The sequence below is a fragment of the Syzygium oleosum genome, unplaced genomic scaffold (genome assembly GCF_021117445.2).
Source record: "Syzygium oleosum isolate NSW1041296 unplaced genomic scaffold, Sole_v2.1 Sole_v2.01, whole genome shotgun sequence".
NCBI lineage: Eukaryota > Viridiplantae > Streptophyta > Magnoliopsida > Myrtales > Myrtaceae > Syzygium > Syzygium oleosum.
In genome coordinates this window covers 35,916,921-35,980,216 of record NW_026607485.1, presented here as the reverse complement: position 1 = coordinate 35,980,216, position 63,296 = coordinate 35,916,921, and the positions used below count along the sequence as shown (strand labels likewise).

At 40.7% G+C, this 63,296-nt stretch overlaps 5 protein-coding genes, 1 long non-coding RNA gene and 1 pseudogene across 12 annotated transcripts; 4 read left to right on the top strand and 3 right to left on the bottom strand.

The window, feature by feature from the left end:
* Positions 1–2,582: 2,582 nt before the first annotated feature.
* Positions 2,583–3,856, bottom strand: LOC130138893 (uncharacterized). Its single transcript, XR_008817180.1, has 5 exons — positions 3,787–3,856; positions 3,551–3,622; positions 3,285–3,335; positions 3,150–3,210; positions 2,583–3,064 (listed from the first exon to the last, which is right to left on the bottom strand). It is a non-coding gene; the product is annotated as an uncharacterized LOC130138893 (long non-coding RNA).
* Positions 3,857–3,869: 13 nt separating this feature from the next.
* On the top strand, positions 3,870–11,205 carry LOC115681961 (sodium/hydrogen exchanger 1-like). Of its 2 annotated transcripts, XM_030606081.2 has the most exons (14): positions 3,870–4,082; positions 4,192–4,310; positions 5,101–5,198; positions 5,895–5,954; positions 6,624–6,670; positions 6,756–6,950; positions 7,365–7,411; positions 8,066–8,132; positions 8,230–8,330; positions 8,471–8,572; positions 8,902–9,040; positions 9,116–9,178; positions 9,934–10,017; positions 10,484–11,205. In XM_030606081.2, exons 1-14 carry the CDS (start codon positions 3,909–3,911, stop codon positions 10,709–10,711), a joined length of 1,524 nt encoding a protein of 507 aa, XP_030461941.2. In that variant the 5' UTR covers positions 3,870–3,908; the 3' UTR covers positions 10,712–11,205. The 2 variants fall into 2 exon arrangements, with proteins under 2 accessions (XP_030461941.2, XP_056170391.1); XM_056314416.1 differs by lacking the exon at positions 9,116–9,178.
* A 6,287-nt stretch (positions 11,206–17,492) lies between these two features.
* Positions 17,493–21,475, top strand: LOC115665626 (probable indole-3-pyruvate monooxygenase YUCCA10). 2 transcript variants are annotated; one of them, XM_056314205.1, is made up of 4 exons: positions 17,493–18,187; positions 18,922–19,155; positions 20,633–20,755; positions 21,068–21,475. In XM_056314205.1, exons 1-4 carry the CDS (start codon positions 17,564–17,566, stop codon positions 21,230–21,232), a joined length of 1,146 nt encoding a protein of 381 aa, XP_056170180.1. In that variant the 5' UTR covers positions 17,493–17,563; the 3' UTR covers positions 21,233–21,475. The 2 variants fall into 2 exon arrangements, with proteins under 2 accessions (XP_056170180.1, XP_056170179.1); XM_056314204.1 differs by having other exon boundaries at positions 17,496–18,187; positions 20,633–20,761.
* Positions 21,476–21,663: 188 nt separating this feature from the next.
* LOC115665625 (protease Do-like 2, chloroplastic) lies at positions 21,664–33,419 on the bottom strand. Of its 2 annotated transcripts, none has more exons than XM_056314196.1 (21): positions 33,103–33,419; positions 32,405–32,578; positions 32,245–32,301; positions 31,535–31,608; positions 31,357–31,420; positions 29,697–29,741; positions 28,371–28,478; positions 27,108–27,203; positions 26,565–26,631; positions 26,364–26,422; positions 26,151–26,250; positions 25,513–25,592; positions 24,492–24,548; positions 23,987–24,090; positions 23,244–23,331; positions 23,072–23,157; positions 22,932–22,956; positions 22,696–22,767; positions 22,426–22,476; positions 22,291–22,351; positions 21,664–22,205 (listed from the first exon to the last, which is right to left on the bottom strand). In XM_056314196.1, exons 1-21 carry the CDS (start codon positions 33,310–33,312, stop codon positions 21,961–21,963), a joined length of 1,923 nt encoding a protein of 640 aa, XP_056170171.1. In that variant the 5' UTR covers positions 33,313–33,419; the 3' UTR covers positions 21,664–21,960. The 2 variants fall into 2 exon arrangements, with proteins under 2 accessions (XP_056170171.1, XP_056170178.1); XM_056314203.1 differs by having other exon boundaries at positions 27,108–27,185.
* Positions 33,420–43,644: 10,225 nt separating this feature from the next.
* Positions 43,645–49,449, top strand: LOC115680178 (bifunctional 3-dehydroquinate dehydratase/shikimate dehydrogenase, chloroplastic-like). 3 transcript variants are annotated; one of them, XM_030603942.2, is made up of 10 exons: positions 43,645–43,910; positions 45,534–45,642; positions 45,980–46,198; positions 46,636–46,973; positions 47,207–47,270; positions 47,557–47,665; positions 47,794–47,949; positions 48,068–48,216; positions 48,347–48,509; positions 49,264–49,449. In XM_030603942.2, the coding sequence occupies exons 1-10, from the start codon at positions 43,714–43,716 to the stop codon at positions 49,305–49,307; spliced, it is 1,548 nt and encodes a 515-aa protein (XP_030459802.1). In that variant the 5' UTR covers positions 43,645–43,713; the 3' UTR covers positions 49,308–49,449. The 3 variants fall into 3 exon arrangements, with proteins under 3 accessions (XP_030459802.1, XP_056169013.1, XP_056169021.1); XM_056313038.1 differs by lacking the exon at positions 49,264–49,449 and having other exon boundaries at positions 48,347–49,173; XM_056313046.1 differs by lacking the exons at positions 43,645–43,910; positions 49,264–49,449 and adding an exon at positions 45,290–45,452 and having other exon boundaries at positions 48,347–49,173.
* A 1,449-nt stretch (positions 49,450–50,898) lies between these two features.
* LOC115680195 (uncharacterized) lies at positions 50,899–55,521 on the top strand. 2 transcript variants are annotated; one of them, XM_030603952.2, is made up of 9 exons: positions 50,899–51,019; positions 51,461–51,577; positions 52,141–52,202; positions 52,304–52,540; positions 52,612–52,782; positions 52,877–52,926; positions 53,370–53,502; positions 54,676–54,713; positions 54,992–55,521. In XM_030603952.2, exons 1-9 carry the CDS (start codon positions 50,980–50,982, stop codon positions 55,086–55,088), a joined length of 945 nt encoding a protein of 314 aa, XP_030459812.1. In that variant the 5' UTR covers positions 50,899–50,979; the 3' UTR covers positions 55,089–55,521. The 2 variants fall into 2 exon arrangements, with proteins under 2 accessions (XP_030459812.1, XP_056169030.1); XM_056313055.1 differs by lacking the exons at positions 53,370–53,502; positions 54,992–55,521 and having other exon boundaries at positions 54,676–54,860.
* Positions 55,522–57,698: 2,177 nt separating this feature from the next.
* On the bottom strand, positions 57,699–63,004 carry LOC115680854 (tubby-like F-box protein 3; annotated as a pseudogene).
* Between the last annotated feature and the right edge of the window lie 292 nt (positions 63,005–63,296).

Genomic DNA, 63,296 nt, shown 5'->3' with positions numbered 1-63,296 from the left:
ATATGCATGGGCTTTTTGTATAACTTTTTTGAAAATATCGAGATTAGAAGAAGGGTTCAAGTTTGCTTAATATTTGGTAGATGATATTGCAGCCGAAATTAAGGGAGCATTTGTTTTGCGTATAACGAATGATTTAAAAATATTCTTAAAAATGATCCCTTGTATCACCACAAAAATGAATGAATGAAAAGTATTTTCATCTTCCATAAAAGTATTTTTCATCGACACAGAAAATGAATGATTTAGAAAATATTTTTCTGAAAATGATCCGTTGCATTGCTTGAAATAATTAGTTAATGAAAAATATTTTATTATCTTGGTGATCGAGTTCAGACAAGTTTTTGCCACTTGACGGTTTAACCTTTCTTTTTTATGGATTCACACTGTTTTATTTATTGATTTTTTTTATTAAAAAAAAAAGAGATTTCCATATATATGAATCTAAAGGGCAAAAGTACACTATAAGTACCATAACTTGTGTACGACAATCACTTTGGTGCCATAATTTTTTTTCGGATCACTTTGGTGTCAACTTTTTTGAAAAACGATCATTTTAGTGCCAATGCTGACGTGGCTCGCCGGAAATCCGATGTGGCGCTGACACGGCTCGCCGGAGAGGTCCAGTCAGCATTAAAAATAAAAAACGACGCCATTTAGCCCGCTGACGTGTACTTTTTAAAAAAAAAATTAAATTATATTTAAAAAAAAAAAAAAAAAAAAAAAGAGAGCTGGCAGCTGCCGGCGAGGGAGCCCTCGCCGCTGCTGCCGCCAACCCACCACCCGCCGGGAAGGGCCGACCCCGGCGGTGGTGGTGGGTGCAGTGGTCTGCAATCGCCGTCCCCTGGTCGGGGCCCAGCGACCCTCGCCGAGCCCAGCGAGGGCCAGATCCGGCGAGGTCGGCCTCGCCTTCGTTGGGCGAGGCCAGACCTCGCCGTCGCGACCCAGGTGACGGCGAGGTCGGGCGAGGCGAGACCTTGCCTTTGCTAGGCGAGGCGAGACCTCGCCGTCGCCTGGGTCCCGGCGGTGGTGGGTTGGCGGCAACAGCGGCGAGGGCTCCCTCGCCGCTGCTGCAACTTTTTTTTTTTAATTATTATTATTTTTCTAAAAATTAAAAAATTCGAAAAAAAGCCACATAATTTCCACATGTACAAGTCAGACCATTTTTTTTAATATAAATGCCAAGTCAGCTTTTTGGCCGGAATTTTGGCCGGAGTCACTAAAGTGATCTATTTTCCTCCGACTTGGCACCAAAGTGATCCAAAAAAAAGTTATGGCACCAAAGTGATCGCCGTACACAAGTTATGGCACTTATAGTGTACTTTTGCCGAATCTAAAGTCTATTTATACCTGTCATTTTTATATTTTGACAAAGGTAATCTCAATTGATTTTTTTGTGGTGGGCGAGGGCGACCCTCGCCGACCGGCCACCGACAGAAAGAGAAGGGAAAGAAAAGGAAAAAGAAAATCTTCAAAAAAACTTTCAAAAAATTATTTAAAAAAATATCCATGCCAGTGCCGATTGTACTACATAGGGCTGCTGGCATTCACATCAGTGATTTCCAACCTAAATTAGTTAGATGGATTGAATTGGTACTAATGTAAAAAGATTTAAAACTAAATTAGCTCAATTGAAAGGTTTAAGATTAAATTGGTACAAATGAAATAGGCTTAGCACTTTTTTGGTACTTTTCCTTATCATTCATTAGATAGTTTCTTATCTCGGAGATAAGATGTACTTGGTATGATGATGTAATGCGGTTGTGGAGGAATGGAAAGGAGTTGTTAGATTCTTCCTTTTCAAGCAATATTGATTTTTCTTTTTAGGGATAATAGAACAAATTATCCTTAAATTTTTAATTTATGCAACATAATCATTACATTTTGACTCAATGTACAATCTCGTCCTTAAACTTTTAATTTTAATTTATGCAACATGATTCTTAAATTTTTGCTTAATATGCAATCTCGTCCTTAAACTTTTAATCTGTTCAATATGATCTCTTAACTATTAGTAAACATTTAACATAATCTTTAAACTATATGAAAATGTCTAAAAGTTCAAGAATTACATTGAATATTTGATCAAAATTCAAATAACATATTAAACAAATCAAAAGTTCACAGACAACATTGCACATTCAACTAAAGTTCAGGAACCACATCGAACAAATTAAAAGGTCGGGAACGATATTGCACATTGAACCAAAATTCAAAAATTGTGTTATTTTCCTTTTCTTTTACGATAACATGGAGCACATATTCCTTTATCAAAACGACATTATCAATGGTTGAGACATCGATGGAAATACCATGGCGGGTAGATGATCTTCTTCCAACTTGCTTCCATACCCTCACCTTGTCAATGTTGAAGGCAAAAAGAGAATAATCAACCAAGGATAAAACTAGGAGCGAAGAAGCAAACTGTAAACACTTTCAAATATCAGTCAACTTTGATAAGGCTAGGTAAACTTACACCGGTGAAAGTGAATTCAAAATGCTACATCAAGGCAACAGAAAAAGATATGCATATAACAATTCGAGTGTCATTAAAAAAATTCATTCGTTATGATCTGTTCATGATCTGTTCGACCCAAGATCTGGAATTACTCGGTTGTCAAAAAAAAATTTAAAAAAATACGACTACGATAATTTACATGTAGAACCGCTCATAATTCGATCTCTACCTGATAAAGAAAAAATTGATCAAGAATCACACAGGCTCGAAAAAATAATATCATCCTTATCGATGATGCAACCCTGCCTCTAGTAGAGATGCTATGAGGGTGAAAAAAATTAGGCCAACTTCGACTGTCGGTTAACTATGCCCACAAAATTCCATCATTCCCGATTTCCAAACTTGAAACTGGACTATCGCCGAAATCTTGCTCTACTTTTTCATTATCCGTTAGCGAATCCACATAAGGTTCTAAAAGATCTGAAGATCTTTCGGCTGGAATCCCATAATCTTTGAGAATGCAGGACGAGGCCGCCACAGCTGCTTCTCTCTCCAGGACAGCCAGATAGTTTTCTTCAAATTCAAAAACTAGGTACTTGTCCTTACATGCTAAGAAAACCAGTGAACAAATTACGAGTGTCATGGTAACCGAGGTCGTATTAAGAAGGGAAAGGGAGCAAAAGTCATCACTTACGGTCAATGAGGTGGGCGAGGTGATTAATGTTTTTTATTCGAGTGCCGTTGAACTTCAAGACCTGATAATACTTCCTCTTGAGTACATGGCAAATACTAATCTAAAAAAGCTAAAATACGCACAGTGCCATATTACCTGTTGATTGCTCATGTCTTCATATCCTATGTTTACTTCGTTTGCCAGCACCTATACATATGAAAAGGGATGATGAAATACGGTCGTGATTGAATGAGAAGGATCTGGGAGACTGCAAGATATAGTTCTCCAGATGGAATAAGACAGCAAAGGAAAGCCAAATGATTGTTTTTCTTTTGTTTGTTGATGTCTAATTTTCGGAGTAGATTTGATTGGAATTTCATAAAGCCTCGAGGGAAATCATGAAAAATATAGATACTACTAACCTGCGATAGGATCACAATTTGTTCACCTTTAAACCTTGCCAAAGAATAGCGAGCCTTTGCTAATAATTTTAGCTGCCACAAAGAGCGCATGTAAAACTCATTTCAGATGGTTAATTACAAGAATATCCTGTACTTTTGCTCTGAAAAAAAAATATAATTCTGCACAGTACATGATAATATAATTCGTCATATCATCAACCATGTAAAAAGTGTTACTAGAAATGCTTATGACTTACCCCTATAGAATCTTCACACTCTTCACTGTCCAAACAGTAAGAAAAGAATTTTGTCAGACATAATCACAATGCTATGGGCAGCGTTTGACTTCTCGGGAACAACTTGAATTCGAGGTGGCGTGATGGGGTTCGGCTTGGGCTCCGTTCTAATGAATCTAGGGATGCGATCAGAATCCGATCAAGTATCTGTGGATGCTATCACTTTGTTCGTTCTGCTCCTTTGCACTTGTATCATCATTGGACATCTTCTGGAGAAAAGCAGATGGATTAACGAGTCTATTACAGCCCTTACGATTGTGAGTTCTTCGTTATGAGATCCGGAATAAATGGATTTATGATGAAAGAAGGATGCTGTGAGCATTTTTTTCACCAAAAAATGGTTTCTGGATGGTTGCTTTCTTGCAGGGTATTTGTACTGGAATTGTTCTTCTGCTCACCACAGAAGGAAAGAGCTCGCATATCTTGGTCTTCAATGAGGAGTTTTTCTTTATATATCTTCTTCCACCTATCATCTTTAATGCTGGGTAAGTTGGAGTTTGCATTTTTTTTTTTTTTGAGAGACTAGAGTTACTAACAACCATCTATCCCATCTACCTAATAGCTTGTAATAGTCTTGGAATACGAGTGAAGGTGGGACAATCCCAAAACAAGAAGAAAGGTACATCGCAAAGAAACCAAGAAAATAAAAATGGACGTCAAGCTGATGTTACTGGTTCAGTTTCAGAGAATTGAGATAAAAAATAAATTGTAAACTTTATAATTGTAAATACTTATAGCTTGCGACCAGGGCAATCATTTGTGATATTGATAGAGTGCTAATGCAGTCATTTTGCATGAAGTTTAGGAGCCTATTAACTTTTAGATTTCAGTTTGCAAACATTTTACGAGAAACTAGAAAGTCTGGTTGACTGTTTCAGTTGAGTGGTATAATACTTACTGGTAGATTTTGTTTGGTACTTTAAATTCTTCAATCCGACTTTTGACATGGAATGGCTGCAGCATTGAATAGATTATGATCAACTCGAAATTGAAAGAGTTATTTTGTTTTTTTGAAGAAATGTTTTACTTTCCTCTAAGATTGCCGAGGTGTACTGATGTATGCTCTCTCTCTCTCTCTCTCTCTCTGGTGTGTCTGTGTGATATTTGCTTGGCACATCATGCACATTACTGTTGTCTTGGATGCTGATCTATTGTTTACAGAAGCCATCATAATTTGTGTACTTGTAATTACTTTGCATCATTCTGGGATAGGATAACATATAATTTAGTTTCACTTTCTTTCCAATGCTTTATTTGCAATTTTCATTTCCCCAGGTTTCAAGTTAAAAAGAAGCAGTTCTTCAGAAATTTCATGACAATTACTCTATTTGGGGTGGTTGGTACTCTGATATCCTTCTTTATCATATCACTAGGTATGTCCTGAATCTAATGTGGCAAACTTCTAGTTCATTACAGATTAGGCTAGAAATTTCCTTTGTCCAGGTGGAACCTCTTGAATTTCATTGATTTTGTAGAATCCGCGCACTGTTAATTGTTTTTAGGTATGTACACCGCACTGCATGATGATTTTGTTGCAGTGAAAGAGTCAAGAAAATCTGGAGAACTATTCTAGTTTTATATTTAGCATACTGGTATTGGCCCAAAAAAGGAACAGAAAATGTTAGCACCCTGGCTAATTTCCCATGTAATTAGGAAACAAGATCATTGTTACTATTCATTTTGAAAGACCATTATTGTCTTAGAGCATCTCTCAAGAGTCGCTGCTAGTTCGTCAGCCATAGAGGGCTATTTTACTTTTCGGGTCAAAATTCTTGCATAATGCCTCTCTGTTGCCAAAATATTGGCAAAAGAAATGGTTGACAAAATAGAGCTCCACAGTGAATTTAGAATTGGGTTTAGTTTAGTGCCTTGTGGAACTACAGGCTCAGGTTAGTTTTCAAGTGTCATATTCCTATCGAGTATCATGTGTGCAATCCGCCTTTTAAAAAAACAGAAGAATGATAGTTGATTTTCCAGCCAAAAAGAAGAAAGAAGAATCAGAAGAAGATAGCAGAGGAAGAGCATATGCTGCTTTGCGTGATTCTATAACTGTCCTATTGTTAATACAGGTTCTGCGCAGCTGTTCAAAATGTTGAATGTTGGCTTCGTGGAGATGGGAGATTGTTTTGGTATGTCTTATTCTTTATTTTGATTGACAGAAAGCATGCTTCCTGAAGTTAAGGGCTTCTTTACTTCAATTTAAATAAATAAAAAATACCTTTTGTTCCCCCAAATCTAAAGTATTATTCTAATTTGAAAAAGTTATGAACAAACTTTACATGGATCCACGTTTCAACATTTGCATGTTGTGAAAGTTTTAAGTGTTTTAGATTTAGGAAAAGTCAAAGTGCGTGAACTGAAAGAATTTAATTAAGCAAAAAAATAAACAGTAAAAGTCAATCCGGACAGAGCCCAAATCTTTGATGTGAGTACAGGAGCATTCTGTCTTATGTAGTCATAGAGTTTGGTTAGAAACTTAGTTCCACTCTGCATGATGAAGGGTTTATTTTCTTTACTATGCATATTGGGATTTCCAGGTTTCTTGAATCCTTTGCAATCTGTAATTACTAAGAAGAACATATACTTTGGGTTTGAGAATGGTTTTTCATGAAAAAAGAAAAAGAACAGAAAGATAGAGACTGGTTCATTTACCTTCAGTAGATCCATATATGCTATTGTCAGGTCACTCTCACTGTAAACCATATAGGTTTTACCTTCATAAAAAAAAACATTTGTTGCATATCAACTGTCATTTGCATGGTTTTCAGATATTAACTACTCCTTGCCTTGACTTGTAGCACTTGGAGCAATTTTCTCTGCCACAGACTCTGTCTGCACATTGCAGGTAAAGCTGCATTCAGTTGGCGAATGTGTTTTATATTTGGATGACAAGACGGACATTCAAATTAAGCGTTCAATTTGACGTCCAGGTGCTAAATCAGGATGAGACGCCTCTACTATACAGTCTAGTTTTTGGAGAAGGCGTGGTTAATGATGCTACTTCTGTTGTCCTCTTCAACGCACTCCAAAGATTTGATCTCTCTCATATCACCTCGGGCATTGCCACACGATTTGCTGGCAGTCTGTTCAATTTATTTTTCACAAGCACGTTGCTTGGTGTAGCTGTAAGTTTCTCCTCTCTGTTCATTGTATCCTTGATCTTTTTGTGTTCCCATTATTTTTTTTTTCCGTTGTGCAATTTGAATTTCCTGTTTGTGTTAAACATCAATCCCGTCCTCCCTCAGTGTTTCTCAGTTACTTTTAGTAATGAGAAACACAGATGAAGGACAGCTTAGTGGATGAAGCAAAGTGGTAGCAGATTTATCCAGTTTTCCTCTTAAGTACACTAGCTAATTCCCGTATTTCTTTCTGAAATCTTCAGAGCATATTTTAGGACTTTGGGGATAATGTCTGGAGTTTTAGGTGCTCGGTGCTTGCCATAGATATTAATCCATGATGCATCATTGTCTCAAGCGTTGTGTTTCTGGGATACTAATGCAGTTTTTATAGGGTGACATCTTGTTTGGTTTTACTTGCAGGTTGGTTTACTCTGTGCATATATCATTAAGAAACTCTACTTCGGCAGGTATCCGCCAGGCTTAAGTTTTCTAATACGATTTCTTTAATGTAATGGAAGTCCATCTAAATCATTTCCTCTGGGATATGGAGATGAATGTGGTCCCTTACTAGGAGTAATTTGGTGTAGTCTGCTTTCTGCCTAGATGCAGAGCACCATGGAGTTGTAGCCTGTTTTCTTTCCTGACTTTATATTATTGCCAGTAGGTTATTAGCTGAGATTTGTTAAATTAATTGGCTAAAGTGGTATTATGTGGAGACGAGGATTGCCAATATGATTTATAAGAAAAAGAAGATCTATGGCTTAACATCCTCTGAGAAAGAACAGTAAGCATGTTATAGTAATGAACAAAGTTTGGTTAGACATCCTCATAGGTCGCATCCTGAAGACATAATGAATCAGTTTGTCAGTGACGTATTGTAGACTTTGAGCTCCAGCTGTAGCATAGATGCTGCTCTGGTATCTTCAGAGTAATTTGAATTGATTATCTATCGAATATGATGGAGGCTGAACTGCCAAAGGTGCCATTGCACAATACACTGCTTTAAAAGGGTGCCTCAGAATTTTATTTTCCAATAATCAGATATATAAATTCAAGTCTTTCCGTGTTCATTTGCATCTTGAACTGTTATGAAACTGATGTTGCTGTCTTTCAATTTTCAGGCATTCTACTGATCGTGAAGTTGCTCTGATGATCCTCATGGCTTATCTTTCATATATGATGGCAGAAGTAAGGTTCATATGATTCCTTCTTAGGTGTAGCAAGTTTGGGGTCCAATTGCTTTCATTAACTGAATTTGACTGATGTAATTTTTATTTTCATGCAGCTTTTCTCTTTAAGTGGCATCCTTACAGTATTCTTTTGTGGGATTGTGATGTCACATTACACTTGGCATAATGTGACTGAAAATTCAAGAGTAACAACCAAGTATGTAATTCTCTCCTGTCAATCAATAATGCTATTCTCTGTCCTACAATCTAATTTTTCTTGATGAATGAAATTACAAAAAAGAACAATGCGGGACAAAAAAATAATGCAGATCCTATTCTGGGTTCCATTTTATGCAGGCATGCTTTTGCAACAATGTCATTTATCTCTGAGATTTTCATCTTCTTGTACGTTGGCATGGATGCCCTGGACATCGAAAAGTGGAGATCCGTAAGCAAGAGGTAGTGCTCGAATATTTACAACAATTACATTATTGAATTGGCCGCGATAGTTTGTTGCAGGATCTCTGTCTAGTTTATCGATCTGCTTCTCTCCCTCCTTTGCCCTCTCTCTAAGGGTGCACTTTTATGCTTGCTCGCATTTTGTTGGTGTGCGTATAGGTGAGATGCGAGTGCATCACACAAAATTATTCACAAGTATACACTTTACTCTCTAATACTAGTATTCTTACTTTTGCTGGGATGTCTCCTGGGTTAAGGTCCTCTTTTGGTTCTTTATATGTTGCTTTTGTTGACGAGAGGTCTTTTTCTTCCTTTGATGAATTGTGCAGTCCAGGCACGTCAGTTGGAGTGAGCACCATACTGCTTGGCCTAGTTGTCCTTGGGAGGGCTGCTTTTGTGTTCCCCCTGTCCTTCATTTCCAATTTAACTAAAAAGTCTCCAGATGATAAAATCAGTTTTAAGCAACAGGTCGGCTTTTCTAGTTCCAAGTAATTACCTTTATTAACCATCATATGAGCCAACAAATGATGGAAACCATAACAGGTGACAATATGGTGGGCTGGGCTCATGCGAGGGGCTGTATCAATGGCACTTGCTTATAATAAGGTATCACTGGGAAAATTTTGACTTATTAATGACGTTGGCTATATATTGTTAGGGTGATGCCATAGTTCCTTTTCAATCAGTCTAGTCTTAACGTAGATACAATGCAAAGGTTGGCCAATTGCATTGTGCCCTTCAAAATCAAATACACCCGTCTGCATGCATAGAAACAGAGCAATTGTATGATTTTTATTTATACGGATACAGTCACTATAGTCAATGTGGTTATCTTCCTGCATTTTTTTGTTATCTCAATTTCACGTGTAGCCCAACATTATGCGCTTTACTGATGTAACTGCTAACGTAGTTTTGTTAGGTAGCATTCCCTTTTGTATGTAGTCCGTTGTAACTTATAAGATAAGTATGTTTGCCAAACTGCTACTGCCAAATCTATATCTGGAAGAAAATTAAAAAGTTGACGATATTACCATCCTCGATATCTGTGGTGGCTCTGTGGAGTTTTTTTAGTTTACTTTGTCTTATGGTCACATAAACTTGACAGAGAACCCCTTCTAACATCCTCATATGCTTCTTAGGCTAGACTTTGGGCCACGTTTCAGTTTTCTTGGGCACTATCTGAGTATGAGCATGTTGCCTTCCTGTCAATAAGTATTTCCTCATGTCTTCTTAAGATTTCTTGGACAAAATTTTGTCCATCTCCTATTCCTCATCCAGATGATTTATCCACGATACACTGAAGCTGCATTCCTATATTTGAGTGTTGAATGTGCTAAGCTCACATTTCAACTTTCACACAGTTTACCAGATCAGGCCATACGCAATTGCGAGTAAATGCTATCATGATCACCAGCACCATCTCAATAATCCTCTTCAGCACAGTGGTAAGGGCAGTGGTTTATTTTAGCGGACTCTGGCACAATAGTACGTATACATGTATAATTTCGTCAAGTTAGAATCTGTGTGGGATATTCATATAATCCAATGGGGCTTCAGTTCACAGGCCATGTATTCCGCAAATTAAGCCTCTATTGCATGAGCAAGAAATCTGAATGGCCATTAAGCTAGATTATAAATTAATTGGAAGGTGGGAAACGTTAGCACAAATTAAGGCTTATGGTTTCTGGACTGGATGGAGGTGCAAACCCATCTATTCAGAGCCATCTCTTGTTTGGGTACCCGGCTTTACCACAGGTGATCCTAAAGAAGCCTGCATGGGCCTCAATTTAAGGATCAGTATGTCTATAGTATGAGCTTCTGTAAAAAACTTTAGACCGCACACTCTTTTTAAGAACTATGAATTAACAGCGACAAATCTGATGTATAGACTATTCTCCTCTTTTGTTGCAGGTGTTTGGGTTGCTGACCAAACCTCTAATAAGATTCCTGCTGCCCCTGCGGAAGCCTTTGAGTAGCATGGCGGAATCTGAAGCATCCTCACTGAAATCTCTTACGTTGCCTCTACTCGAAATCGGTCAAGACCCGGAAGTTGCTATGAACGGCCAAAACGGTACAACCCGTCCGAGCAGTCTACGCATGCTCTTCACAACTCCTACTCACACCGTGCACTATTACTAGCGTAAGTTCGATAATGCTTGTATGCGTCCGGTGTTTGGAGGGAGGGGCTTCGTGCAATACATCCCGGGCTCGCCGAGAGAGACGGTCGTCAGCTGACAATCCTTTGAAATACCAGAAATTTCATAATTTTGATACGCTTCGTTACACAGTGGAGCGACCCCGTGCATATATAGTAAAGGTGGGTCTGAATGCTCCATTACACGGCACTCTTTCAGCCTATTGATGAGTCTCGAGGCTGAAAATCCTGGCTTCTTAGGTTAGCAACTAATACGTGCGGATGACAGACTATGAAAATACTTATATTGGGAAAAAGATGAAGGTATTGCAGCAAACACGTTTGAGCTTTCTGCTAGTTTTCTGATGTGGTACCCAATTTCTGGGGTTGGTCTACCTTCATGGGATTCTAGCCCAACAGAGATGCCAAGTATTTGAACATTGGTTTATAACATCGTTATATCAATTAAATAAGCAGCTCCTTAATATTCTGTGTCGAATATGTCGCGTGAACCATTTCATTTTAAACGCCTTACGGTCTTGCACGTCAATTAGTGTATCGATTTTGTAGACCAATCTTAAAGCAACCACCATTGTACAGATGGTCTCCGCTCTCGTTCTGATTTTCCTTCCCTTTCTGGGGACCAGGATCCGGTGGCTGCATACCCCCGATCGGCGACAGCACAGTCCTTGTCCCATTACAACTAGTGCCTTACGAAGGAAAACAACTTGACTTTTTTGGTTTTCGGGCCACGAATGGAAGCAACCGATTCCATTATTGAATTTGTCGATTCTAGAATGACTTGGACCTTCAGCTTCTTTGGCCATGCGCAGTTGTACGCATCATACAAAATGACCTGAGACATGGCTATTTCCATTGTTTTACCAAATGGCGGATTCGGATGCAAGCTAGCTCACATATATCGTCGGACGAAGGGTATCCACCGTCTGATCAAACGGCGCGTGTTAGCATCGCGTGCATGCGATGCCTGCTGAAATTTGTCATCCACGGGGACAATGACGCAGCGATGCGCGAAATAGCTGCTTCAGTTTTTCATCGAAGTTGTGTTTGTCATGTTGCTTTTTTGTGTTTGTGGGTTGAACGGAGCTTGTGTCATGTTCAGGATGTGGCCTCTACATTCCAGAATATGTCTTGCGTAAACGACCCGCATCGAATGTTTTTCCCAAGATGATGCGTGAAGTCAACACCTCTTAATTATCTCTTGTTTTGGGGCAGAAGAGAACAGAACAATCATAATGTCACGAGTACGAAAGAGAGAACTTTTTCCGTCCTCGATGCACACGACAAGACACCTGGGCCACGGTTCACATTTTTTTGGAGAAAAGTAACAAAAACCCCCAAAATTATTACATTTATACTAATTTAATTTTAAATTTTTAATTGAATTAATTTAGTCATAAATTTTTTTCGTATCGGTTCCAATTTAGCCGAAAATTACTAACACGAACATCGGCCGTCCTTCGTGATACGACTGGCTTTGATATGGACATTGTCTTTTCGAATTTTTTATTAATTTTTATTTTTTTTCTTCTCTTTTCCTTCTTTTTTTTTTCTTTATTCACTCCGCCAGTCGCCAGGCTCCTACAGCCGCCGGCAAGGGCGAGGGCTAGATGAGGCTGTTCCTCGCCAAATTCGGCAATGGGACACTTGCCCAATCCATGCCCCACTCTTTGCCAGATCAAGTGAGACCTACGAGGCCCTCGCCCAGCCCTCGCAATCACTGGCGGTCATCACGGAGGCTGGCAATTGGCGAAGGAAAATAAGGAAAAAAGAAAAAGAGAAAAGAAAGAAAGAAAAAAAAGAAGGAAAAAACGAAAAGAAAAAAATCAAAAAAATATTTAAAAATTTCAAAAAAATGTCCTTGTCAGTGCCAGTCGTGTCACATAGGATGACCGATATCACGTCGATAATTTTTAACCTAAATTGACCAGATGAACTCAATTGGTATCAATATAAATAGGTTTAGAATTATATTGGTCTGATTAAAATGTTTATGATTGAATTAATATCAATACAATAATATGTTTATGACTTTTTTCATACTTTTCCCTTTTTTTTTTCCTTTTTTTTTCTCACAATACTCCAAACTTTTCTCATATTACATAAGAAATCTTAAACGTTGGACCCATGTTGCAATCAAGTCCCGATCCATTCTTTTGACGAAACAAACCTATCTTCAATAAATAAATTCCAAGCTCTTAAAAATCCCGCCATTCATCTCACAGATGAGGGAAGACGCAAGCTAAAGTACCGGTGGTTGATCCAAGCAAAGACAATATTTTTACTTGACACGGGTCATGTGCCTAATCTACATACAAGCCGCGCCTTCATCATTAAGTTCTTGCATGTGACTAGAGCCACCGTAAAGAAGAAGGTATTTCATACGATGATGGCAATACACCACATGACAGCGACACGTGTTGTACTAAGCTTATAAAATACGAGCGGTTCTAAATTTCCGAAGGCAAATGTGATGTCAGGTATATCGGGCGGGCGGCGGTCAAAATAATCGGTCGATTCCTTTCGAGTACTCTCTCTCTCTCTCTCTATGAGATGTGTGGCTGTATGGGGTCGGAATGGTCATGGCGGAACAAGATATTTTAGCATGGGTGGTCCTCCTTTGGCGGTCGCCGTGAGTTTGACGGATGTATTGGACGGATAGACATGCTATTTTCACATTAGACTTTTCCTAAGATCAGCCATATGTGTCTATCACGTCTCGGTCTCGACTATGCAGATTTCAATTAGGTTTTCGTAATTATCTTAGCAGCTGTTATTTGAATGAAAAATCTTTAAAAAGGGTGCGCTTAGAACACGACTTACTTTGAAAATTTAAACAAATCCACTGAAGTATGTGATCGTTTTTTTAATGTATGTTATTTACAACTTTCAAAATGTGTGTAAGTAAACATACCGTGGTACTATTTACTCTCTTTTTGGCCACCTATTAAAAAGATCCTTGTTTGCATAAGATTTGTAGAGACTAGGTAGAGCTTTACTTGATGAACATGAACGGGATAATTCATATGCTGGATGGCTCTCGTCCACCCAAGAGCGTACTATTGATATGGTAATCCTACGGGGCCAATAATGATTGTAGGGTTTGGTGCAGCTTACCTTAAAAAATGATTGATATGCTACACCTGCATCGTCGGAAATGATTGCTTGAATTCAAGCATATCGTATCGAGTCTTTACTGTCGTTGATCATGTAAATCTACATGGAACATATAGGGCTCACATAATCAATTGCCAAGATAAAACAAAAACAAAAAAAATCCATGCGCCACCAGCAACCCAAGAAATCGAGGTGGGAAAGAGGGGCGAAGATTATACCTATGATGTCAACTTTAGGTCAAATTCTAATTATGTCCCAAACTTTTTTTTTGTCTAAAAAGAATCCCAAATTTTCGCTATAATCTTAAATCTTCCCACACCTCCAAAAATCATCACCAGGATCTTCAAAATTATCAACACCAGCTGAGTTAGATATTCGTTATCAAAACCTACGTCTTCATCAACACCCTCACATTCATGTGGAACAACAGCAGCCTCCTGATGTTGCAATCTTGAAGGGACCGATGACGATTTCCAGACATGTGAGCAGATTTGAGACTGAAGTAAAAGTTGAGGATTTTTTCGAGATAAAAAGGAAATTCGGGAGCAAAATTGAGATTGGACCTGTAATTAAGGTCTTTTTAGGGAGTTAGCCCTACTTGTGATTAAATTTAGGATTAATATCACAAAAAACCCTAATCTAGTACACCTGTAACAAATTTACCCTAAATTCATTTTTTCGCCAAAAATCTCAAATCGATATACTTGTGACAATTTGCCCCTAACTAATATGGATTTCCACGTGGACTTGCCAGTCACATTTGATCTAACTCAATAATTTCACGGTAAAATTTGACTAAAGCTAACGAAAAGTAAACATGTCACTGGTATACTAGTTTGGAGTTTTGGAGACTATAAAATTAGTTTAGGGTAAATTTGTCGTAAGTGTACCAGTTTCGGATTTTTGATGACCCAAAATTAATTTTTGGTAAATTTGTCACAAATACATCAGTTTGAGGTTTTTCATGGTATTAACCCTTAAATTTAAGCAATTTTTTGGGACCAACAAGGGGCGGGGGGCCGCCACTAGCCCGTCATAGCTTAATAAATTTTATATTCGTCATTTTGATTTCGTTTGTTTCGCGGAAAATGTGACATTTCTCAAAAATATTTTCCAGGAAAATAATAATATTTTCTGGTGTTTGGCTGAAACTTGAAAATGAACTGAAAAATATTTTCCGCTGTTTAATTAGGAAAACCTAATTTGATTTTCCTAAATAGACATACCTTATCTAGGCACGTACGGGCCAGGGCCCTCGGGTTCGGCCTTGATGGACCCCGACCCTTCCCACACACGAGCACAAGCATCGATCCCAGGTCTAGTCTCGATGGACTCGGGCGCTAGGGACCAGGGCACGGGCTCCGGGGTACTGGGGACTGGAGCACAGGACTCGACCTTAATAAACCCAAGCCCGGCCTTGATGGAAAGGGGTGCAGGCATCGGGGTTTCGAGCCCGGCCTCAATGGACTCGGACGCGGGTGCCAAGGTGTTGGACCCAATCTCGATGGACCCGGGTCCGTTGCCAAGAGTCAGGAACAAACCCAAACACAGAGTTTATGGTATAAGTGCCGATATCTAATCATATTTTGGAAAATGATTTCCGATTTTTTAAAGAGGAAATTATTTTCCTGAATTTAAGTATAGATTTTCAGTTGACTATGAAAACATGTTCCGTTGACTCATTTCCCTAAGCAATCCAAACTTCGGAAAATGAGAAAAATCGCGAAACAATCGGAGCCTTAGTTCATCCTCTCTCAAGCTTCTTTCTCAAAAGGTATTTGCTTTGGAGAAATGACTAAGTGACAGTCTTTAATCTACTGTTAAATTAATATTATGTTTTGGATCACAAAAAAATAGATAACAAATAATTATAAATGGAAAATACTTGTCTGTTTTTTTTTTTTTTTGTCTATCCTACACTAACTCTCAACTCACTCTTAAACTTTTGCCCAATTCTTGCAGGGCGTAGGAGTCGAAACCCACATATGAACCTACACGTCCCAAACCCACATATGAAACTACACGTCCCCATCCCTATCCCCTCTAATAAGGTGGGAAATCAAACTCCTCACCTTCCACTTTTCAAGTAAGAAGGGTGGCCACTGGGACAAATCTTAATGGTTGAAAATGCTTGTCTAAACGTGAAATAGAGATCTGTATTTTGCTTTGAAATTTCAAGAAAATTTTGTGACTATCCTTTGATCGTCACACCGTCATGCTGTGGAGGACAATGATGCTAGCACAATCTATTATAAATTATTATGAGATCTATTCTTTCAATAATTTATGACTCACAACATGTTACTCATACTTTAATTCAAAAGCTGTTATGCTGATAAAACCTTTGCTTTCTATTCGGAGCATGCACCCAAATATATCTAAAGACAACTCAAAAGAGAGATTTCATGGTGGCAAACCTGCAACGTTGATGCTGCGGCTCCCACATGGCACATATGACTCCCCCTTTAATACTACTTTATGACGTACAATGATATGTCTCTCCTCTTCCCTATCTTCACCCTCTCTCTCTCTCTCTCTTCTCTCTCCCTCTCGATTCAAAGTAGGGCAATGGCGAAGCTAGAGTCGGGTACGCCCGAGTCGACGCAGCTAGTTTTGCTCTCTACTGCACATTTGGCTGCGTTGAAGATGATTTAGCTCCGTCGCCGATGGAGACAGAGTCGATTGGCTCCGTGGAGAGGGAGATAGAGAGGCAGAGTTGCGGTGGTGGCGGTGGAGGCGGAGGTGGTGGCGGTGGCGGTGGCGGTGGCGGGTTTGTTTAGGATCGAAGGTTATTTGAAAGAATGGGGTAGCCTCAACTGCAACTCAAACAGCAAAACTTTTCTCAATATAGTTTCATTTTTAACATGGGATATTCGAATCTTTTGGCTAGACTATTCCATCCTGGCTATGCACACAAATCTCTGGTCCTCCTGTATGGAGTAATATTTCGCGACATAGATCGATGCAATCAACCCCGAAGTTTACACTAACCGGAACTCGCTACAAACGTTCTTTACTATTAATATGGAGCTATAAAATCTTATTAAACTTGGGATCCAAAGGGATTGCATGTATTTTCCAAAAATTATCATATGAAATGGAACTTCAATCATTGAAAATGATACGAGTCCCATGCCCAGGCAAACAAGGGAGGAGACTCCAAGTAGTAGTAGGGGTGTGCAATGGAATCTAGAACTGCTCGGATCGCTCGAAACCAGATCGGATCGGCTCGGAACCGGCGGTTCTCGTGAGGACCGGTCCGATTCCTGGTTCTAATTTACTAAAATCGATGAGTACCGGTCCGGTTTCCAGTTCTAGTCTAGACTGGATCGGTAATATATAAAATTTCAACAAAAAAAAAAAAGCGAAACATTTTTAGACAAATGAAAACCATTAAATCCCTAACCTGAAGCTCGACTTTCAACTTCCATCAACTTACGACCACACCTCTAACCGTCCATCGCCTCCCTTTCTCACTCTCAGTCACCTTTATTTACATAAAACTTGGTGGGTCCATGGAACAACAAGCGATTCCTAATTTCAACTTTGCGAAATCGGTCCTTAGTTGACGGTTCCCGATTCCATGTTAGGGTCCGCCCGCTTGACCATTCTCACCCCTAAGTAGCAGTAGGGTCCAGACGCACTCCTCCATCCTCACATTCACCATTAACAATCGTAATCCTCTTCTTTACTGCTCTCTCTCTCTCGACCACTAAAACATGAACGAAGAAGCGGAAGTGATCATAGTCGGTGGTGGCCCCTCCGGCATCGCCGCCGCGGGGGCCCTCTCCTCCCTCTCCATCCCCTTCCTCCTCCTCGCGCGGGCCGACTGCTTCGCCCCGCTGTGGCAGCGCCACGCCTACGAACGCCTCCACATCCACCTCCCCAAGCACACCTGCCAGCTCCCGCACGTGCCGATCCCCGCCGACTGGCCCAAGTACCCTCCCAAGTCCCTCTTCGTCCAGTACCTCCAGCACTACGTCGCCCACTTCCGCATCAGCCCGGTCTACAACCGGTCCGTTGAGTCCGCCCGCTACGACGAAGCCTCAGGGCGGTGGCACGTGGCGGCCAGGGACGTGTCGGCCGGCGGCAAGGGGGCGGTGGAGGAGTACAGCACGAGGTTCCTGGTGGTGGCGACCGGCGAGAGCTGCGACGCGTTCGTGCCGGAGGTGGAGGGGCTGGGGAGTTTTGGCGGGAAGGCGATGCACTCGACGGAGTACAGGAACGGGAAGGAGTTTGCAAAGAAGAAAGTGCTGGTGGTCGGGTCGGGCAATTCGGGCATGGAGATCGCGCTGGATCTAGCCGACCATGGTGCCATCACCTCCATCGTCGTCCGGAGTCCGGTGATTAATTACATGCTTTTCTCCATATACGGAGCACGCACGCATGCATACGTTCACCGTGCTATACACTAATACCCACGTTATGTGATCTTTCCTCATTTGGAGTATAGAAACACATTTTATAGACATGTTCTCCGTATACAATGGATACACAACCGATCATGGTGCATGATTTATATGAAAAATCGAGATTTTTTGTGAGATTGAGCGTGAGTTTTCGCATACTTTTAATACGGGGATGATTGATTTATAATAGAATACGTCTAGATGATATGAAGCTCATCAGAGTGAAAAATATAATTCCATTGATTGCGCTCTAGCTTTTTCTTATAGGCTACGTTTGGTACCGAGAAATAAGATGGGTTCGAGGAAATATACCACACATAAGGTTGTTCATGGTGATCACTGAGGTTGTGGTCGCAACCACACAAGCGCACACATGCGTGTGCAAGTGCGAGAGAGAGATCTTTCCAAGCTCAGAAATGAGTTTTACGCTTGCTGTAAGGAGTGCGATTTAATCTAGTTTAGGAAACGAGTTTGATAGAAAATATTGGAACACTTTCGGGCGAAATATTGAGGTTGGAACATGAAATTACCGTTGGATTTGCTTGATAAGATAGGAGGTTAATGTACTTATGGTGCATATGTGGATCAAATCTCTTTGTATGGAGGCGTTTCGTGGCTTTTCTTCTTCACTGTTTTATGTTTTTTGGGCGATTTGCGTGACTTTGCAGGTCAACTTTGTAACAAGGGAGATGTTGAACTGGGCGGTGGTGATGGTGAAGTACTTGTCCTTCAATTGGGCCGAGAGATTGACGATGATCGCGAGCCGCCTGTGGTTCGGGGACATGAGCAAGTTCGGCATCCCGAAACCCGAGGAGGGCCCTTTCACCATGAAAATGAAGTATGGCAAGTACCCTCTTGTCGATGTTGGCACTTGCAAGAAGATCAGATGCGGAGAGATTCAGGTACTCGTGTCTTTTAATTATTATCATTAAGGATTTTGCAAGGAGATATGAGAAGTTTTAAGCTATTGTCTGAACAGTTTCACTGATTGCAAGATTGATATAAGGTGAATATGTCATTAAGGCATGTTTAGTAACGTTTCTGTTTCTTTGTTTTTATGTTCTTTTATTCCAGAAATAGAAAAAGAATAGAAATCCGTTTAGTAACGTCAGTTAATTTTTTTGTTTCCCGAAACATAAAAGTGGTCAGAAAATAGATTTGGAACAGAAATAAGAAGTAAAAAAAATATTCTTTTATGTTTCTGGAACAAAAAGAGAAACAAGATCAGCTTCTCATACTAAACCCTAAACCCCAAACCCTAAAACCCTAAACCTTAACCCTCAAACCCTAAGCCTTAACCTTTAAACCCTAAACCCCAAAACCTTAAACCTCAATACCCAAACCCTAAAACCCATAACACTAAAATTAAAAACTCGAAACCCTAAACCCCAAATCCTAAACCCAAAAACACCTTAAAATCCCAAACCATAAACCCTAAAACCTAAACCCTCAAATCGTAATTTCAAACTCTAAATCCTAAAACGCTAAACCGCAAAATCCCAAACCCTAAACCATAAACCCCAAACCCTAAACCTTAAACCCTAATACCCAAAACCCGAATCCCTAAACCACTAAACCCCAAATCTTTAAACCCGAAACACTAAACCCAAAACTCCAAACCCGAAACTCTAAAAGCTAAACCCAAATCTTAAACCCTAAATCCAAAACCTAAAACCCGAATCCTTAAACCACTAAACCCCAAACCCTTAAACCTGAAACTTGAAACACTAAACCCAAAACCCCAAACCCGAAATCCTAAAACCCTAACCCCTAACCCCTAACCCCAAATCCTAAAATCCTACATCCTAAAATGCAATTTCCTTAACCACCACCCGATATTTGCTTTATCTATAATGAGTAATTTTCTTTATAATTATATTAAGGTCATTCAATTCTATATCATAATATATTATTATTCTATTTCTAATCCAATTTTATCCAAACATGAATTGTTAAGTCTCCTAAACTGCAATTTCATCGACCACCACCTAGTATTTGCTTTGTGAGTAATTTTCTTTATGATTGTATTAATATCATCCAATTCTATATCATAATGTATTCATATTCTATTTCTAGTCCAATTTTATCCAAACATGAATTGTTAAGTTTCCACCGATAATTTTATAATTAAATAAAAAAATTGGGAGTAGAAATTTTTAGTGTCCTATCAAACGTATTTCTGTTCTTTTTCTACTCCGGGAATAGATATTTTTTGCAGTTACTAAACGTGTTTTTTGTTTAGAAACTTGTCTAGGGAATAGAAATAGAAAAAGCTATTTTTGAATAGAAATTGATTTTGGGAATAGAAACGTTACTAAACAAGACCTAAGGAGCTTGAGATTTGCTTGAACTTGGACGACATGTTACATTCTTCTGCAGGTTTTGCCAGCAGTCAAAAGCATAAAAGGCAACGAAGTGGTGTTCGAGAATGGACACTCGCATTCGTTCGATGCCATTGTGTTCGCCACCGGCTTTAAGCGGCCGACGAAACAGTGGCTCAAGGTCAAGGTACCCGGCTCTCTCTCGAATTTGTCGTTCACTTCATGACGCAAAAAGATAGCTTTACCTTCTTTCTTCCTTTCCAATTTTTGGTTAAGAGATATGGTTGTACTCAATGTTAATTCGATGGCTTCCAAAACAGTATTAAAAATTTCTTGTAGTTGGCACATATAGCTGATTTGAGTACAGTGGACGGACGGTAGATGTGCCGATACTTTGTAAATGATTGTCCGGGACTATGATCGACTGACTGTTCACATAGAAGTTATAGAGCAGATCATGCAGTTCTCACTTTGTTTCCCTTCCTGATGACAGGAAGAGGATTGCCTGTTGAACGACGATGGAATCGTGAAGCCGAGTTGTCCAAACAAGTGGAAAGGAAAGAATGGCTTATACTGCGTGGGACTGTCGAGAAGAGGGTTCTTGGGAGCTGCTCACGACGCCCAAAGCGTTGCGAACGACATCAAGGGGCTTCTGTGATGTCGCCCGGTATGGCAAGAGAATTGCTGCCGAAACCGTTGCAAGACAACTGCAATTTGATACATTGAATAAATTAAAAGTTGGGAGACGATATTGCACATTGAACCAAAATTCAAAAATTCTGTGTGTCATTTTCCCTTCTTTTACGATAACATGTAGCACACATTCCTTTATCAAAACGATGTTTATCAATAGTTAAGACATCGATGGAAATACCATGGCGGGTAGATGATCTTCTTCCAACTTGCTTCCATACACTCACCTTGTCAATGTTGAAGGCAAAAAGAGAATAATCAACCAAGGATAAAACTAGGAGCGAAGAAGCAAACTGTAAACACTTTCAAAGATCAGTCAACTTTGATAAGGCTAGATAAACTTGCACCGGTGAAAGTGAATTCAAAAGTGCTATAGCAAGGTAACAGAAAAAGATATGCATATAACAATTCAAGTATTATTAAAAAAATTCATTCATTACGATCTGTTCACGATCTGTTCGACCCGAGATCTGGAATTACTCGGTTGTCAAAATTTAAAATAAAAAAAAAAGACTACGATAATTTACATGTAGAACCGCTCATAATTCGATCTCTACCTGATAAAAGAAAAAATTGATCAAGAATCACACAGGCTCGAAAAAATAATATCATCCTTATCGATGATGCAACCCTGCCTCTAGTAGAGATGCTATAAGGGTGAAAAAAATTAGGCCGACTTCGACTGTCAGTTAACTATGCCCACAAAATTCCATCATTCCCGATTTCCAAACTTGAAACTGGGCTATCGCCGAAATCTTGCTCTACTTTTTCATTATCCGTTAGCAAATCCACATAAGGTTCTAAAAGATCTGAAGATCTTTCGGCTGGAATCCCATAATCTTTGAGAATGCAGGACGAGGCCGCCACAGCTGCTTCTCTCTCCAGGACAGCCAGATAGTTGTCTTCAAATTCAAAAACTAGGTACTTGTCTTTACATGCTAAGAAAACCAGTGAACAAATTAGGAGTGTCATAGTAACCAAGGTCGTATTAAGAAGGGAAAGGGAGCAAATGTCATCACTTACAGTCAATGAGGTGGGCGAGGTGATGAATGTTTTTTATTCGAGTGCCGTTGAACTTCAAGACCTGATAATACTTCCTCTTGAGTACATGACAAATACTAATATAAAAAAGCTAACATACGTGCAGTGCCATATTACCTGTTGATTGCTCATGTCTTCATATCCTATGTTTACTTCGTTTGCCAGCACCTATACATATGAAAAGGGATGAAGAATTACAGTCGTGATTGAATGAGAAGGATCTGGGAGACTGCAAGATATAGTTCTCCAGATGGAATAAGACAGGAAAGGAAAGCAAAATGATTGTTTTTCTTTTGTTTGTTGATGTCTAATTTTCGGAGTAGATTTGATTGGAATTTCATAAAGCCTCGAGGGAAATCATATCATATAAATATAGATACTACTAACCTGCGATAGGATCACAATTTGTTCACCTTTAAACCTTGCCAAAGAATAGCGAGCCTTTGCTAATAATTTTAGCTGCCACAAAGAGCACATGTAAAACTTATTTCAGATGGTTAATTACAAGAATATCCTGTACTTTTGCTCTGAAAAAAAATCATAATTCTGAACAGTACATGATAATATTATTCGTCATATCATCAACCATGTAAAAAGTGTTACTAGAAATGCTTATGACTTACCCCTATAGAATCTTCACACTCTTCACTGTCCAAACAGTAAGAAAAGAATTTTGTCAGACATAATCACAATATAATATTAAATTCAAAATGTGAACATTATATCTAGAAGAATTTCCGGCCGGTGGAAAATTGGACCATACTCTATTAGTGGTTCTGATAGCGGGGTAAAGACCAGACCGGCTGTAATTAGATAAGAAGGCTGACCCCCTTCGATATGATAGGGAACCTACATAAACCATACAGGATTGTCACAAAGGAGAGTTTCAGAAACTATAAAACGTTATGTAGAGATAAAAGTCTATAGTAATTTACCAAATGAACTCGTGGATTCAAAATTACAGGAACTTTCATGAACCCCCCTGCCCTAATAATGCCAAGCTGTGCTACATCACCAGCAAATCTGCGTAACATCACATGTCGTCAATAAAAGCACGAGTATTGAACTGTCTTGACATCTTGGGGCTATAGCTTCTATGAAGGACAATAGTTTCGATTGTGATGACAGAACGCAATGAAAAACCTAAAAGGAGCATATATGCATTACAAGAAATGCATACTAAGAATGGACGGACATAAGAATATGACCCTTTTCTCTTTCTATTAAGGAAAAATAAATTCCTCCCTATATATATTTTGTCAAAAGTTTCAAGTGGCAGTGATAAAACCTGCTTCCTTGACCTTCCATTATGCACGCTAAAGTGTCTCGTCATTCCAAGATGACACTTATACACCACATTATGATAATAAGGCCTATGCAGAGCAAGTACAAATCATTGGCAGCAATCTCACAATTGCGTAATTATAACTGATTTATATGTGAATGACTCCACTATGTAATGCATCTCATTCACATCTCAATGACATAAGAGATGGACATAACTAGTCTTTTGATGACTCAAAACTCCACCACAAAACAAAGAGCTGGGAAGCATGGGAAAGCCCTAAAATGAACAAGATTGAGCCAACATTTGATTGTCGTAGGTACTAGACTAACATGAAGTTTCATGGGAATATCTTTCCCCTTTGACATCTGCTTAGAAGAATGAGCTCCTTACTTCTGACTTATTAGGTAGCGGAAAGCAATGCGCTCAGATGATCGGAATGGCACAGTTCCTTCGCACCCAACATGAACATCATCAAAGCTAGTAATCACATCCCCCTGGAAAAGCATAGATACATGATCACGTGAGTTACTTAGAATACTCCAGCCACATAAGACCATTTTCCCACCTTTTAACCTTTACTTTGGCATACTAGTTCATGGTGTGAATTTGCAAGCCTTTATCCCTTTAAAACATAGTTGATAGCAATTTAATGAACCTATTTAGGCAATCCATGCTTATGACAAGGGGGAAACAATTGACAGAATGAAACATTACAAGCACAACTATTTATACCAAAACCAAGTTGAAGGTTCATTCATGTTGCCTAAACAAAATTTATTTCCTGTAAAGCTCCTTACCTAGAGCTCCAACTTTTGATGGTTAAGAAAAGCAATCAATTGTATAAATAAAAGAGTAGTTGACTGTGTCAAAAGTACTCCATGAGACAGTAGGATACCTCTTTTAAAACATTATTTGCATCAGATGTTGGTTCCACTCTTCGTACCAACACCCCCTGCACATGTGCAATTCTTATGAGGATGGTGTGTAACAACACTAACAGCAGATGCAAGCTCTTGAATCCGCATGAACACAAAAGAAGCGAAAAGTAGCACTAAGGAGGCTGCATTTACTCTTATTTATGACATGCAGCAATTTGCTAATAAAAGGCAGAGCAAATCAGAACTCTGGCATTTTCTGTAGTCTCAGACGCTCTTGAAGATATATAAATTATGAAAACAGGCATGAAACACAAATGACAGAAACAATATCGATGGAGCCAGATGATGGGTTTCAGAAAATTAAAACATGACAGGGAGGCCGTATGTGTAAAACTATGTTTTTCAGTTTATACACAAATAAATTTCCATTAATTTTAGTATGAAAATCAATATAAAACTACAGAAACATTTACAAAATGCCAATTAATTAACGCACGATATTTAAACGGATAAGGACATCATTGGCCTACAAGTAATAGGGTTTTAAAACAAAGCTAGCTTTCACTTCAGATATAGGTTGCTTTCAAGTTACAGGCATAATCTATCCAAATAAAGATACCATTCAATTAATAACTATTGAGCAGAAGATGGGCAAAATGTCATGTGCTACAAATCTAACATCTTAAACATCAATAATCAGGGCGGATAAGAAATTTTATTGGGCTGAATTTATCCCAAAATGATGGACATGTCACTCCATTGCATAGTGATATCAGCCAAGAAGCAAGGTGGGTCCTGAATTATCCGTGTTTCATGCGACAGATGATTGGACATGTTAAATTGCCAGTAACTGCATATTTTGGGGCAGGGCATGCACTCTGATGGATTTGGCTAAAATATGAAAGATGCTGACTGATATAATCTGACCACTGCACCATACATGAACGAATTAACAGCAACTATAGATATGCCAATATCCATCAATAATTGCACAACTTGATCCAAGAAGGCCTTCCTGCAAGTAAATGAGAGATGTACCTCGTTGGACTGTACTTTTAAGCATTCACGTAGAGCTGGATTTTCCAACTTTTGCAGCAAGACTCCAAGACAAGGAAAACCTTCATGAATAAGAAAATTGTTCCATCGATTTAACAGGTTCAGGCCATTTGACAAATTCAAATTGCTACAAAAATAGTGAGGAGAAAATGAAACCAAAACAAGAAGGTTTTTAAGACATTGCAAGAAATGAGTAGCAAGCTATGCCCAATAATCAGAAGGCAGAACTTCCACTTATGTTACATAAAAAATAGAGCTCTAGGTAAGGAGCTTTAATATACTACCAAAGAGCTGCCACAGAAGCCTAAGTACCACCAAGAATAAATTTAACCAGCTTGTAAAAGCTTTGCAGGGGAAGAAACTTCTAGTGATAATCATTGGACAAGTAAGCAAAGTGACAAACTGTGCATTATATGTTACAAGCTTTCAAGCTGATTTAAGCTCCAAAATTTCCACTGCTGATTATGTCAGGCTTGAAAACCATTCACCCAATCATACAGCTACAACTTCATGTTTACGGTACCCTTAGGTTGCTTATGTCTTTTATTCAGATTAAGACAAGGTTAAGAACGGAAGACAACAGAACATGAAACACGCACTCGTGACCACTTAATCCTCACCAGTATATTTCCCATTTCGCTCGTAGTCATTCAAAAAGTGAGACACGACTGTTGTTGGAATCACATAACCAATATTTTCAGCCTCTTCGGATCTGTAAACCTAAAAGAAAAGCTTTGTAAGAACGTTTTATCCAAGAAGAGCTCCATATTGACTTAGCCAAGATAAGAGCACCACAGCTCTTAAGCTAATTTTGCCAGAAGCCATAGATTTACCTGGAATGCTACCCCGATGCACTCTCCTCGATCATTGAATGCAGGTCCACCACTATTACCTACACTCTCGCAAATATGAGCAGAGGCCGGTACAAAAAATGAGTTCCAAGATTTATGGCAAAATAAAGGTTTTATTATTAGGATAACTGTCCTTTAGAGAATGCATGAAGACATATTCATAATGGAAAAAGATCCACCAACCAGGATTAATTGCTGCATCAATTTGTATTCCCAGCAAATCAGATGATCCATGAGCGTAAGATGTTACCTGATGACAAGTACTTCAATCTTAAGCTATGGACTTCACAGACAAACTCAATAACAAAAAGGCTTCAATGTTATAGCATGAGCAGACCATGTCAGATACAGCAGTTAGTTTGGAGTGCTACATGCAATATCCAAGAGATTAGCTAGAGTAAACGTGTAATCAAACTCTTCAAATTGATCAACATCGTAATACTATGGCCCCAACAGACAACATGTTCACTCTCAGACCATTTAGACATGCAATCGTACACGATCTAGCCCTTTGGTAAAATGACCGTGAATCATTCCATTGTCACGCATGTCAACAAAGGACAAGAAGATATTATAGAGGTACAAGACTCCCCGGCAAACTAGGTTTGCACAGCAAAAGGCAGACGATAAAACATTTAGTGAACATTTGTCATACAGGTCATCGAAGAATAGAAGCAATGTTCATTACTTATCAGAAAATAATACAGTTGAATGTGAATGCCAAACCTCTATACGAGATACAACCCCTTTTGTTACGGAAATGGTATCTCCTCCAAGCGGATATCCTACAACAGTGACAGCATCCTGTCCAATACGGAGCAGCTAAATATGAAAAGTTTACCAACAAAAGGAGAGTAAAGGAAATTGTATGAGTCACGAAATGGTGCTATATTGACTTTAAGCTCGTTCAAACTTTCAGAATATTTAAATATTAAATCACACATTCATCTAACAGCTTAAATTTTTTAAACAGTTGCAAATGTGGCACAAAATTTTATATGGTATCAAAGCTAGAGACCTGAGTACAAATCTTTCCAGGTCCCCACTATTATATATCTCTCCACTTCGGTCTTAGATCAGATCGAAATTTGGTCTATGCGTGAGGGGAGTGTTAAAGAGTATTGAAATGCTAAACCCACATTTATTTAACAACTTAAGCTTTTAGAATAACTGGCATTGGTCCCACAAAATTTCAGACAAACAATCACAAATCTGCACAATGACAAAATACAATCTCTAGTGTTGCAATATCAATGTAGAGATGATAAAAAAAGACAAAATGTTTATCGCCAAAGTGCAGCAACAGACTAATGTCATTCAACATTACAAAAATTTACTTTCCTTTAATTATGAGCTCTTTCAATGACACATCAATCCAATTTCTATTACCTTATAAAAAAAATCCAATATCTACTGAAATTTCAAAACTAGAAAAAGAGAAAAGATGTAGAACTTCCAAATTGTTGATTGCAGTTCCTCTGTCAGACCACAGGGCTTTATCCTGGATCTTAGACTTCCTTTAAGATTTTCTCTGTATACCATTCATTTGGTTTATGGACCACTCCGCTGGACCAAGTTCTGTACTTATGATTCTATGTACCAAGGCATTCTGCCAGAAGCCATGATGGAATGGTAGAGAGTCAGATGCATCAACCAAATAGTGACGCTGCTTCTCGTGAATTAAGAGAATAACTCAGACAAAGAAAAACTATTTAAGAAAATTACAAGATGATAATGGAAGAAAGATATCTAGCACTTGGGCAAAACATTAATCTGAAGTAAACCCGTCATCTTTATGATAATAAATGAGTCTATTTTAGGAGATATCTCCATGCAAAGATAATATTATGATTCCAAATTTCAAGATATCCAAAAATGATGCTAGGGACGGAAGAACTAGAAACAAAGCTTCATAGAATTCAAAACAATTTATATCCACTGGGGAAAAGATACAGAGAGCTACTTGTTTTACAACTAAATAACTCCCACCTGGAGATGTGGTAAACGTCCAAATTGCAGTGGTTCTGCTCCTTTCCAAAATCCCTCACTCTCTACAGAAAGCAAAGCTATATCACAATCGATGCCTTTAGCCAAAACCTGTCCATTCAACCAGAAAGAAGAAGCTGAGGCTTGGGATTGTTGCATGCAAGACTACAAACTTGGAACTAAGTACTTGATTAGTTCTTCATATTCAGCTTTGGTTTCTCACTAAGAGTCAAAAGAAAAAATGCAGACTGGTAACCCAATGATGTAAATGGACATGTATGTGCCTATAAAAGGAAAAAGGTAGAGAAAGCAACAGAGATAATTAGACACTGGCTCCATATTACATAGAACGAAATAAAGGAGAATCACCATCTAGCTGTTTTGGGGGGAAAACCAAAATGGTGAATGAACACACACACACTAAAGCACTAAAACCTAATATACAATATCAGATCATTTTTCATGTACCAGCATAAACAGGTCAATAAACGATGATTCACGACACAATATATAGCCTTGCTAGATGAAAGAAGACATTATCCCGTGGTCAGATATGTAGGTTGGTAATTCCTTGTATATTTGATGAACATAACAGAAGAACAGTAAGCATGAAGAATTGTTTTGTTTCTCATATGGAAGCAAATGCATGAAAAAGTTGGTCAATCTTGGCTCTTTTATAGCACACAGTAAACATAATAATTCATACAATAAGCATATATAAGGGGAAAACATTAATTTCAGCTGATATCTTCTAACCTAAACCGTAATTGTCCAAGAACATGTACGCAACAGCAGCAAGGTCTTTTCGTTAAGAGGCTAAAATATGCCTTCCACAGGTGATTAAATCAGGTTTACAAACAGAACACCCAAGTCATAAAATGAGCCTCCTTTTAGAGATCAATCAACTTAGATAGGAAGTTTACACAGTGTAAAGTGGATCTTGGCCAGAACAGCTTGTATGGACTATCAATGCTTCAAAAAGAATTTACATCTCCCAGTAGGTTATAGTTCTTTGTAACTTGTTTGGACAAAACAAATTGTCTGCGTCTTTTTCTGTGGAGTGTCTGGCTGCTCAGTGTATTCCTAATCTTCTCATATTTTACGCGCTACCTTGCTCTATATACCCACTCACTGTGACGAATCATGTATCAACCTGTGTCTTTAAACACCTTTTTTAGACAAATTTACACAACTTCTAGGTGACATTCACTAATATCCACACAACAGAAAAAAATGCCGAATTCATGGAATAATTGGCCAAATAATACTTTACTTGAAAAGAAAACAAATATCACAATGCATCACTTGATTACTGAACCAGTGAAATACCTTAGCCACATATTTGGTATCATCGCCTCTTCTCTTCACTTTGACCTGCAATTGAAAACATCAATGAACAAATGTAACGAAATACGTTTGGTTTTACAAATTTTGCCTGCAAATTACATCCAGGGCAGTTCAAAATTCCAAGGATGCCAAGGCAGATAACAACAAAATAACTCCTATCCCACAAGAAAATAGAGATGGAGATTCCCAAGGACGATTAAGATTTTTGGGTGGTTTGGTAGTTCCAGTCACAATTTAGAAATGAAATGGACAAAAAGAAATGAATTAAAGAAAAAATAAGAATGAAATAAAGAGAAATTTGCGTAAGAAAGGATAAGAAAGACATGAATAGAAATTTGTGTAAGTCAATAACATAAATACGAGGAAAATGTGGGGCCAGCAAATAATGCATCCAAAGAGAAGCTTAGTCTACACAATTATACATCCAGATTACTCCGAAGTCTCCATCTATTTTACAGGAAAGTGCTTCTCAGAAAACGCATACCCCATTTTCTTTGATTTGGCAAAAGGGCAGAATCAGTCATGGCATTTTCTTTTTGGTATCTGGTTGATGAATAATTGATACTGAAAACTTTACTAGAAACACATGTCTATTCTCATATTCTTCTTAATTTCTGTTGTTATTACTCCATTTCCTATACTTTGTCATACATCACTCGCCATCATTGCTCACAACCAACACAGGTTTGCAAAAGGAACTATGGCCACCCAGATGCCTATGCCCAGACCCTTCATCATCCATCTTGAATCCATTCAAGAACATAACCACCAGGCAAAACATGACTAATTACTATCTTTCCATCACCTTTTTTGGCTGATGGCAGTAAGCAGGTCATCAATTGTCTTTCATAAGCGTACTATCTGATCAAAGTCCCAATCAAACATTTTTCACATCTATGCTGAGTGTCAAGCGTCAAAGAGGATCACCACCGGGGCGATCATGACAAATATCCAAAATACATGGTGGGTTGAGATTTCAATCAATGCTTTTACTAGTCGGCATCAATTTATATTGCCAAGAAACCGTGCGGAAACATTGAGGATTTCATCTGAGATTATCAGTAAATAGGATACCGAAAATGCATATCTAATTAAGTCTTTCATGGCAATAGAAATAAACAGAGCAGGAGAGGGAGGGGAAGAAGGTCAATGGCCGTACTAAAGAAGACCAGAAGAGATGTCAAGACAGATATTTGTCATGAAAAAGGAAAAGAGTAAACATTCATCTAATGCCATATATTACTGGAAAGTATCTAAATCAGGGTTGTGGGCAAGTACAAGCAACCTGAAAAGAAGCATCGATAGCTTTCAAAGAAATACAAAGATTTGAGCGGAGCATACCATATAATTAATGATACCTATCACAAAACCACAGAATTTCGAGGTCTAAGCCAATTACCACGTAAAAAGAAGATGGCCTACGGTATTGAATGCCATAACCAATATGCCATTGTAACATTCGGAAAATCTCTTCCAAGAACAATCGGGAATCATTTTCTAGATCTGCAAAATGTTGTCCAATATCGAACTATATAGCCTGGAGAAGCTGGTTTGCTAGAGAAACTACCAGAGCAAACTCCAACTACCATGGATATCTATCAAATAATAAATAAACTTTTGGCACGACAAATAAGTAGATTACCTGTGTATTATGTTCCACACAATGTGCATTAGTCAAGAGCTTTCCATCACCAATCATAAAAGCACTGGAGCAAGATATAGAGTGAATAGTCAGTCACTGGAAGTTCGACTTTTGCATATAGAAAGAGTAATTGCCTACAAATAATACCAAATGGGAGAACTATTGCAAGAAGACCTGCCTTCCGGTACTTGTATATTGTCTTTGCTTTTGCCAGGGAAGAGAATAATCGGGCTCCGTGTGAGTGCAATACACCTGATATACAGAAAGGGAGATAAAACACTAGAATATTACACAGCCATTATCAACTTAAAAGGATTCTCAAGTATCGTCATCATCATCTTTTCTAAATGAAGCATCTAGATATAATCATATAACAATTTCACCCGGGAAGCACGGACACTCTCCGGGGGCCTTCCGTGTCGGTGTTGGACACCGACACTCATCCGACACTCTTTTTTTTATTATTTATTTATTTGTGAATTTGAATCAAATTAATTTGATTACAATAATCACAAAAATTATGATTCCTCGTGTGTATATAAAAATATACATTTAATATACAACGTGTCCCAACGTATCGGAATTCTCTATTTTTTGAGAAATGACATGTCAGCGTGTCGTGTTGTGTCGTGTCGTGTTGTGTGTCGCATGTCGGTGTCGGTGCTACTTAGAATTTCACTAATAAAATATGATAGGGACAACAACAGCTCAACGAATTCAATAAAAAAAACTTGTCACTTGGACACGCAGCAAGAGATTCCAGTTGATGCATGTAAAAAGTTCATGATGAGATCAGCAGAGAAATTAAAATAGGTGACTATAACAAATAACATTAAGCTTTTGGGAGAAAAACACAGACGTTAAAATGAAGTCCAACACATAGTCTACCTTAACGACGGCATTGAGAAAAGCTGCATCTTGGATGTTCCCAAGTTCAGTTTGTGACTGTCATAGGGGACAACAATATCATATCAACAAAACAGTAAAATACAAGGAGATAAAAGAGTCCAAACATCTAAAATATCAGTTGAGATTTCATGAGAGATACCTGCTGTTCCGTGAAATCATAACCCCTCTTTTCTTTCTTTTGCAGGCCAAACGAACCGAACGCCGTAGATTCAGATCGCCCTGCAGATCCTCTATCCCTATCACCATCAATAAATGGATAAGGCCTTTCATCTTTTGATCTTCCAGGATACTTTTTCTGAGAAATAGGTTTCCCCTAAATATGGCAAACCGAGTGAAGAGAGAGTTAAGAAAACCTGGAGCCTGATCATAACCACAAGTTGAGACAATACAGAAACCCAAGCAGAAAGATTTATATGGTTAACGTTCGCATTTTGCATATTCGGAGCTCCCCTAGCGAAACATATCTGTCCTTTTGCAGGTATCCGCGACATCAATCATCACATTAAGCGTGAACAGTGCACAATCATGAGGCATATTTTCCAAGTGTGTTAGATCATGAATGTCACGCATGTCTCCACAAACACAAATCTCTCCTCATTCGACGATGAATGATTCACGGCAGTACAGATAATCAAAATGCTAACCGCGCAAATCATCCACCTAACGCCCTAACGAGCTACCAAACCTAGGAACTGGCGCTCGCGCGTCGTCAAACTAAAACAACAGACAAGTTTTACTCCCAGAGACGCGGCACAATCAGTTCTGCGGCAAGCACTAGTAGTAGCCGTGCATGCTCTAATGACTCAACAGCTGAAAAAGCGCGTGCGCGCGAAGTACCTTGTCACTGCTCGTTTTCGCAGGCGACGACGAGGAGGAATCTCTCTTCGGAGCTCTCTTGTGCTCGGACTTGCAGCTGAGGGGAAAAGGCAAATCGCGCGGCGGCGGCGGAGCGAGGCGGCCGAGGCCGAGGCCGGGGAGAGAGCCGCGGTAAGCGGCGGCGGCGGAGGAGAGGGAGGAGAAGCAGCAGCTGGCGGCCGCAATCGCCATTGTCGCAGAGAGAGAGAGAGAAATATCGGGAGGGAGAGAAAGATGGGATTTTTAAGCGCGAGGCCCCGCCCCCTTATCCTAATGGCCAATTTCGTTTGGCGCCTCCCATGTCGTTAAATTCTCCTCCTTTCTTTTTCATCTGTTCTTTCTCTTTCAATTTTTTTTTTATTGTAAAAATCCCTTTTTGTTTTTGTGATGCCGGGAGCACCCGATTTTATGGAACATTCCTTAAGTCCCGGCTTGATTCAATCGGCGATCCCAACACAATCGATGTTCGTGCAAGCCCAAGCTGATTTTGATCACGGCTTGCTTCGATGGATCCAACATGAAAATGCCGATGAACTACCGACTTATCGCCGATTCTTGATTTAGCCGATTTAATGTCGTTTCACCAAAGATTGGTTGCTTTCAATGCGGATCAACAACCTATTGAAGGGAGGTTGTTCCAAGTAATTTCCTATGGCATTTGCTGATTTATTAATATGGTTCTTGTTTGGTCAAAGTTGGTGGACGAATTTTGGAAGATAAACCGCAAGGCTAAAGAGTCGAGATTTCAAGTCTCTATGTTTTTATTGCACTCCACAATTCCTATGTGTCATTAATGCATTTCTAAGTTTCTAGGTTTTTATGAGTCTTAATCGCTATGTAAATTTCCAGAGTCAAAGTACTAAATTCCTAGGACTTTAATTACTTTCTAGTTTCTAAGTCTTTAATATTTGTTTATTTCCAATGTCTTAGTTCCTCCAAAAATAGAGGAGAGTCCTCCTTTGTAATGCAGACTTACACTTTGATGAATGTTAAATACATGTTTTTTCTCCGCGAGCACATATCTTTAGAGAGTAGATAGCTCTTATATCAATTTTTTAATCCTTAGAGAGTGGATTCAAGAAGCATTTTATAATCGGTTGGGAGTTTTCCTTAAGGCCTTGGTGGTGAGCTTCTTTTATCCCGACGTCCCGTAGAATTGACGAGTGGCTTGTCTTATAAGCCTTAGTGGTGAACTTCTTCTATCCCAATCTTCATCCTTGGTTGGTGGCACATCCTTTTTATATTTTGGTGATGATCGTATTCTATCTCACGTTTGCAATTTACCCATCGACAAACACCCCACACACACACACACACACCCGTCCATACACAATACCCAAAAAATTCCCATCCCCGGAATCACTCACCCACGCACACGTCAATTTGTTTGTCTAGTGGCCATGTACAGGAGAGATTTGAATCACTCTCGTGCAAGCCATTTCATATTTTTTTTTAGTCAATGACTAGCTTTCTCGTCAACGAACATCGTTTTAGTTTGTTTTCAATTACTTACGATAAGAAATTTTCTCGATATTATTTTTCCGTCACAAAAAAATTACGGTATGTGTCTCAATAACGATATGTGTTTTTTTAGGGAAAATTGTCCTAAACCTTTCAACTTTTTGCCTATTGAGTTTACCCGACCAATTTTTGCCGTTTATCACTAATGTGGCACGATCGATGCTAACGTGGATAATTTTTAATAATATTTTTCGAATTTTTTATTTTTTCCTTTGTTCTTTACTTCTCCTTTCCTTTTTTTCCTTTTCTCTTCTCTTCTCTTCTCTTCTTTTCCTTTTCTTCTTTCTTTTTCCCTTTTTCCATCCGATGGCCAATGCCAGGATGGACTCAATTTGCCGGGTGGACTCATTGACAAAACGTGAAAAGATTTAGGACTCAATTAGCAAAATTGAAAGGTTATGATTGAATTGGCAAAAGTCTAATAGGTTTATGACTTTTTTGACAATTTTCTCTATTTTTTGTAGTCTACACTTTGGAGGTTGTGCATTTGGGAGATGGGGCGGATGCTGAGAATCTTACGGGGATGGGAGGAACGAGCATAGCGAACGGGCGGTAGCGTTCGCCAATCCATCAATGTTAGGCTAACACATTTTTCTTAGGAACACGTCTTGCCAAGTACACGTTTTGCGAGATCAAGTGAAAATGATGTCAATCCACCTCGCTTCCTTACCACGAACGACGACGCCGTTTGTTGAGGTAGTCACCAACTTGGCATTGCGGGCTTTTTGGACGAAGAAGTTAACAATCGTTGCTTTTGTCTCTCGAATAAGAATACCTCTTTTTTTGGAAGAATTACCAAAATAGTCTTAAACCTATTGCAATTGTGCTAATTCAGTCATAAAATCATTTTTTATGTCAATTAAGTCCTAATCATTTTACATTTGTGCCAATTCAATTTATCCAGCCAATTTTGACCGGTCGGTGCTAACATAGATGCCTACCAGATGTCCTATATGGTGTCGCCAGCGTTGATGGAGACAATTTTTAATAATAATTTAATAAGTTTTCAATTTTTTTCTTTTTCTCTTTTCTTTCATTTTCTTTTTTTTTCCCCTCCCTTTATCTTCAACCTCTAGCTGGTCGCCAAAACTCGGTAACCAACCAGAGGCGAGGGCCAGCGAGATTAGACCTACTAGCCCCTATGAGGCCGACACTAATGGCTGGGTGAGGCTCGAACTTGTTAGCCGCTAATGAGGTCGGCCTTGTCAGTGGCTGGGTGAGACTCGCCCTCACCTCTAGCTAGTCACCGAGTTCCAGCAACCAGCTAGAGATTGAAGATGAAGGGAGGAAAAAAAAAGGGGAAAAACAAATAAATAAAATAAATAAATCACTAAAATATTATTAAAATTTTTCCGTGTCAACGCTAGCCGCACTACGTAGGATGGTTGACGCCCATGTCAACGCCGGCCAGCCAAAACTGATCGAATGGAATAAATTGGTACAAATGTAAAAACTTTAGAACTCAATTGGCACAAAAAAGATTTACGATCGAACTGGCACAATTCAATAGGTTTATGATTGTTTTGGTAATTTTCCCTTTTATGATTGTTTATATTGGGCCTATGAGGCACCTCAATTTCCTTCCAAAGGGCTTCGTGGGCCTTTTTCCCTCGTTTCCTCCGGCGAGCTGCAATGGGCTTTGTGGGCTCGAAGCCTGCACCAAGTGATTGTGATGCAATGAACCGGATCGATCCGGCCAGAAATTTCATGGTGTGTTTTTTTGAAGTATTTTTGGTCAATAAGATGCATTGCTTTCATTCATAAGCAGAACTAGAACCACAAAAGTGTCAGAAATTATGACATAGCAATGACCAAAGAGGATGGAGGGGTTTAATCGGCCAATTCGGACCGAGGGAATAGGTCCAAGGCAATGACCATATAGAACGTCGTACTTATCTGACCGAAGTACCATGTACTATGTAGATAGACGCACATCCAAGGCACGTTTTGAACGTTGGTTCGATAGGTCTCCCAACTTACTTTCAACGGGTTCGATCTCATCAAATTCCAACTAATTTCGAAGGGGAATCTCAGCCAAGAAATTGAAGATCATAACGAAATCTTGAGGGCGGAATTCACTGAAAAAGCTAAAAAAATTGGAGCCCTCGAAGGTGCTGTCGGGAATGAATTGTTCGATTGCCTGTCTCTAGCCACGTTGATAGATACGGTCATCTAATTCATTTATTATTGCGTGCTACCAGACCGGTCCACCCTCATTGAAAACGATACAAAGCAACTGTGATGGGGTGGGCGCATGTATGCAGATGTGAAAGAACCGGTTCCGATACCCTGATGAAATGTCCAGCCCAAAGGCGTAAGCCGATAGGCGCAGGGAGATGGGACGGATATAAGGAGCATATAGGAGTCATTGTAAATCGATGTGAGGCACTACTTCGATAGCCCCTCTTGTGTGCAAGTTGGATGAGCTGACCACGGCAATTCGACCGACGGGGGAGCGGACACATATATGCAAATGGGTGCAAGTTGGATCAGCTGATAGGGATGGACGCAAATACCCAAAAGGGATGGCACCGATTCTCGAATATCATGATAGAAAATTCAACTCAAAAGCGTAAGCCGGTAGACAGAGGGAAATAACGTATTGAACATGCTTATCAAGAAAAGGAATAACGACACGAACAGTCCATGAACTTTTGCTCAATGAGTAATGTGATCCCTGAATTTTTCATTTGTTTAATGTAATCCATGAACTTTAGCCTAATGTTCAATATATTCCTTGAACTTTTAATTTCTTCAATGTCGTCCATGAACTTTTAGTACATGCTCATTGCAGTCCCCCAGCTATACGAAAATGTTCAATTTAGTCCCTGAATGTGAAATAATAGAAGGACTACATTGAATATTTTTATATAGTTTAAGAACTGAATTGAACACGTACCGAAAATTCAGGGACGACTTTGAAGAAATTAAAAGTTTAAGGATCGCATTGCATATTAAGTTAAAATTAAGAGATCACATTAAATAAATTAAAAAATTTAAAATTATATTACACATTTTATCAAAATTCAGAACTGATTATGTCATTATTCTTTAAGAAAATCCGATACAATTGTCCAAGGAAAGGTTGTTGAAAAGGGGGAGGAATGCGCGGCAATTGCTGCCATGTGCGGAGTCTCCGAAATTATTGGAGGGCGACAAGGGAGAGGGTGGTTGGGAAAGGGAGACGTGTCGTTTGTCATTTGACATGGCCCAACAATAAATGTACCCCCTTGTCCACGTGCGACCCGGTCCCACCGGCCTCAATAACTTGCGTCCACTTATGCAATCATTCACTAAAACTTCAGCACATGCAGGAATGTGTGGGGCCCGAGGGTTTCCCCCTTCGTTTGGTGACACGTGGGGTTCTTTTGTTTTTTTTTTTAGCTATTTACCTCTATAGCTTATATGATACATAAGCTCTGAGCCCGAATTGATATAATTACATAAATGGTCTAGAAACTTTGATGTTCAATATTCAATATCGTGGCTCCTGAGCTTTAAGTAAATGTTCTATTTAATTCATAAATTATATGAAAATGTCAAATGTCATCCTTCAATTCATTCAAGTTCAGGGATAATATTAAAAACTTCCATATAATTTAAGGGCTAAATTAAACATGTACCAAGTGTTCATAGATCATATTGAATAAATTAAAAAATGGACTACATTGCACTTTAGACCAAAGTTCAAAAACTATTTGTGTGATTTTCCCTTACTAGTTCATAAATCATTCCCTATTTAGAATTCCAAGCTGGTATCTCGTGACGTATTTGCTCTAAACTAATTTTTGTCGAGCCAAAATTCCCAAATTAGTACCATTCGACACATTCACTCCAAATTAATTTCGGTTCCTCAGAAAATCCCAAATTTGTACCTTGACCCGAGTCTATCCTCCGTCGAATAAGTGTCAAATCCCTTTTATAGTCATTTGCCACGTGTATTGGACGATATGTTAAGGCACAATCAATTTGGGTCAAGGATACTTTTTTTCCGAGGTGAAAGTTAGTTTGGAGTGAATGTGTCATGGGGTACCGATTTAGGATTTTCTTGTGAGACGAAAATTAATTTAGGATAAATATATCATGGAATATCGACTTGGTGTTTTTAAGGGTATTAACACGATCTAAAGTTATAAATCCAAAAGTATTAGGAATGAAGGTATAGAACTATTCAATCTACATTTTCTTCTCCTCGAAAGTGATCCTACCGCTCTGAATCCAATCTCCCCAAGTCAGGTAACGTTTCCTGCACATTAACACATCTCTAACTCTAATCTCTCAATTTTCTGCACATGTCGTCTTCTAGACCAAAACCTTGATCAAAAACTCGTTCCACGATGCGATAATCCACAAGATTCTTTGGCGAGCTTATTGTGTATACATAATTTTGTCTATCTTATCGAATGCCGAGTCTAATACGAAGTTAACTCAACTCTCCTTCCATAGTTCCTTCCTCGCATGGCGACGGTGGTGGCACGGCAGTCGAGAAATATGGCAGCGTGGTGGATACTAGTGACCATGGAAAAGTTATTAATCGACGACTTTACATGGGTAACGAGAGCCGCATGCATGTACATATAACTTTCTCTCATGGTAAAAAAAAATTCCCTTTGTCGCCCATACGTCTCTCGATTGATAAGTTGATAACTTCTGATATGAAAAAATCTTATGATAAGCAGCTCTTTCTTGGTAAACTTTTGAGGAACTCCTCAGCTTCCCGCGTGGGAATCTAAGAGGGATGTCCACAATCTACTGTGAACGATCATGGACTGTATTGCTGCTGCATCATTGGAGGAAACAGGCGGCCGCCACCAGGAGCGGAAGCTGAGACGCTGAGGGCCAACGGCGTCGCCGCCCAGCTGGTGGGCGGGCGGCGAAACCTGGCCTCCGCCCTCCCATGCAGCCGCACATCTGGCTTCTATCTCTCTCTCTGACCACCTTCATCTCTCGGTGGACGTGTCAAACTGTCTTCAAACTGCCTTAGTTTTTCTGTCTTATTTTGGATTTCCCCTCCAACCCAGAAGAGCAGCAACGCCTATCTTTCCTTTTACTGCCCATGCTGCCCTCGCGTTCATTGAGGTGATCACCAACCGGCATTCTCTCATGGTTTCGTGCAATGCCAACCGTGTGCTCACACGTGGCTCGTGAGGATTCGATATGCACCACATGTTAGCGAATAGCGATTAATGGCAATGCTGAAAGGACGGGGAAAAGTGCCAAAAAAGTCCTAAACCTTTTGTATTAGTGCCAATTTAGTCCTAAACCTTTTTTTGGTGCCAATTCAGTCCTAAACCTTTTGCATTTGTGCCAATTTAGTCCTAAACCTTTTTTTGGTGCCAATTCAGTCCTAAACCTTTTAAATTGGTGCAAATTCAGTCCTAAACCTTTTGTTTTTGTGCCAATTTAGTCCTTCCGGTCAATTTTGATCGGATTTTGCCGACGTGGACGCCTGCCGGCCGGTCACCGGCGCTGACGTGGACAACTTTAATATTATTTTAATATTTTTTCGAATTTTTATTTTTTTTTCCACTTTTTCTTTTGTCTCTCCCTCCTCTCTCTAGCCGGTCGCCGGTCCAGCAACCGACGACCGGCCAGAGGCCAGAGGCCGGCGAGCTCGACCTCGCCGGCCACTGGCGAGGGCGGGCCTTGCCTTGGTCGGGCGAGGCTCGACCTCGCCAGATCCGGCGAGGTCGGGCCTTGCCCGACCATGGCGAGGCTCGAGCCCTCGCCGGAGGCCGCGGGCGAGGGCGAGCCTCGCCATGGTCGGCGAGGCTCGCCTCGCCTCGCCGGATCCCGACGAGGTCGGCCGGGCGAGGTTCAACCTCGCCCGATCCGGCGAGGTCGGGCCTCGCCCGACCATGGCGAGGGTCGCCCTAGCCGCATGCCTCCGGCGAGGGCTCGAGCCTCGCCTTGGTCGGGCGAGGCTCGACCTCGCCAGATCCGGCGAGGTCGGGCCTCGCCCAACCATGGCGAGGCTCGAGCCCTCACCGGAGGCCGTGGCAAGGGCGAGCCTTGCCCGACCATGGCGAGGCTCGAGCCCTCGCCCTCGCCTTGCCGGATCCGGCGAGGTCGCCGGGCGAGGTTCGACCTCGCCGGATCCGGCGAGGTCGGGCCTCGCCCGACCATGGCGAGGCTCGCCCTCGCCGCGGCCTCCCGGCGAGGGCTCGAGCCTCGCCTTGGTCGGGTGAGGGCTCGAGCCTCACCTTGGCCGGGCGAGGCTCGACCTCGCCGCCGGCGAGGTCGGGCCTCGCCCGACCATGGCGAGCCTCGCCCAACCATGGTGAGGCTCGCCCTCGCCGCGGCCTCCGGCGAGGGCTCAAGCCTCGCCATGGTCGGGCGAAGCCCGACCTCGCCGATCTGGCGAGGTCGAGCCTCGCCGACCAAGGCGAGGCCCGCCTCGCTGAGCGAGGCCGCCCTCGCCAGTGGCCGGCGAGGTCGAGCTCGCCGGCCTCTAGCCTCTGGCCGGTCGCCGGACCGGCGACCGGCCAGAGAGAGGAGGGAGAGACAAAAAAAAAGTGGAAAAAAAAAGAAAAAAGAAATAAAAAATTCAAAAAAATATTAAAATAATATTAAAGTTGTCCACGGCGGCGCCACGTCGGCGCCGGTGACCGGCCGCCGGCCGCGTCGGCAAAATTCGGTCAAAATTGACCGGAAGGACTAAATTGGCGCAAAAACAAAAGGTTTAGGACTGAATTGGCACCAATTTAAAATGTTTAGGACTGAATTGGCACCAAAAAAAGGTTTAGGACTAAATTGGCACCAATGCAAAAGGTTTAGGACTGAATTGGCACCAAAAAAAGGTTTATGACTAAATTGGCACTAATGCAAAAGATTTAGGACTTTTTTGGCACTTTTCCCTGAAAGGATGTATCAAGAACCGAAACAGAACGATCACGCAGAAATCAGAGAAAATAGACGATACACGAATTTACCCAGGTTCACCCTCGAATAGGGTTACGTTCTGCAAAGAGATTTCACTATATTTTCGGTTTACAGCCACTCAGCTCATTACAATGACCAGAAAAACGAGCAAAATATATATGTGCCTCAAACGGGCCTAAAACCTAAATCTATATGAAATCTCTTAATCTCGTACCATACGGACCAGCTTAAATAAAGTCGGGGGGCGCTGCCTAGGGGTGTCAATGGGTCGGGTCGGGTCGGGTTTTCATTATACCCGACCCGACCCGAAACAATGAATATGTGTGCTTGGCCCGACCCGAAACAAGACTCGAACATGATATAGCCACACAATTGGGTCGGTTCGGGTCATGTTCGGGTCGGGTCGGGTCGGGTTCGTGTTTTGGAAAGAGGGAACACCAAATTAGATATATAGACCAAAGCTCTCAAGAATGCTCTATTGGCAATAGCTTTCGTTATGCATAGATATATAGACCAAGACACACGGGAACACGACTCAATCGCCAAATTAGTAGAAGCTAAGTAAGTCGAACAATTTATGCTATTTCACGGATATTTGAACATTATTCGAAGAAAAGGAGTTCCAAGTTGGCACGATGCTGCCCCCTCACCACAATAAATTCAAAGAACGGTGAACAGAGAGCAAAGAAGTACACTGAGCCATCTCTTCACAAGTTCGTCTTCCAATATTCACTCAAAAGCCCAATACCGGCAGCATTGGAGTAGCTCCACTCTAAAGGAATTGCCAGAAGGCATTGCGCCGTTGTTTTTCCCTATGACCTCTTCGTTATGCACAAGAAATCAAACCAGTGAAGATCAGCTGCTAGAACAACAAGAAGTACACAAAAAATTGAACTGAGAAAACTCTCGATACAATCACACACCTTTTAATTCCATTCATCACGCAACAAAGAGGGAAAAGAGAAAAGCAAATGCAGGTAAGAACAGGACTTTCAACAAAGGATGGCACTTCCACTTCCAGTTGAGAAGCCAAACCAAACTCGAGAATTCAACCCACACCAGCACAGGTAAAAGCAATGAAAATAGGGCACGACCCAAGTCGCAGAGAGCCGGAATCACCCACGAATACAAATGCGGGAGACTAGAGCAACCCAACTCACCCGGACCGAAGACCGAACGCCGGTCGAGCGCCTGAACCCAGATGAGGGGAGCCGAAGCCGAGACCAACCCAGAACCGCAAACGATCCGATACAGGGGAGGAGAAGCCGGAGGCGGAGATTTTAACGCAAAATCTCAAGGCACACGTTCGATTCGACTGACCTCTCTCTTCTTCCTTCGCTCCCTTCCTCGCAGATTTACCTTCGTTGAACAGAGAACTTCTGGTCACGAACCCATGAGAATATTTCTGGAACACTGCAGAACCCTACTTCGCCGACTTGGTGATGCCAGCCGCAATCAGGGTGGCGCCGGCGGCGAAGACGCTGATCGTCGCCGCCAGTTGCCTTTGCGTCGCACTACTCGGTTGCAGATCCGGAGCTCTGGAAGAAGATGATAGATCGCGTCGCACTATCACAATAAACAAGGTTTGGGGCAGGCTTGGAGCAAGAAGAACAAATGGCTCTTGTTTGTTTTGGGTGGGCTTGTTTCGGACGGGTTCGGGTAGATCCAAAACAAGCTTAAGCTTTGTTTATACTGTTACCCAAACAAGTTAAGGCCAACCCGACCCAATGCGAAAATTCCTTGTTCGGGTCGGGTCGGGTCATGTTTGAGCGGGTATTTTTGACACCCCTAGCGCTGCCCCCGAACCCCCGCCCGCTGAGAGGGCAGCGGGGCACCCGTGTCGGGGGCGCTGCCCCCGAACCCCCGCATTTTGCACGCAGGGGTCACATATCGTCGTATAACACTTCAGTTTTCCTAAGGTCACGTGGGCGTATTCGGTGCGAGAAACAAGGGTCCCCGAAGTATTCGAGAACTCCAACAAATGCTTGGCACCTTAGGAAACACTTTCGTACACACCCACATGCCCGTATCCTTTTCACCCCCTGCTATGATTGGTGCCCCAATAATAAAGAGCTCAACAGTGACGGGTAGCCGCTCATGGTGCTGCTATAAAGAGTAGCGAACTTGGCCTCTCGCCCCATGCCAGTGTAGAACGTTTCTCACGCTGCCCTGAAACAGGTGACCTTGAGAATGGACGGGAATGGTGTGATGGTGTGCGCTCCGCTCGAGTGCGAGACCCTGGAAGGGATGCTGTCCTCCATGGACAGGGCCAAGGCGCACGGCGCCGACCTTGTCGAGCTCCGCGTTGACGCCATGTCCTTCGGCCGCATCTCCGAGGTCGAGGAGCTCATTCGGCGGCGCACTCTCCCGGCCATAGTCTCTTTCAGGTGATTCACACGTTCTAGCCCTCCCACATTGTCGCTCCAACTGAGGGAGCATGCGCTCCACAGTGCAGAGTCATTGAAAAGCTCAAGCTTCTTTCTTCTGGTCTCCTCTCTTTTCTCCCTTCTGTTCCCATTTCATTTGTTCTCTCTTTTCTGTCGTCTATTTAGAGAAATGATATGCATATACGGGTTGATTTCAATAATAATCGAATACACTAAATCCTTTATTTTTTTGGTAGCAATCCGACTTTCCGATAAAATACTGAGGTGGTAGCCACGTGACAACGTCATGACGTCCCAAGTTTTGGGCACCCGTATGCCATCTCGGCATTTCGCTAGCAAAATTATATGGACATTGGTAAAATGTATCGATTTTTAAGACACTTGAAGTCCAATGTATTGGAGGGTCGAATTGAAAGTTTAGAGATTTGATGTGAGAGACATTAATGTTCAGTGGAGGGTCACAAGTACGGTATCCATCAATATTCTTTTCATTCGAATTTACACAAGAGCGGTGTCGATGTTCGTAATTTACCAATAAGAGATATGGTCGAAAGAGAAAAATAGCGTGATGAAACATGCCCTACAACCTTTCACTTAAGTAGATCTGCAAAATAATTAAGGTAAGATCACAGTGGTTGGTGCATGGGCCACGCTGATTTTGAACCATCCAATTCGTTCTCGCCAAATCGCCAAATCGCTTAGTGCATCGAGTTTAGTACAATTTCTTGATATCCCTAACAAGATTTCACTTCAAATATTTCGTATGTTGTTTCATTGGAGACTTTATCTCGTCCACAAGAGAGTGCTCAAATTAAAATAATATTTTAAAGTCCACACTATACACAAGGGGGAAAAAATAAAATGAAAAATCAGGCACTTGTCTTTGTCTTACATTATTATTATTATTGTTATTATTGTTATTAATAATTTCCTTTTCCTTGGTCTCCGGAGCTTCAAGAGCTTGACACTGCTGGTCCCTATCGCCGGCATAACTGTTGCAGACCATTAATCTACTCTTTGTAAAAACAATATATACATTAAATATGGAAAGAAAAATGTCTTCCACTATTTAAAATGTTCTTACACAAGGTAGAAAAACTTAACCACGATAAATACTCGACGTTTCCTGCAAAAATATTGTGATTCAAATGCGTCCGCTATAATGATATGATTTCATAACGATAGTTGTGAGACCACGACTTTGGGCCGTTTTTGATAAAAATAAGAATGTCCATAGGAGCGGTAGTAAAACCAAATTGAATTACTCCAATGGCGATGCGGAACGATATAAGTTACCTAATTTAAAGTGACGGCACCACAGGAATTGCCCAGACTTATCACGACGGGTACCGTCGAAAGCAGTCCTCATGCCTAGACTCCAACCTTCGAAACCGATATGCCCTCTTGTGCAGATCCAGGAGCCAAAACTTTCTGGACGCCTCATCCATGATCGTGTGATCCGTGACTTGTGTGAGCATGATGCCAAAGAGCGACCGAGGGGTACACGAGACGTTATTAGTCTTGTCTGGTTTCACCCTTGTGGTTGTAGTCGTGCTGAATCGTCCAATCTGCATTAACTTGCTTGTCCAGAAATGTTCACTGACTCTTTACCTTGTTCCACAGGTTGAATTCCACAAGAGCTTCCCAGAGACAGAATGATAAGACCACTTGCTTGCAAGTGCTGCGGTTAGCGCTCGAATTGGATGTCGAGTTCGTCGAGATGGAACATGAGGTAAGCTAACCACAGGGAGAACCGCAACTATGTATGCGCTTTGAATTCATGAATGCATGTGGATTATTCAACAAGGATCGCAAAATGTCTGCGTTCGCAGGAGGACTTATGTCGAGTCGGATCGTTTGTTCCTTTTGCTCATTTTTCCATCAATGAACCAATTCTGGGTCCCGAGAGAAATTATCATTTTGATATCCGGAATTGAACCACTTTTTGTCTAAATGTGCCAAAACAAGAAGATTTGTATATCTGTTATCTCACATGTAACTGCTTTCTGTATTGGTTCCAAAGCGATGTCCAAACGTTTTGCATATCATAAGCGATCCCTGATTCGCAGGTGGTGTCTCACTTCGACATAAATGAACTGATGGACAAGCGTTCGAGCAGCAAAATAATCGTGTCGAGATACTTGAACGGTGAGAAAATGTCAAAGGAGAAGCTCGGGAACTTAATCGCCTCGATGCAATCCTCTGGGGGAGATGTTATTAAGGTCCTTGTCGAGGTGGATTACATCACGGATTTAGCTCCGATTTTCCAGCTCCTCACCAGTTGCCAGGTACTCGTAACTATTCACAGCTTGTGAGAACCATCACTTGAATGTTTTCAATGACATGGCTCTCATCATTATAAGGTTGTCTATTGCCCTGAAAGTTGTACATTTCTGTCTCAATATTGGGGAATTAGCAATACTTTGCATGTCTGTTTATGAAGAGTAGCACAAGATCAAGCTGTTTCAGGAAAATTGGAACGATAAATCTCACTGCAAATGAACTAAATAGAGATTGATTAGAAATGTGGCCACTCTAGCTAGCCATGGGAACAATGTACCTTTAGTTAGCGAATTCGGCTTTTACCGTTGATGTACTTATCGGGTTGCTGGAACGAAAACCAGCTTTTAACAGTAGTAGTAAGGTCAAAATGGACATTATCTTTGCAAATTATATGATTAATCACGTAGCGTAAGTCATAAAATTGACCACGATTTGTCGTCAGGTTCCACTAATTGCCACCACGGTCGGCGACAGAGGGCTGATAAGCCAGTTGCTGGGGCCGAAGTTTGGTGGCTTCTTGGCATATGGGTCACTGGAAGGAGCGATTCCCGGTCTGCCGACGCTGGCTAGCCTCAAGCAAGTATACAAGATTGAGCACATGAATGCGGACACCAAGGTCTTCGGCGTCATATCGAACCCAGTCAGGCACAGCAAAGGGCCACTCCTCCACAACCCGAGCTTCCGATATGTCGGGTTCAACGGTATCTACGTCCCTATGCTCGTTGATGACATCAAGGAATTCTTCAAGGTCTATAACAGTCAAGATTTCGCAGGCTTCAGGTACGCTATTTCGTTCTTATTGGATAAGAACCCGGAGATCATAAACCTGTCGGAATTTCATCGCGCTTTTTTCCTTGCAATTCATGTAGTCTTTGCTCGTGGTAGGCAGTTCTCCTAGATTAGAGTACATTTCCAACTTTAGGCTCCTCTTTTTTGTTTGAAGTCAAGGTCTTGTTGGATATTTGAAATGCAAAGTCTTGTTGTCTTTTTCTTCTTGTGAAAAAATTTTGCAGTGTGGGAATTCCACATAAGGAAGCAGCAGGTGCTTGCTGTGATGAAGTTCATCCACTAGCTAAGGTCTGGAGACTTGAACCAATGTACAACCCTTTGAGACTTTCTCTCCTTCTTGTCCCTTCTTTTCTCGTCAATCTTTAGTTTGCATTTCTGGTATCTTTTCCTTAGTTTTTGGCCTAGGCGTGAGTGAGGGACTGAAATGAGGTGAAACATAATGTTGATCCTGGTAAAGATGCATGCACGATAGATCGATTTTGCGAGCAAATTGTTTTGGTCTCTGTCATGATCATGGCCTTTGTTCTTTGCTACACATGAAGCTCATGGCCTTGTTTCCTTGTGCCCAATTTAGTCTATTGGAGCTGTGAACACTATAGTAAGGAGGCCTACTGATGGGAAGCTGATTGGGTACAATACTGATTGTGAGGCTTCAATCACTGCTATAGAGGATGCTCTGAGAGGTAACTAAACTAGTCTCCATCGGAACGACCATCCGAGTTTTTCTCGTCCTAGTTTCTAGAATTGTTTTCCTTATGTAATAGGATCGATTTGGGATGAGTTTTGACCCGAATTGACTGATGATGAACAGAAAGACATGCCGCTAATGGGGAAGCCAGAGCAATGGACACATCTCCAATTGCAGGGAAGGCATTTGTATTGGTTGGAGCCGGAGGAGCCGGAAGAGCTTTGGCCTTCGGCGCCAAGAGTCGCGGAGCCCGAGTCTTCGTCTTCAACCGCAATTTCAGTGAGTAATCCCAGCATATATTGGTCTTGCCTAAGCTCACTCTAACAAACCAAACCAAACCAAACCTTTTTCCAAGAAGCTGACTTCACTGATGGCCCGTCTTGCAAATGTTAAAAAGAGAGAGCAAAAGCCCTAGCCGATGCGGTTTCAGGAGAAGCCATCGGGTACGAACACTTGGACACGTTCCGCCCCGAGGAAGGGATGATCCTGGCGAACGCATCGGCCGTCGGAATGGAGCCGCACACCGATGAGAGCCCCGTTTCCAAGGTTTGTCTCCTCCTCTCTGTTTTCCCTCCTTAAATGAACAGATGTCTGCATTGAGACTCATGTTGTTCAAGATAGAATCTGTCATTATTCCAACTAATTTTTCGGTAATTGGACGATGAAATGTGTTTAGGGGGTGTTGGGAGCATATGAGCTGGTGTTTGATGCAGTATACACACCAAGGAACACAAGGCTATTGCAAGAGGCAGCACAAGCAGGGGCCATTGCGGTGAGTGGTGTTGAGATGTTCATCAGACAGGCCCTCAATCAATTCAGACTCTTCACCAGTGGCTTAGGTATCCTCTTCCTAAATACACACACATTACATAGCTTTCTTTTTCCATACGGATATCCGGACTTTTCGACTCTCGACTAATCTCGACTGGCTCGCTATCCATCTTGCCAAACTCTCTTTTTTCTGTTATTTTCCATGTTTCTTTCTAGTTCACAATTCGGGGAATCTTGTTCGGATTTGTCTTCTGGTACTGCATTCGGGAGATCGATTTCCATGGACGTCAGGGCGACGAGTTTACCTGCACATCTATAAAAACAAGGTTTCGTAGAAGAGTAACACACGCCATGCACGGCAGGATGTTGTTGAGTACCCACTGCGAAAATCAATAACAGGGGGAAGCTCCCTCTAGGGCTAGGTTGGAGATTGCCCTAGAGTTCTTTGCCACTGGGGGCCCGGAATGCGAGCTCTGCAATCGAAGCGTGCTGCATCCATGTGTTCCTTATTTTAACGTGTCGGTGCCCGCATTCTTCAGCTCCCTATTGGGTCATAATCCTTTTCTTGCCCCGACCTTAGCAATGTCCAGCTTATTTGTACAACTCGTGGTCCAGTTATGGTCTTTTAAGGACATGCCAAGGTCCAGATTCCGCGCACCGGTAGTGAACACAATAAGAAAAATCTTCCCAATACTTGGCGCGCTTCATCGGCGGGCCAATACATAATCAAAAGCATATTTTCTTTGATCGTAAAATACGGAAAAAGATTTCAACCTGCTCTAAGATTAGTGATTTTTCTGATTTTTGTTGTACTTTTTGCAGCTCCGGAGGAATTCATGCGCAAGCTTGTGTTGGAACAATTCTGAAGTCATTGCTGCTAGATTCAGCTCATTTTGTAATCCTCGAAGTGCCTTCATTATTAAAGAGAAATCTGTTCACTTCCATCCATAACAAGATGTATATCCGAGAACATTATCATTATCATATGCGTACCGTGGTTCCTCTTTACGTGCCGATTCGTGTCGACATATAAAAGTTAGGCGTGCCGCAGTGTGCTCGATTGTTTTTGTCTATGTTATTCGTGTTTTACCTAATGCCGTGCCGTGCAGGCATGCCTCGCCCCCACTACTCAATCGCTAAGTTGGAAACCGCATTTACTTTTCTTTCTCCTATTAAATACACAATTTAAACTATTAATTAAAAGTTAGGTGGCATTATATACAGATTTTATGTAATTTTAAATTTTTAACGATTATTTAATTCAATTTAACGGCATTAGTAGAAGGCTGTAGACTTAAACGGCACGGTTCAAATTTTTTTTTTTATTCCGACGCTTCTATAAGTATTTCCTACATTCAACCAATTTGTATAAGTTTTCATTAGTTCTCTCTCTTTTTTTAAAAAAAATTTGATTTGATTTTTGATAATGCTAAAAAATATTTGCATTGATTGCTATTTTCCTTTAATATCTTATTAATTTTACTTTTCAACTCCTGTACAATCTATGACCACAAAAAAAAAGAACTCCTTTTCAATCATTTCCAAATCAACCGGTAAGATATCAGTTGCCCATACTAAACTTTGCGAATGAAAAGTTATGAGATGAAATTGCACATCAAGTCAAGTCAAGCTAGAGGCATTTCGGTACACATTTTTCGGAAAACAACTTTTGAAAAGCTGCGTTTGCATAATGCGTACGGTGAACATCCACAATTACAATGCTTACAAAGTTACGGTGATTTGCCGTAAAATTTAGATAGCTGTTTTGCTCAATTTTAAAGGGGTTGATACCACGAAAAACCCTAAACTGATACACCTGAGATAAATTTACTCCAAATTCCACCAAAAACCCCAATGACTTGAGTCATTTCGAAATGTACGCTTCAATTGTTGTTTCACCTCCCAAAAGCAAAGTTGGCTTGACAAGCGCAACGTAGATAAGAGAAAGTCCAAATATGATTTTTAATGCAAACAATGAAACTAGGCAATGAGGGCGCTGCCGCCGCCCGACATTGCAGTGAATGGCCAGCAATGGTGGCGATGGCCGGCATCATATTAAAAATCAGATTCGGACCAAAACTATATCGTTTTAACCTTTTATTTCATGTTTTACTCACGTCATCGCATGTTAGAGAGAGGAAATATTAAAAAAAAATCACGTCAAAATTTTTCGTTGATCAAATTGAACGGAATTGATAAAAGAATTCGATTACATCAATTTAATAAATTTTATGACTGCATTACATTTCTCATCAGTTTTACGATTCAATCGCATTTTCTTAACAAGTTTTAAGATTTTTTGGCGCGTGCAACGAGACAGACCATTTATTACTCTTTCTTTGAACAACTTTCTAGGAATTGACCGAGCAGCTTCAACAGAAGTGTCCGTAAGAGAGATTGGCCAAATTGCAATTTGCGAGCTAATGACTCGATCTGGGAACGCATGTCTATAAGTACGACCGTGATTCAATTAGGACAGCTGATCGTTCTGCCGCGCTCTCTCGCCCGGAGCGCGCAACATCGCCGGAGAGCGCGAAAATGGCCGGCGCCCCGCCTTCTGATTCGTCTTCGCTCTCAGGTTCTTCCTCCTCTCTTTTCCCATTTCCGACGTCAAGCTCGCTCCTTTCACGTGCGTTTGGATGTCGGATTTGCTGTTTTTCCTTTTGGGTCTTCTGGGTGTATCCGGGACATTCGCTTTTTCATTGATAAGGGATGATAGGATTTGACCCTTTTTAGTTATTGGTCGTTTTTCGCTTGCATTTGAGGCTGGGAGAGAGTCAATGGATTGAGAGAAGCTCTTTGTACACATGGTATTCTGTGTAGTATTGCCGTTTTGTTTAATGAGGCTGGTCATGGCTCGTTCTGTGAGCCCCAGAATGTGGTAATTTGGTGGAAAGATGATCTGTTTAGGCTTTCGCCTGCGAATTGTGATGGGATTGGTTCGGATATCAGTGGTTTTGTTGACCAATTGGAGATGAATGTGACTTGATGATTTGGGTGTTTCGGGTTTGATTTGCAGGTTCTGCAAGGCAAGATAAGAGTCAGAAATGGCGGGTGTCGCTGTCGGATGTCGCATATCACTTTGGCACCAGTGGGCTATCCGTTGGGGTCGCCACTGGGGTGACCCACCCCTTAGGTTTGTGCTCACCTTAGTGCATTTTTATCGTTGGTTAAGCTTGATTGATAGGGTAGCGGCATCTTGTTATCTTGCATCGTTGTGTTGTTGATTTGTATAAAGATTAGAATCAATTGGATCCTTTTCATTTGATGGCATTACTGAGTCAGGTAACTCACTTGGAAGACAACTAGTTTTTTTTAAGAAATGCCTCTACTTTAAGCTTCTGCTGGTTACCGAGGATCATTGATGATTCTAGGGGTATTTTTGCCCCCTCTGTAAGAAATATTGAGGACACTGATCCTCCGAGTGGAGCATCGCTGAGTCGCTGACTGAATACATAATCTTCCATCCTCAAGGACAGAGATTTACGCAGAAGACAACTTTATGCTCATAGATGTCTCCTAACAAAGGCAAAATACGATGATTTAATGAGTCATGGGTTCTTAAGTTCCATTTTCATACATGTTGAAGAAGGATAGCTGGCTAGTTTTCTTGAATTATCAAAAGGGAAAAACATTGTTGAGGAGTACAGCTGAAAGATTTCTTATGCGCAATTTATCAAAGTATTACTTCACCTGCAGATGTGCTCAAAGTAAGGCTACAAATGCAACTTGTTGGCCAGAGAGGTCAGCTGACTGGAATGGTATCGTATCCTCCAGATTGGTTGCTTCTGTTGTACTCTCAACATGAAAATCTTACTTATAAATTGGTTCGCTGAAGGTTCTTTCATGTCTTAATGCATAGAGTCAAGTATTCATTCAACTGGTGAAGAATGAAGGGCCATGTTCATTGTATTCTGGAATGACGCCTGCGCTAACACGATCACTTCTTTATGGGGGCCTCCGCTTGGGCTTGTATGAACCCTCTAAATATGTCTGTGATCAGGCATTTGGGTCCTCCAATATTTTTATTAAAATAGCATCTGGAGCATTTTCAGGTGCTATTGCGACAGCTATGACCAACCCTGTCGAAGTCATAAAGGTAATGCTGTCAGGCTACACTTTCTGAAAATATCCTGATTAGACTAATTTGAAGAGTATCTCTATCACCAGGTGCGGTTACAAATGAATCTGGGTTTGACAAAAGCAGGGCCAGTTGGAGAAATGCGCAAGATCATGTCTGAAGAGGGAGTAAAAGCTCTCTGGAAAGGGGTTGGCCCTGCTATGGCTAGAGCTGCTGCTTTGACTGCATCACAGCTGGCAACTTATGACGAATCCAAGCAGGTCAAGCTCTGGTCACCCTATTCTTTACTTTGATTTATCCAGGAATAAGTTACCACTTTTTATTAAGCAGTTCATGTTTTGGCTAATTGTACAGATTTTGAGGAGATTGACACCTCTAGAGGAAGGATTTAATCTACATCTGAGGTAAGATGTTGATGTTTTCTCATCTAGCATATGTTAATGCCCTTTGAATGGAAAATCAAAGAGTGGTCTACTAGGCCAGTTTATCATTACTTTAAGATAATGCATGAAAAGGACTCAACTTGTGACATTTGCACAGGATTTGAAAAATATTTGGAGTTTCCTAGTTGTCATGATTGGTCATTCTGGTTACATTCGCTTGCTTGTGTAACACGAAATTGCTGCTATCTGGTTTGAACTTTGAGTTGTTCAACCACGATATTTGGCCGTGTGATGCTTGAAGTCATTTCAAGATAGAATCATCGCAACTTTTAAGTGAAATACTTCGATGGAATTATGAAAGTGCTAATTGACGCTCAAGTACACTTTGAATCGGAGCTGTAGTGAATATTCTGGTTCTTTTTTTAGAAAAATGGCCACTGACTCTGCTTTTTGTCATGGTGAAGCTCAAGTGTAGTTGCAGGCATGGTGAGTACCCTCATGACAGCACCAATGGACATGGTTAAGACCCGTCTCATGTTGCAACGAGAATCTGAGACCGCAGGGAGATACAAAAATGGATTTCATTGTGCATATCAGGTAGCTTATTTATCATTTTCCTTGTCAAAGCCACCGTTACCAAGGAATAAAGAATAGGATTTTCCAACAGAGAGAATATGAGGCTGTTTGCTTGAAGAAAAGTTTTCAGAATTTTCGTATCCATTTCCTTTTGAGAGTGAAAATGCTGATGAAAATGCGTTTGATCTAATTCACAAGACAATTTCCATTAAAAAACATGAAATGCTGCATCTCTTTTGCTACCGAATGAGTGAAAGAAGAAAAAAAACCAGATTTTTGTAGATTTTTTTTATCCTTTTCAATTGAAAACATGGCTTATGAAGAGAGAGATAAAGATGCATTGTTCTTTGAAGTCGCTGTTCTCTGGTTGACTCTCTCTCCCTTCTCCTCGTTCTTTATACATTGGGGGGGAATTTCTCTGAAGAAGTTGCGAGGTTGACGTATTACTTTATCTGAAGAAGAAATAATGGTCTCTCTCTCTCTGTCTCTCTCTGTGATGCAGAGTTTAACCTTAAGAATGGTTCTTTTCTTTGGATTCTGTTCTCTACGGGGAAGAAGTTTTGTGGCCCATACCGAGATTTTGTAGTTTATTTACCTTTTACTATTATTGTTAGTACAGATTAAGGTGATTAAATAAATACCATCTGAACCTGGTAAATTAGCATTTGTCAAGATGGTTAACTTTTTTGACCAAGCGACGCTGATTAAGTGGAATTGCCTTTTTTACGCATGCTTAATTATCTCACTAATAAAATTCGGATAGTCTGGAAGGGTTATGTATACTGTAGCACTGAGACACGTATGGATTAGTCGTAAGGACATACCAATCATTTTTTCACAATTTTTTTTTCGAAAATCTCTCTTTAGAGTACCAAATGTATTTTCAAGAAAATTGGAAATTGAACCGTTTGACATTTTCGCGAACTGAACGGTCCCTAGACTTGTAAGTGGGTGAAAGTATAGGGAGTTTTGCATTTGACACAAAATTGGAAGAGACGAAATGTGAGGCATTTGAGCTTGTTTGCCCAGATATTCTTATGTGGTGATGTTTAGCAAATTCTCTTTATTTGGCTCTATCTGCTTGCCAGTTGGATTTGTGCTGATGGTTTTATTGAAATTTTAGATGACTTGTTTACCAGTTATTTGGCTCTATCAACTGATTAATTGTTTCATCGGAATCTCCTGTGATTTCAGGTCATTCGTACCGAAGGCTTTAGGGCTTTATACAAAGGGTGAGATTTCCTCCAAATCTGTGCATTGTGCACCGCTTTTTTTTATTAACCTGCGACAAGCCTTAGGTGTAACTGATCTGTGTCCATTCTAGAAAGGCGTGGTTTGGTGCTATGTAGATAGAAGATGTCCTTAAAAACAATTTTGGAAAAAAAACTATCTCTTCTTCACAAATTATTAAAAAGATTATGGGATATGAATCAACCAACCTTTGAATGTAGTCCCTTTTATTTTGCATATCTCTTACTACAAACATTAACCATCAAGCATTATTCTCCAGGGGATTTGCAATTTTTGCGAGATTAGGTCCCCAAACCACAATTACCTTTGTACTTTGTGAGAAGCTGAGGGAGGTCACTGGACTAAAGGCACTTTAATCGCGCAATAGCCTACATCAAAGGAATGCCACCCTTGACTGTATTACAAATATGTAGCCACTGCTGACTAGCTGCCATATTCCCAAAATAAGATGGCGAAAGATGATTTTTTTCAAGAATTTTTTCCTCCTCTTATTCTGGAGAGGGGACATTAGTTCATTTTTTTTGGGAGTCAGAATCAACTGGGTTCCCAATCAGAATGGCATACATCTCAGACTATATAGTTGTTGATCAAGGTCCATATATTTGATCATGCCCCTTCATTCCTCTCGCTAATTTTTTGTAGTCTCAGAGGGAGAGGGCCATCAATTGTACTTTGTGCCAACATCCGCTCGAACACAATATGTAATATTTTTCTTTGGCACCTTTGTGACTACTGTGTACTACTTGATATCTGAATAATGTCAATGGCGAATCACATTATGTTTGCGAATCCTTCAAACTTTTCCATTTCTTGGTGTTGCCTCTCTCTTATTCATTCCTTCCTGCCCCTTCATAGTGAAGTAGAATATCTGGGGTTGACTCAGACAGCTGGTGACCTGTTCTGTTGTTTTGTCTTTCCTCCTTTGTTTTCTGGGTTTTGGCCCAAGTTGTGAGGAGCAAGTTGAGTCAATGTCTTGTGTTGGTGCTGTTCAATGCATTGCTTTTTTTTTTTTGTGGTCGAATCCAATGCATTGTTGATTGGGAGGTTTTAGGTACAACCAACTCCATGTTTGACTTAAGGTGCTTCTTTAATATAATTGGTTTTCATAAACCGTCCTCTCTTTCTTGTGTCCTCCTCTGGTTTCCGTCTTTTGCTGCTGCTTTACCTTCGGATCTGGAAATCTATATTGACTTAGTTGACTTTCATTTGTGTAGCTTACCAACATGATAAGTTAATAACTCTTCTATGAATTTATCAACCCTAATTTTTTTTATTTTCTCCTATTAAGTAACCAACTAATGTTAACTTAGTGAGTACGATTTGAGTTATTCGCCAACTTTCATCCAATTGTTTTGAGATTGCTAGCTGTTACAGCAATTCACCAACGTTCACTCTTCGAAGCTTTCCAACGTGTTAAAGTAACTAAAATCTTGGGATATGTGCACTAAAAGTCCTAAAACTTGTCACGAAAGTGCAGTTAAGTCCTAAAACTTGTAAAAAGTGCAATTGAGTCCTAAAACTTATTAAATCGGTTCAATTAAGTCCTAAAGTTAACATCGTCTAATTATCTAATGAAAAATGCTGACGTGTTTTATTTTATTGTTTTTCTTGAGACACATGGCGATGATGTGGCGTCCAACAAGCGCTACGTCAGAAAAAATAAAAAAAAATTGAATTAAATTAGAAGAAAGATAAAAGTTAAAAAAAAAAAAGAAGATCCGCAACCAGTGAATGTGGCCAAGCCCTCGCTGGTGGCCACTGCCACAGCCGCCAGGAAGGGCCGGCGGAGGTCGCCTGGGCCTTCTCGAAGCCTGGTGACCCTCATCGGCCTTGAGCGAGGCCCCGGCGAGGGCCTACAGCCCCCCGATCTGGGGGAGGGCGTGACCCTCATCCTAGATTTGAGCGAGGGTCGTTGGCCCACGCCTGGGGTGGGCGACTCTAGGTGAGGCCTCACGGGCAATTCTTCCCTTCTTCCTCTGGCCGACAGGATCGACCTTGCCAGATCTGGCAAATCTATCGGTCGGACAACCACAAGCGCACTGTTAAAACAAAAAAATATAGTATGGACTTCGGAAACTTGAAGTAAGAGCACAAATATAGAAATGGAGGAAGAAATTCTAATTGAAATGCAAATGTTTATCTGGTTTCATACTACAACTCTCTACACTGAAGCTCACTCTGCTTCTTGCCGCTGTCTTACCATGCTTCTAATTCAGAAAACCGTTGCATTTATTCAGAATAGAAAGAAAGCTGCTAGCATTTTGTTCACACTATTACTCCATCACTTTTCGAATTCAGTGGAGAAGAAATTTGCTTCGGCGCCGACCGCAAGTTGTGGTCTTCTTTTCTTCCGTCTTTACGCTTCACGGAGGCATTGTCGTCACGAGAACCGAAAACTATTTTATCATTATTTTAACAAGTGCGAGCGCACGGCTATGATTGGACGGCCACCCTGCATAAAACACCGTTTTGAATGATGAGTGTTCTTGCCACCCTTAGCTTTGCAATGTTGAAATGGCCGAACAGAAGTTGATAGCAGTCAGAAAAGATACACTTATCATTCTTGTCGAATTAACCCATAATAGCCTGCGTAACAATGGAGAGATCAGTACCTGGCAGTCGACTACTCCCGAGCGATCACAGTATTCGAAGCTGCAGAGAGCAGTTGGAACTGTTGTTAGATAACATGGAAAAAATAAGAAGAATTGAAAATCTATTGAAAAAACATGAAAAAAAAAATATCAAAATGTTGCAAGCACCGTCCCCTAAGGATAATTTCGCTCCTTGAAGTACGAAACTCGGTACGTAAGGCTCTAGCAGCTATCCTCCCAAAATATAACAGACCTTCTTCTATACTCCGCACTGAATATTAGAAGGAAATATGAATAACGTTATATGTATAACTAAATAAAAAAAGGAAAGATAGATAAAAGAAAGAACAAAGAATATTCTTGTTTTGATATGTATATATATCTATCTATCATTTTCCAATTATGCTCAAAATAACAATTTATAGGTACAAGAAAGAGAGCCGTTGAAAACCGTCGTCAAATAATGGAGGGTTTAAAAAATATTAAATCAAACGTTACAAAGCTATTATATGGCCGCCGTTGCAAAACCGTTACAAAATAATGGCTTTGTGGCCGTCATAAATTGTAATAGATATTTCAAAACTGTTGAAATATCCAACAGATAATCCATCGCGAATGCATCCTTGCCCACACTTTTCCAAACTGGAGGATAGGGATCTCGTGCGCTGGACCGGTGACGCCTTGTTCCGGAGAAGCCGCCAGCTCGAAGTTGCTCTCTGAAGCATCGATTAGCCGTCCAGGGAAACGAAGGAACCAGCACCGGAGTTGCCCGTCCAACCACGGAAACTCTCTCCCTCGATACCGACATGCCATCATTCAAGGCAGATAATGGTCTCCCGGACTGAAGATTCTCCGCGCGCCGTCGATTTTGATCGGAAACTTGAGAACGAGGGAAATGTGTCGAGAATGCTTGGCAGAAATTCAATCTGCGTCGGGGAAACTCCTCCTGGCCCGATCGAAGAGGCAGGTGTGGCAATTGGCATCCATGACACATTGCATTCTTCTCGGTCCCCTGCTTTCCACACCCAGAACAAACAAAATGCAGAAACAAACAGTTAGTCGAGACTCTAGACTTAATCTTTCTTGAACTGATTTGTTTCCTACCTCGGTCGCAAGCCACTCTACTCGTAGGATATGTGCACTGAAGGTTAGTTCCCAGCGGGAAATTTCGGGGAGACTTGCTGAAGGTTCACTAGCCCGGTGGACAGGCTTTTCATGACTTTGGGGCCAGCATCTGGAGGCTGTGCACCAAAGGCTGTGAACTTAGCACGTCGACCATTCGGCATGAGCACAACTTTCGGCTAGCACCTTAATTTTCCAATGTACGCGCTACTCCGTTAGGACGCGTCATCTGGACTTAAAGAGATGATGTACTCTGTGCAGGTACGGCTCTGGATCTTCCGAGCACCAGAAGTAATTCACCATCTTCATATAAAGCTGCAAAGATGGTGCATCCTGTTGGAAGCAAAAAAAAAAAAGAGGATATACACAAACTTTGATTATTTTGGTGAGAAGCACACAAATACACAAACGAGAGAGAATAATATTTAAAATGCCTTTTACATAGGCTTTACACAGAGGAATACAAGCTTAGCTCTACAAGCTTTTTTTCACAACTCTCAACTCTCTTTTTCTATGGCTTTCCACACACATTCTTACACAAATAGGGAGGGGACAACCTATTTATACTACTCCTAAGGAAATTTTCTTGAATACCAAGTTTGTATCATCTTGAAGACCAAGTTTGTATTAAAGACAAAAACAATTTTAATATTTCTAACAGCCTCCCTTAAAATTGATTTTGGAAATCAACAACACCAAGCATCGTCTTCAATTTCTCGAACAGATCCGCCTTCAATGGTTTTGTTAAAATATCTGCAATTTGATCCTTAGATCTACAGAAATCAAGTTCAATCTATCCATCTTTGACCAGCTCACGGATATGATGATACTTGATATCTATGTGTTTGCTCCTGTCATGAAAAACAGGATTCTTGGCTAATGCAATCGCCGACTTGTTATCACACATCAATTTTGTAGGACATTTCTGTTCATGCATCAGTTCACAAAGCATCCTACGAAGCCATATCCCTTGACACGCTGCTGAAGCTACTGCCATGTATTCTGCTTCAGTTGTTGAGAGCGCAATAACTTGTTGTTTTTTCGAGGATCACGAAATTACTCATGATCCGAGAAAAAACGCATATCTAGAAGTACTCTTCCGCGTTCAGTATCTCCTGCTCAATCACTATCTGTATATCCCACTAAATTGAAATTGTCAGTGTAAGGATATAAAATTCCATGATCACGAGTTCCACTGACATACTGTAGAATTCGTTTTGCTGACTGCAAATGTGATTGTTATGGTTTTTCCATGAACCTACTAATAATTCCCACGCCATAAGTAATATCTGGCCTAGTAGAAGTCAAATATCTTAAACTGCCAACAATACTTTTAAGATAAGTGGGATTTACTAGTTTACCGGTTCCTTTTTTCTTCAGCTCCAACCGTTCTGCTATGGGGGTCTGAATTGATTTGAGCGATTCCATATTGAGTCACTTCAAAATATCATGAGCATATTTTTGCTGTGAAACAAATATGCCATCATTTGTCTGCTTCACTTCAAGGCCTAGAAAATATGACATCAATCGCAAATCTGTCATTTCGAATTTGCTAGTCATAGCCTCCCTGAATTCAGTAAACATCTTTTCACAGCTTCCTGTAAATATCAAGTCATCAACATAAAGACAACAATTATTATGTCATCGTTAGTATTTGACTTGATATACAGTGTATGCTCATATGGGCACTTTTGAAATCATGCTCTAATAGGTATGTGTCGATCCGCGTGTACCAAACACGAGGTGCATGTTTTAGCCCATACAATGCCTTCTTCAATTTGTAAACTTGATTTTCACGCCCTTTCTTCTCATAACCTTGTGGTTGCTCCACGTAGACTTCTTCTTCAAGGAACCCATTTAGAAATACTGATTTCACATCCATTTGATGAATCTTCCAATGGTTCTGAGCTATGAGTGCTAAGATCATCCGAATGGTATCCATTCAAGCTACTGGTGCAAATATTTCAAAATAATCAATCCTTGAATTTTGCTTATAGCCTTTCATGACTAGTCTGGCTTTGTAACGGTCCACCTGACCGTCGGGTTTGTACTTTGTCTTGTACACCCACTTGACACCAATGGACTTCTTACCCTATGGTAAAGAAGTTAGCACCTATGTGTCATTCTTTTCAATAAAGTGGATTTCTTTATCCATTACTTAGATCCACTTTTCATCTACAGCGGCTTCATCATAGGATATAGGGTCACATTCAGCAAATAAACAAAAGTTTACCATAGTTTCATCAGTGATTTCATCACTATCACTGTCATCGTCCCTTGTGACCACATAATCCCTAAATTTTGCTGGAGTCTCTCGTAATCGCTCTGAACGACGTAAAGGTGGTTCTAAAACTGCTGCTGGGGAAGAAAATGCACCACCAGTCGAAGATGATGAAGAAGATGCACCACTGGTCGAAGATGATGGAGGTTTCTCTGTATCTCCCTCCAATGGTTCATCTTCGATGATAATGTTTTTCTGGCCACCTTTTTGGTTCCAGTCCCAAGCTTCATCTTCTAAAAACTGGACATTCATTCTGATGATTACCTTTTTAGTGACCGGGTTATACAGCTTATAACCTTTAATTGTGTCACTATAGCCAATGAAGATGCACTTCTCGCTTTTGTCATCCAACTTCTTCCTCCGTTCATCTGGTATATGGGGATATGTCACACACCCAAATACTCGTAGGAACGAAACATCTGGCTTGTTGCCGCTCCAAGTCTCTTCTGGGGTTCTTCCAAGAACACTCCTTGTTGGACACTTGTTTAGTACAAATACAGCACAAGCAACGGCTTTTGCCCAAAACTTCTTTGGTAAATCTTTAGCCTTTAGCATACTTCTTGCCATTTTAAAAATCATTCTATTCTTTCTTTCTGCTATACCATTTTGTTGAGGAGTATAGCTAGCAGTCAACTGACGTTTTGCTCAATGAATTTTACAGTATTTGTCAAATTCATTAGAAGTAAATTCTCCACCTCTATCCGATCTCAACGTCTTTAGATTAAAGCCACTGTGTTTCTCAACATAGACTTTAAATTCTTTAAATTTGACAAAAGCTTATGATTTTTCTCTTAAGAAATATACCCATGTTTTTCTGGTAAAATCATCAACAAAAATTAGCGTGTACCTTTTTTGTCCAACTGATTCCACCTCAATAGGGCCACATATATCTATATGTACCAACTCCAAAGGCTGCTTGGCTCTTCTAGCGTTTCCAACTGGAAAGGATTCTCAATGTTGTTTTCCAACAAGACATCCTTCACATGGACGATCTGGACAGTCAATCAAAGGCATGCCGGTCACCATCTTTTTCTGGACAAGTAGTTTTAGTCCACGAAAATTTAAATGACCGAATCGAAGATGCCATAGCCACTTGCTAGCTCTGATACCAATTGTTGGAAGTAATAAAAAGGATATAGACAAACTTTGATGATTTTGGTGAGAAGCACACAAATACACAAACGAGAGAGAATAATATTCAAAATGCCTTTTGCACAGGCTTTACACAGAGGAATACAAGCTTAGCTCTACAAGCTTTTTTCTACAACTCTCAACTCTCTCTTTCTATGGCTTTCCACACACATTCTTACACAATAGGGAGGGGACAACCTATTTATACTACTCCTGAGGAAATTTTCTTGAATACCAAGTTTGTATCATCTTGAAGACCAAGTTTGTATTAAAGACAAAAACAATTTTAATATTTCTAACACATCCACGGAGCCTTCGATATTTGCTCTTAAAGAGAAAAACAACGAGAACCCTCGAATATCCCGTTATGTGTGATACCGGACATCCAACCGCTAAAAGTTCAAAGAAAACCTAGACCAACTTGAACGGCTAATTCCATGGTCCGAGCTAACAATGTCCTAAGTAAAGAGCAAAAGGATGCTCTGTTCTTACCTTGATCTAAGCTGAGGTAGAGATAATAGTTTGGTTGCTGCGATTTCGTTTGATATGACACTGAAGAGGGCAGTCCCTTCGAATAGGCTGCACATTTTAGCCAAAGATTATGAGTTAATCATGATTTGTTTAATAGCTTGCTCATAGGCAAGAAATGAATAATTTGAAGATTGAATTATATAGTCGAAGAAGCCGAGATGAGAACCACCATGACAGACCTGCTTCAACGAAATCGGGAATGTCGACCTGCCAGGCACCTCCGGTGTTTCCCCAATTTTTCTTCATGATCTCCCTCCAGTTCCTGCAAACAACAGCACCAGCAGCTGCATTTTTCCTTGGAGGCCATGTGCTTTCCAACACCTCTATCCTCATCGACACGTCCCTCGAGAGCTCGGGCGGCACGCTCGCCCGACAACTCTGCTTCGATGCGTCGACTGCTACCAAACGATCCTGAACAACCCGATGCAAGCATATGATCTCAGCCCATTAACGAAAGAGAAAGTGCACAGCATCACACAATGCTTAGATCTGTACACCCGAAAACACAAGAAACAGCTTGCAACTTTCGGTCAATAACCTCAACATCACCGAACAAGAAAACCAGAAATTTGCTCACATCGCCTAATGCACTGCGATCTTCCGCAATTGTTTCCATAGATCAATCCCCAAAATGACCACGAGAGAGTCGGGATATTTCGATCTGCACGCTCAAGCTCAGGTCCACAGAGGTGGGCGCAAGTCTCTCAGCATTGCGCCCGGGACTGCAGTGCCAGTGCCCCACTCCTAGGCAGCCATGTAGGCAACCATGTCCGGTTACCCGGCTCTTGTGCCCAAATCACTAACGTTTGTACCTGTGACCCGAGTCAACCAAGGCCGAGCTCCGGTGCAAAAAAATTGGCCCTAAGCCTATCGACGAGGCACCGGTGCCCGGGTTCCTAATAGCCATG

Excerpts from the sequence above, each read along its gene's own strand:
- LOC115665625 (XM_056314196.1), bottom strand. The coding sequence starts at position 33,312 with ATGGCGATTGCGGCCGCCAGCTGCTGCTTCTCCTCCCTCTCCTCCGCC. Across the intron at positions 26,251-26,363 it reads GCATCGGGGTAGCATTCCAG|GTTTACAGATCCGAAGAGGC; the intron begins GTAAATCTATGG and ends CTTTTCTTTTAG. Across the intron at positions 25,593-26,150 it reads GCGAAATGGGAAATATACTG|GTTTTCCTTGTCTTGGAGTC; the intron begins GTGAGGATTAAG and ends TTATTCATGAAG.
- LOC115680195 (XM_030603952.2), top strand. The coding sequence starts at position 50,980 with ATGGCCGGCGCCCCGCCTTCTGATTCGTCTTCGCTCTCAG. Across the intron at positions 52,927-53,369 it reads GGATTTAATCTACATCTGAG|CTCAAGTGTAGTTGCAGGCA; the intron begins GTAAGATGTTGA and ends GTCATGGTGAAG. Across the intron at positions 53,503-54,675 it reads GATTTCATTGTGCATATCAG|GTCATTCGTACCGAAGGCTT; the intron begins GTAGCTTATTTA and ends CTGTGATTTCAG.
- LOC115680178 (XM_056313038.1), top strand. The coding sequence starts at position 43,714 with ATGGACGGGAATGGTGTGATGGTGTGCGCTCCGCTCGAGTGCGAGACC. Across the intron at positions 43,911-45,533 it reads CCGGCCATAGTCTCTTTCAG|GTTGAATTCCACAAGAGCTT; the intron begins GTGATTCACACG and ends CTTGTTCCACAG. Across the intron at positions 47,950-48,067 it reads CGTCTTCAACCGCAATTTCA|AGAGAGCAAAAGCCCTAGCC; the intron begins GTGAGTAATCCC and ends AATGTTAAAAAG.
- LOC115681961 (XM_030606081.2), top strand. The coding sequence starts at position 3,909 with ATGGGGTTCGGCTTGGGCTCCGTTCTAATGAATCTAGGGATGCGATCA. Across the intron at positions 4,083-4,191 it reads CTATTACAGCCCTTACGATT|GGTATTTGTACTGGAATTGT; the intron begins GTGAGTTCTTCG and ends GCTTTCTTGCAG. Across the intron at positions 6,671-6,755 it reads ACTCTGTCTGCACATTGCAG|GTGCTAAATCAGGATGAGAC; the intron begins GTAAAGCTGCAT and ends TTTGACGTCCAG.
- LOC115665626 (XM_056314204.1), top strand. The coding sequence starts at position 17,564 with ATGAACGAAGAAGCGGAAGTGATCATAGTCGGTGGTGGCCCCTCCGGC. Across the intron at positions 18,188-18,921 it reads CCATCGTCGTCCGGAGTCCG|GTCAACTTTGTAACAAGGGA; the intron begins GTGATTAATTAC and ends GTGACTTTGCAG. Across the intron at positions 20,762-21,067 it reads AACAGTGGCTCAAGGTCAAG|GAAGAGGATTGCCTGTTGAA; the intron begins GTACCCGGCTCT and ends TCCTGATGACAG.